Raw genomic sequence first — 72,089 nt, forward strand, 5'->3', positions numbered from 1 at the left:
TTTTTTGAGAGAGATGGCACAAGTGAGAGGGGGGCAGAGAGAGAATTCCATGAGAGGGAGGGAGAGAGAGAGAGAGAGAAGCAGGGCTCACCCGACATGGGGCTCCTGCTCACTCAAAGTGGGACTTGAGCCCACAAACCTTGAGATCATGACCGGAGCTGAAGTCAGATGCTTAACTGAGGAGCCACCCAGGCTCCCCTCTGAGCCTGCCTGAATTTAATCCTGAATATCTGTCTTCTTTTAGCCTCCATTTTTAGCATTCTGTCAGGCCAGAAGAAGGAAAATGTATGAACACCCATCAGTTTGGGCTTTGTGGTTAATATTTCATAGCTGGGGAGGATTTCCACTAGCCACTGAACCTGTGCCCCATCCCTTTACTCCACCCTGACAGGGTGTTGTCTTATTTATCTTCTCTCTTCACTTCAGTTCTGCTAAGTTCTGTCTGGTTAACTGCTAAAGGTAAATAGATCTGGTTGTTTATTGTCACTTTCTCTTCCTGTTCCACTTTGATTTTTGCCTAGACACGCCAAAAATGCTAAGGCTGTGGAAACTATTTCTGCTGAGATCTTGGAGCTTGGGAGGGGGCTTGTATTCTTAAGAGTTTTCCCAGGGTTACCTACTTATTCCTTGATACATATTTCTAAAATTTGGGGCTATTAGTGAGGTATTTGTTGTCTTACGTTCTTTTTTTTTTTTTTTTTTTTTTTTCGTATTACTTCCAGGATGTGCAAGGGAATTAGGAATGGCGCCATCCCCTATGGAAAATTTTTGGTTTTTTGTTCCGCCCTCTCTTTAAAAGGCTGTTTTTGTTTTTGTTTTTGTTTTGGTGAGAGATATACCACTTTTAAGTTTAGCTGCTGCTGGCGATCTCTCCCCTTTTAAACTATATTTTGTAACTTTGTTGGATATTAGAGAAAAGATTCTGAATTCCGATTTCACTGTCAATTTTACCTTAAAAGTCCCCTCAAGTCTTTTGTTTGTTAAGTTATTAAAATACTAAGTATGAAGTTATATAGTTTATTTGTAGTTTTTATATTAGAATGTAGTTTTCCATGAATATTGGCCCTGTCTAAAGTGACTTTTGATGATTGCATGTCTCGGGCAAGTGGCTAACCCTTTTAAGACTATGATTTATAAGCCTGTATTTCATTCAGCCCCTCATGGCATTTTACACAATTGACCACTTCCTCTGTGTAACTTTATTCTTTGGCTTCTACTAAACTTTTATTTTATTTTATTTTATTTTATTTTATTTTATTTTATTTTATCTTATTTAATTTTATGTATGTATGTATGTTTCTACTAAAACTTTCTGAACGAATTCCAGTATTTCTTATTCTTGCTTGGCTTCTTCACGGGAACTTCTTCCTTTGCTCTTTGAAAACTGTGTTCCACAGAGGTTTGTCCTCGACCCATTGGCCATTTCAGAGAAGATGCTTTCCTGTCATAGTCTTATGTATTACAAAAGAAATAGAAAAAGAACAAGAGATAAGGAGAAAACTAGATGTTTCTGTGGGGTCATGTTGAGTTTAGGTTAGCTATGAAGTTTCCGAAAAGAGACTGTACTCTAGGCATATAGGTAACATGAGTCAGGATTAAGTAAGAAATCTATGCTACAAGTTCAGATACAGAAATACCCCAGAGATGATCAGATGTCAATTCTTACATTCTTATTATGTCGAAAAAGCGTTTCTTCCCATGTGTCTCCTTTACTTCCACACTGTTACTACACTCACCCAGAACACTGCACTTCTGAAACTTGTACTTGCCAAATGTGTGGAAGGTTTTCCCCACATCACTCCAGTGGGCACATTGTTTCCACATAGGTTTGACAGGTAAAAGGTAGAAAACTTCAAAATTATTATATTGAACAGCATGAGAACCAGAAATTCTGCAAAGAACCGTCTGGGCCTCAAGGGGTCTTTTACAAAAGCCTCACAAAGACGAGTTGTCTCATTCGTATCTCTGTTGGGTATTGGAGAACAAATTGTACTTGTTTATTTATTTAAATGTTTATTTTTATTTATTTATTTATTTATTTATTTATTTATTTATAGAAAGATCATGTGCATGACTGAAGTAGGGGAGAGGGGCAGAGGGAGAGAGAGAACCCCAGGCAGGCTCCACGCTCAGTGCAGAGCCCAACACAGGGTTCAGTCCCATGAATGATGAGGTCAAGACCTGAGCTGAAATCAAGAGTTGGACGCTCAACTGACTGAGCCACCCAGGTGGCCCAACAAATCATATTTAAATAGAGAAGAAGAGGGGATCTCTGATGTCATGGACAGATTGGAGTTTCTGGTGATAAATCCAATCGTCAGAAAGGTTTTCCCCTTTTGCAACAGACTGGGCCAAGAAAGAAAGGGAGGAAATCAGGTAGGAAGAAACAGTGACTAGTGAAAGGTATAGGGCCTGGTTCGGTCATTTGGGAAAGCTGTCTCCTTGAGCTGTTGTCTGCTTCAATTTCTGGAAATCTTTGCCCTCAGGTCACAGTTGGTATGCAAGTCCAGTCATGGTTTGGTGCTTTCTTTAGATGTGACACATGGATCCAAGAATCTATTCCTTGGAGTTTGGTGACACAAAGGTTGGTTCCATTTCAATGGAGTTGAAAAGGGTCTTTCTGGAGATACCTTTTCCAATAGGTGAAATCTACAGCTTTCAAGATGTGATGTTTAAGGTCTTTGTCTCCCAGGAACATACTGTAGAAAGATCGCTCTGCTAAAGCATGGTTATTTTCAACAGAAAAAATTAGGCCTTTACCATATTGAAGCGTATCCCCCTTTACCAGATGAAGATCAAAAGAAGTAGGAGGAAAGTGCATTGGGATCTGATGGCTATCTCAGAGGATGAGTTTATGGGTTCCAAATGGAGTAGATCTGAGATCCAGAAGAACTAATATCAGTGTTTTTGGCCAGAGTATTTGAAGTGCTCTGCAAAATTTTTTTTTTAAATTTTTGATTTTTTAGAGAGAGACAGAGAAAACACAAGCAAAGGAGGGGCAGAGAGAGAGGGAAACACAGACTCTGAAGCAGGCTCCAGTCTTTGAGCTGTCAGCACAGAGCCCAAAGTGGGGCTTGGACTCATGAACCATGAGATAACGACCTGAGCTGAAGTCAGAGGCTTAACCAACTGAGCCACGCAGGTGCCCCACATCTCTATAAAATTTTCCAACTGAGTTTTAATAATACTGTTAATACATTTGACTAACCCTGAAGATTGAAAATAAAAGTGTAAAACTGGCCAAACAGCACTGACCAATTAAAACGCTTGACTGGTAAAGTGAATTCTCTGGTCACTATGAAATTTGAGGGTGGTTCCTTAGGTAGGGATGATATTTTGTTTATTTGTTAATGTTTATTTATTTCTTGAGCTAGAGAGAGAGAGAGAGAGAGAGAGAGCGAGCACCAGGGAGGGGCAGAAAGAGAGGGAGAGAGAAATCCCAAGTAGGCTCTAAGCTTTCAGCACAGAGCCTGACGTGGGGCTCAAACTGACAAACTGTGAGACCATGACCTGAGATGAAACCAAGAGTCGGATGATTGAGCCATTCAGGCACCCCAGGTAGGGATGATATTTTAAAACATAGAAAGCATTACCAAGACATATTTACATTCTTGAGATGGGGGAAGTGGTATAAAATCCATTTGCCCAACCTCAGAATGGCCCATTGGGCAAATTAAAGTGTCCAGGAACAATGTGGACAGATTGTCTTGAATTGTATTTTGGGAAGGTGGGACAAGCAAAAGAGGCACTCTTTTTGGCCTTGTTAGTATTTCCCCACCAGTATTGATTCACAAAGGTTATTATTTTATCAGAGGACCAATGGTTCAATGCATGTGCAATAGTAATGTGAATTTCAGAGTGGATTATTATTTGTTCCAAATCAGTTCTTAAATTGAACCAACAGTTCTTAGATTTCTAATATATTTTTCTGGTTTTGGAGCTATTATTGGAATTTCTAGTCAAATTTTTTAGGTTATCATTTGGGGGATTATCCCTTTGGACCATAACAGGGGTTTGGTTGTTGGTTCCTTGAGAGCAGCGTTCTTTGAGAAATACTGGTGAGGTGGTTTCCTTTAGCGTTCATTCCAAGATGTAATGCCCAGGGATTTGGCCAATGTGGCTGGTAAGAGTATGGCATCTAATAATTCCTGGGCATAAACATCATTTTTAATTTTGTCCCTGCTGGAAGTGAGGAAGACTTGATGTTTTTATAGCATCCCAAGGTCATGAGCTACTACAGAGGAATCTCTATTGCCAGTATAGATATTTGTAATTTTGCCCTTGGCTAAAATGCAGGCCGAGGTAAGAGCGTACAATTCAGCCCGTTAGGCTGAGCTAGCCCAGAGCCAAGGTGCTGCCTCAATGGCTTCAAAAGGAGTTACAATAGCATGCCCATCATAATACTTACCACTTTCACCTTTTAAACAAAGAACTATTGGTTAACCATGAAGAGTCAGGGTTGCTCAAAGGAGTTCTTGTAAGTCATCATGGGTGGTGGGGGGCGGGGGTCTGAAGACGATGTGTCAAAGTCAAACAGTCATGAGGAGTATCATCCTTACAGGAGGGAAGAAGGATGGCAGAGTTAAGATTATTATAAGGTGCAAGGGTTACATGAGGAGTAGTTAGCCAGAGATGATGGCCGAAAGGTGTTGAGTATGATGAATGAACAGGAGGAAAAGGAAAAAGGGAAGGTGATGTTCAAGGACAGGGAGACTTATCAAGCTTTCTTTTAGGGCTTTAAAGGCTAAGTCATCCCAATTCTTCCAAATAAATAGAGGCAAGTTTGTTGTTCTAAATAAACCATATAGAGATTGGGCCATAAAAGAGAAGTTTGGAATCTAGTTTTTAAAAAAAAAATTAATATTTATTTTTGAGAGAGAGAAAGAGAGAGAGAGACAGACAGAGGTGAGCAGGAGAGAGGCAGAGAAAGAGGGAGACACAGAACCCGAAGCAGGCTCCAAGCTCTGAGCTGTCCACACAGAGTCCAACACATGCTCGAACCCACAAACTGTGAGATCATGACCTGAACCAAAGTCTGGCGCTTAACCTGTTGAATCACCCAGGTGCCCCTGGATCCAGTTTTAATAGTAGCCAGTTAGCCCAAGAAAACCTTATAATTGGTGATTAGTTTGGGTTTGGGGAAGATCAGACTGACATAAAGCCTATTTTTGGATCTACATGTAAGTTTTGTTCTGAAATCGGTTACCCCAAATATCGAACCTGAGTTTGAACAAACCGTAATTCTCTTTGGAAACTTTTTTGTCCCTTTAAGGCTAAAAGTTTTAACAGGTGGAAGCTGTCTCCATAAGAAGAGACCTCCATAAGAAGGAAAACAGAAAAGCAAATCATCTGTATATTATAATAAAACTGAACCTTCAGGTAACTTTATATCATATAAATTTACATGTAAGATTTGGGAGAAGTAGGAAGTACTTTCAGTAAAACCCTGAGGCAGCACTGTCCAGATGTATTGCTTTCCTTCTCAAGTAAAAGCAGAGAGATATTGTCTGGTCTTATCCATAGGGATGCTAAAGAAAGTACTACATAAATCAGTGACAGTGGAAAGTTTGCCTTCAGTGGGGATGGAGGCTAGCAAAATACGGGGATTCAGAACAACAGGGTGTCAAAGGATAACAGTATTGTTTATAGCTTGGAAATCCGACATATTTCCATCTGTGGCCACCTGGTTTCCTCACAGGCAAAATAGGATTATGGCGAGGACTAATGCGGGGTACGAGGAGGCCTTGAGCCTCATAATCTTCAATTATGGGCTTGATACCTTGAAGGGCCTCTTTATTTATAGGGTATTGATTCTGGGGAAATGGTTTGAAGGATCTACTTGGATTTTTATAGGAAAAATAAAACTGTGCTGTGGATTCTGCCAATTATCTGTTGAGAATATTGCCCATAAAGATGTGGCAGCTGATCCAGTAGGGATAAATGCTTAGTGTCCTTAAAATTAGTTCTATTGCCATCAGAGATGGGGCAAATAAAATATATTGAAGCATCATTTGACTCAGCTGATAGGCTATTTTGGTTGCTGCTATAAATTTTACAATTGTCTCCCCCTTTTAAGAGAAACTCCAACATATTTTGGCCCCATAAATAGACAGGGTTTGAGGAATGGAGGAAAACCATTTTAGTACTCCAAGCAGGGGCTGTGTAATGACAGTAGGGTTGAGCACCAAGCCTTGGTGTTAAGATTCATTCCAAGCTTGGAGAGTTGTTTCTCCATGCTGGTTAAGAGGATAGACTGGGAAAAATCTCCTGTAGTTCTTTGGAGTCCTGTAATTGGGAGTTAGAAGGGCATTGGGAAGGCTGGTTAAGAATGGCAGGTGCCTAGAGTTTATGTTTGTAACAGTCTTTGTTCCAGTGTCTGGCTTTTTATAATAATGGCAAAGATGGAGAAAGGGGGTTGGTTTTGTTTATGGACTTCCATTTATTGGAGTTGAAAATTAAGAATTTTAGTGGTCTTCTTTTTAGTTGAATCATCTTTGGGGTGGGTAAGCTGATGGTTAAATTAAAGTTGGAGTAGACATGGTTACCCATTCCATCCTGGTCCTTTTAGCTAGAAGGGAAAGATCCTAGTTTAGCTCATTATTGAACATAAAGTTGAAAGCTGAATGGATTCAACTTCCATAGGAAAGCCAGAATTTTCCTTAGAAACAATTTGGAGCTGGCTGTGATATTTAGGCACAAGCTCACTGGGCTTCTGGGTACAGGCCTGAATCTTATTGCAATCAACAGGTTTTAGGAAAGCCCTAAGCCTTGCCAGGTGAAGTCAATTAGGGATTGCTGATCATGAACATACGGGAAGCCAGGAGGCTGTTCTCTTATTGGCAGTACAGAGATTTTTCAGGATCATTCCCATTACGGTTCCCATCCAGTGTTGGGCTTGGCCTCTGCCAGTGAGCCTGAGAACTAGTGGGTACAAATCTGACAAACCTGGTTGGTAAGTCTGGACTAAATTAAATTTCTTGGCAGATCTGTGAGGATCTTTAGTAACTAGGAAAATCTTTGACTATGGCTCACGGTTTGGCCTTCGTCCAGGGGACAAAGGAAATTAGGGGTTTAGCATTAGGACCCCCAGAGGGTCTAATTGTAAAGGGGCAGTTTCTAATGGGTTTGGGTGAGGAAGAAGTAGAGAGAGATTTGGAGAAAAAGGGAAATTCAGTGAGAGGGTTGGAATGAAGAAGTGAAAGGTACAAAGGAGGTACAGTAGAGGAAGAGAAGGTTAATGGGGGATACGGGGAGTGAAGAGGTCTCTGATGCCTTTTAATTATTTTTCTGTTATGTATTTTCCTTGACCAATTTAGAAAGAGCATTTTGTAAAGAGGTGATTTTAGAGTCCTGGATATGCTTGGAAGCCTCAATATACCAACTGAAACAGGCATTCCATTCAGTTTGTTTTATTTTAGAGCTGAGGTCTTCTAATTTGGTTCTAAAAAAGCAAGTTTGGGCAGATTGAAAATTCCCTATAGTGGTTATTCGAGTTCTAAATTATTTTTGGTCAAGTTGGTCCAATTAGTTAAAAATGCACTGAGGAGGGAACATACTTTTTTTTTTTTTTTAAAATAAATGTTTGTTTATTTTTGAGAGAGCAAGTGTGAGCAGGGAAGGGGTGGAGATAGAGGGAGACAGAGGATCTGAAGTGGGCTTTGCGCTGAAAACAGAGCCTAATGTGGAGCTCCAACTCAGGAACCATGAGATCGTGACCTGACCTGAAGTCAGACACTCAACTGACTGAGCCACCCAGGCACCCCTGGACCATGCTTTTTAAACCTAAAAATGGCTAGGGTCCCAGAAAGACCCTGCTGAGAGAATTGGGCAGAGTGGTATTCCCTTATTCAAAACCAGAGGCTCAAAAAACCCCAAATGAGTACTCACCAGGAAGGACAAAGCCTTTAAACAGAACCTGAACAAAGTCAGAGATCTCAACCAAGAGGAGAGACCTCAGATCTGAGAGGAGGCCTAGGGAACTAAGAGGAAAAAGTTGACTCATGGAAGCTCAAATGAGTACCTCACTTGGTTCTGGGGGTCGTTAGTTCCTCAGTGGCCCATCTCTTCAAGCCCCATGTTTGGTCACCATGCAGTGTTGACCTTAAAAGAGCCAGTTATTTTACCAGCAAAATGAGTTTATTTGGGACTAGCAGAGAATTTGCAATTTAGGACAAGCAAACCATGGTGAACCACAGATGAGTCGAGAGAACAGAAGAGAGGGCCTTGCTTTTAAAGAGGAAAGGAAGAAGCTGGGTGTGGTGGTTTTGTGGAGTTTCCATTGGCTGGGCTGCTGCTGAACAGGGAGAAAGTCTTCCTTTCCTCTGCTGGGGATATGTACAGTAAGCTTCTTCTGGTGGAGAATGCACGGGATGTTTCTCATGGCGAGTGGTCGTGCATACCTTCTCCCCCTTCGGGGCTTCCCACTCCACTTAAAATGATGTTTCTTTTATTTTCACACACAAAAAGATGCTCTTCGTACTTGTATTACTTAGGAAATTAAAGAGTTCCAGGAGCTCTGGTCACTGGGGGCAGAAACCAATATACATTTTCTATTATTTACCTACTCTACATTTAATGTCTGAGCTCTAGGAGAACCCACACCTCTACGCAGTCACCTAAATGTCCCAGAGAAACCTGAATGTTAACATGTCTCAGCATCTCCCCAACTTTGCTAATTATTTCCCACTTTCTTAGTATCATTACTTTTTCTATATTTTCATTTTTCTGTTTAGTAAGTCAAATCACCCTAAGCCCTCAGACCTAAATGATGTGGGAGTACATCCTATATTTCTTTCTTTCCATCATCATCTACAGTCATTGATCAAGTGCAGTGGATTCCACCTCCTGAATAATATCAGGTTTAATCCATCCATTCTGTTTTGTTTATAATACTTCCCACTGCAAATAATTAAAAATGTGACACGAGTTGTCTAAGCATCAAGGATTTGGGAACTTCACTTCAATATCTAGAGTTAAGCTGTCCCCAGCTCTAGTTGAGCAGTTCAGAACTATCAGAACTCTATATTGGCTTTTTGCAACTTTCTGGGTCTTCTACTCAGGGTTGCGTGTGTCAGGACAAGCAGTAAGCATCACTCTTTCATGTAACAATATCCAGAAGCCAAAGGATGAGGTCCTTTCTTGCAGTGCTCATTTTATCAGGGTAGAAAATCTTTTCTGGGAGTACCTTGCAAACTACCACCACCCCACCCCAACATGCGCACACACACGCACACTCTACCAGCCTGAGCTTTCCTTCAGGTCCCTTGGTCAGGATTGGGTCACACAACCAGACTCTTTGCCTATATAGGTCTCTAGTCAGGAGTGGGCTCTTCAAGGAAGGGACTAAGGTGGGAAAATGACTATTGAATGTCTGTCATATTCTCCATCTTCCTCCCATTTTCTCTGCTCTTACTAAAGTTAGGGTGTTTATCATGTCTGGCAGGGCTGTTTGCATAGACTCCTGATCTCCCTGTTCCCCTTGTCACTAACATTCTGTCTCTTGGAGTGAGCTTTCTAAAATGCATTGCAAATATTTTTTAAAAAATTGTTTATTTTAATTTGCCATTTCTACACTTTCCATATTTGGTAAAAAAAAGTTTGAATAAATTAAAACTACATTAATTCATTAGGATCCTTTTAAAAATTGTGAATAAGAATAGGAAGCTAGAACTTTAAAAAAAATTTTTTTTAACGTTTATTTAGTTTTGAAAGAGAGAGAGAGAGAGAGAGAGAGAGTGTGAATGGGTGAGGGGCAGAGAAAGGGAGACACAGAATCAGAAGCAGGCTCTAGGCTCCGAGCTGTCAGCACAGAGCCCAGCGCAGGACTCAAACCCATGAACGGTGAGATCATGACTTGAGCAAAGTCAGGCGCTTAACCGACAGCGACCTGGGTGCCCTGGAAGCTAGAACTTTTGAGAATATGAAGGATGATGGAGGAAGCATTAACTGGAAAAGTATTTATCTTCCTTGGTCAGTAGAAAAAGTGCCACTTTTGGGCACTTGGTAGAGTGATCTCTTCCCAAATTGTTGGACCTGTATCTGGTCACTATGTTTTACAAGCAAATAATGTGGACACCTAATATAGTTTGTTATGGGTACATCTGATGAGTTGAAACATTTTAATAAAATTATAAATTCTCAGAAGAATCTGTGCTTTAAAGGAACAGTGTTCTGATTCTTTCATTAAAAAGAAGACTCTCTTCTAATGTAAATAAGTTCATATTGAAGAAAAATTCCTTTCTGAAATCAAGGATATCTGGAATATATATATACATATATGTATATGTATATGTATATATATATGTGTATATATATGTATATATATATAATAGAAGTTCAATAAAATATAGAAATAGAAGTAGGATAAAGTAGAATAGAATATAGAGTTCAATAAAATATTCAATAAAAATTCAAATAAAAAACTTCAATAAAATATAGAAATAGAAGTAGAATAAAATATAGAAGTTCAATAAAATATAGAAAAATTCCTTTCTGAAATCAAGGACATCTGGAATATATATATATATATGTATATATACACATATATGTATATACATATACATATATGTATACATACACACATGTGTATATACATATATGCATATATGTATATTTACACATATGTATATATGTGTGTATATATGTATATATATGTATACATATATGTATATATATAATAGAAGTTCAATAAAATATAGAAATGTGACAGAGCATGCTTTTATGCAAATAGAGAAGCTTTCAAAATAACAAACATTTTATTGTATGGGAGTCTTTTGGAAAAGTTGTGATAGCCTTATTTTTCATCTCTTTATATCATGAAGAGGTTATTTCAAAAGTATCACAGGTTATTTAAAGAACTTAAAATTATTCTTGAGCTATTTATGTACAGAGACTAAAAATGATGTTAATGGTTGTTTTGGGTAGTTTTGCCATAAACATCTTTGCCACAAGTGTTTTTGCTGTCAGTGTTTTCACTGTGTAACTAATTGGCTGTAAGACAGATTTGCCATATATGGTAAAATAGGGAAAAATAAAAGTGGGACATTAGAAAAGACGTAAGGAAACATGAAATAAAAAGATAAAATTAATTATTAATTTCCTCCTTTATTAAGAGAAGTATCAGTTTTCCAAATATGAACATGCATATTTGTAACTGAGCTTTGTATTGTGCTGTGAGTCTTGCACACTGTTGTTCTTTCTTAGCATAGTGTCACATAGGCACTTCGAAGTTGTGTGGGAAATGCATTCATGCTATAAGGCACTTATGTAACTGAGCTTTGTTGTTGGAACTACTGTGCTATCACTTTCCACACCACTAGTGTGGTTTAGTATGCACTATGGCTTTACAGTCTGATTTTACTCTTCTAGTAATTATTTTTCAAGTTTATTTATTTTGAGAGAGACAGCGAGCAGGGGAGGGGCAGAGAGAGGGACAACTCCAGGAAGGCTCTGCTCGCAGTCGTGGCAGAACCCCATGTGTGGCTCAAACCCATGAAATCATGAGATCATGACCTGAGCGGAAATCAACAGCCCAAAGCTCAACCGACTGAACCACCCAGGCACCCCCTTCTAGTATGGTTTATCAGCGAATTTTCTATCAAGTCGATGTAGGTAGCTCTTGTGGTCTACTACTCTAAGACCACTGTGTCTATTTGTCACAGTATAGACCATCATGGAGGATAGCTTTCTATAATACAAAAATGGGAACTTTGTCAATGGAGAAATGAAACCAAAATGACCAATGAGTTACAGGGTGAAAATGCTTGCGGTAAAGATGTCTATGGCAAAGATGGCTTAACGGTATTGTTACAATGTTTATGCCTGACTGGCGATAGGTTAGTATGGATATACGTGACTCTATCTGAATACAATATTAGTAGAGAATAATAGCACTTTGTGTAAGGGGAATTATCATGTTTATATTGTTTTGCATCTTGCTTTTTTCACCTACAATGTATCCTAGACATTAGAATACATTTTCTATGTCATAGAGTATATTAATATTTTGCATGAAATTAATTTTTTAGTTGCGGTTTTAAGTTAATTGTAAAATTAATATTATTTCCTAAAGCAGCCACACTAATACCTATGCAAGGACTAATGGCAGAGAGTAACTATGTTGGGCTTTCAAATCTCTTTTATAGTACTAATAGTATATAGTATATATAATTTATATTATAAATCTATCCAATATGTAAAAGGGATGTTTGGGTAGTTATGTTAAATGCTTTATAAGTCTGTGCAAATGGGGGTTGCATATTTAAACCTTTAAAGCAATTTCTTATTAACATTTCAAATGCTTTTGAGTATTAAAGATCTTTCACTTATATCAATTAATTAGAAATATTTTTGAAGGCAGAATTATTCTTGTTTTTGAGGGTGAAATGTCCATTTGAGAATATAAAAACCCTAAGTGATTATAAGAATAAAGCTCGGGGACAAAAAGGGGATTTATTTTCATTTTTAAGACAAGTCCGGGGGCGCCTGGGTGGCGCAGTCGGTTAAGCGTCCGACTTCAGCCAGGTCACCATCTCGTGGTCCGTGAGTTCGAGCCCCGCGTCGGGCGCTGGGCTGATGGCTCAGAGCCTGGAGCCTGTTTCCGATTCTGTGTCTCCCTCTCTCTCTGCCCCTCCCCCGTTCATGCTCTGTCTCTCTCTGTCCCAAAAATAAATGAACGTTGGAAAAAAAAAAAAATTAAAAAAAAAAAAAAAAAGACAAGTCCGTGGAGGAGAAAGTTGGCCTGAGTAGTTCCCTACCTTCTCTTTCCTCCTCATTCCATTATTCTTGTGGTGCCTGGAGGAAGATCTGAATTTTCCTGAAGCTCCTAGAAGAGGCTGAGCAGGACAGGTTCTCCATCTCCAATGCAGCATTGTCCAATTTGGAAAATAATGTGAGCTATATTGCAAGTCACATATTGCAAGTCAAAATTTTCCAGTAGCCACGTTAAAAAAGTAAAAAGAAAAAAGGGAAATTAATTTTAATAATATGTTTTATTTAACTCCTATCCCAAATGTTATTTAAACATGTAATTTATACAAAAATCTTGAGATATTTTGCTTTCTCTGCACTAATTCTTCAAAATTTTACTTGTATTTTTACGCACAGGGCATCTCAATTCTGTGTAGCCATATTTCAAAGTGCTTGGTAGCCATCTGGGGCCAGTGGCTACCATAGTGGTTCGTGAGGACTCCTGGTATTATTGAGAAAGTAAAGACATGCCTTTGTTCAGGATCAAGGCAAGAGCCTAGATTTTGGGGTCCTTCAGAAAGGTTCACGCTACATGATGACTACCCAGAGGGCTTTGGGAGTATAGGGGACTCTTTCAACTCTCAGCAGGAGGATAACATTTTGCCAGCTTATGCTGCTAGCCCATAAGAATAGAAACTTTCGTACCTCCTGCCACTAGTCTGATTGCCACAGCCGCAGAGTGACAAACAGCCTGATCTGTAGTAACTCTCAAAGAAAATGCAACCCTGTGTAGACAAAGAGGGCACAGAGCTAATTTTGGGAGACTAAGTCTCTTGAGGAAAGAAGATTAAAGTAAACTAGAATAGAAAGGGCGTTAGCAAATTAGAACTAATGAAAGAGATGGAAAGAGAAATTAAACAAATGGAAACGACTCTCCAGAAGAGACATTTAGAGTCTAAAAAAGATTTTTTTGGAACTGTTTTACTCAGCTTGGGCTGCTACAATAAAATACCACAGATTGGATGATTTATAGAACAGACATTTATTTCTCACAGTTCTGGAGAAGTCTAAGATCAAGGTGTCAACGGATTCACTTCTTGGTAAGGACACTCTTCCTGCCTTGCAGACAGTTGCCTTCTTAAGCTCTATTCTCACATGGTGGAGAGAGGAAATGTCGGTATCTCTTCCCCTCCTTGTAAGGGTGCTAATCCCATTGTGGGGGCTCCACCTTTATGACTTCTTTAAACCTAATTCCTTCCCAAAGGCTTCTGCTCCTAATACCACTCCCACTGGGGCTATGGATTCAACATGTGAATTTTGAGGGGATATAAACATTCAGTCCATAATAAGAATGTATAAAACTGATTGCCAAATGAAAAATTTTAATAGTGGCACTAAAAAAGAATATAATCTTTGCTGAAAATAGAATTAGTGTTCTGGGAGCTTGAGAGAAAGAAATAACTTATAAAGCACAGCAAAAATACAGAGAACCATGCCTGCAGTGATCAGGCAATATCCAGGAAACTTTACATGTGAATACAGGATTTCTAGGAAAAGAATATAAAATATATAGAAAAGCTTTATGTGGAAGATTAGATTATTTTCAAAAATACTCCTCACCTCACCCCTCAGTGGCCAGGTGGAAAGTGCATGAGTTTCTGAGCAGAGACATTTAGAAGTCAGCCAAATTCCTGACAGGTCTCTGAAATGCCTACTTTTCTCCACCAAGAGATATACATGCAACAGAGCTATGGCTCTTTAAGGTACTACCCCAGAAAAAGACATGTAGACTTAACCTAAACCCTATATGAGGTTGAGAGTCTGGACTAGGCAGCCTAGCTAAGCCCAGTCCAGATCAGCTGACCTGTAGCCAATCTAGAGACCTCAGAAGAAGCTTATTGTAAATCAGTAAGATTTGGGAGTTATAGGTTTGGCACCATCACCAAAGCAAAAAAAAAAAAAAAAAAAAAAAAAAAAAAAAGCAACACAAAATAGTTCAACAAATGACTGATGAAGATTTCCTTGAGCTGAAGAAAGACTTGAGTCTTTAGATTGAAATGTCTCATTCAGTCTCAAAGAGAATTAAGGAGAACAAACTTACAACTATATATATCCTGGTGAAATTTTAAGAATCAATTGTAAAGGAAAGGGAACCAGTCTGGTATAAATATTCTTATCATTCTTTATATAGAAGACGACAGAAAAAAGAACTGTTAACCAGAAATTCTTTGCCTAAGCAAGATATCATTTATCTCTTAAGACAAGAGAAAGTTAAGGCCCTTGAGAATATGCCAGTCAGTTACCTATTTGAGGAAAATCCTTGAGGAAGGAGTCCAACTTTGTGCCGATGGATTAATACGTCTCAAGATAATGGGAGATAAGGAGGGAAAGGAAAGTGTGCTAACAAATCTTGCAATAATTAGGCCTCAGTAGGTAATTAAAAATTAACCGAGAATTTATTATATAAAGTAAGGATAAATTTATATAATAGAAATTTATTATATAAAGCTAAACAACAGAGAAACACTGAAAGAGATAACATAAACATAGTTTGAAATTAAGAATTATAGACTACCTAAGTAAAATTCTGTGGGACAAAGAAACACTCTAAAGATCTGATCTCATTGGGGAAGAGCAAAAAATTGGGGAATGAGATTTCCTAATAGTTTCTTTGAATGTTTGAGGAAAGAGGAGAGGAAGCAGTGATCAGACAAGCCTATTGGTGGGAGGCACAATTATTTTCTGATATTGATCTATTAATAGAATATATATTTTAAATTATTAATATCAGGGAAGGGACTATAGTTCCTAGTGAAATCAATAAACATAATTTCTATTTCCAAATTAACTGGGGAGGAAAGGAAAGAAGGAGGATGAAAAGAAACTTAGAAGTCAGCAAAATTTAAGGGAACTGAAGAAACCATAATAAATTCTAATAAATACTAAACATAAAATCAGATAAAAACCATCCCAATAAATGCAAATGGAGCAAATAGCTGTACCTATGCGAAGTGCTGATAAAGAATAATGTCTCTTTTATTTTCTTTTGTTTAATAGTTTTTCTTTTAAGTTTATTTATTTATTTTGAGAGAGAAAGAGAGCATGAGCAGGGTAGGGGCAGAGAGAGATGGGGAGAGAACATCTCAAGCAGTCTCTGCACTGTCATGGTGGAACCTGACTCAGGCCTGGAACTTACAAACCGAGAATATGACCTGAGCAGAAACCAAGAGTTGGACGCTTAACCAACCAAGCCCCCGGTGCCCCTGTTTAATACTTTTGATGATCTGACATAGGATACAGTTTAAGACTTTAAAAAAATTAGGACGAATTAAAGTTGATTTTAATAAATTTAGTTATGGAAAAAAGCATTTATATTTTAGAGTCTCTTATTTCCTGGGGTGTCTGGGTGGCTCAGTTAAGCGTCCGACTTTGGCTGAGGTCATAACCTCACGGGTGGTGAGTTTGAGCCCCATGTGGAGCTGTAGGCTGTGTCGGATTCTGTGTCTCCCTCTCTCTCGGCCCCTCCCTGCTCACTCTCTGTCTCTCTCTCTCTCTCTCTCAAAAATAAATAAACATTAAAAAAATTTACACTTTGTTACTTCCTTATTACATTTTTACTGAGAAAGCTATGTATAGTTTTCTTTCTCTAAGCGTTCTAGCTATTAAGTTGGGTTGTAGAGATAATGAGCAAAATAATAATTAAAAATTCGTCGCACAAATATGAAAAATATGAGATTGGTTTCTCAAAGTTCTAGCAAAAGCTGGTTCTCTACTCAATTTTTATGTCTAAGCTACTTATCTCACGCAGAGTTGGGTTTAATAATAATGCCTTTTTTATATGAGTATAATAATAATGCCTTTTAAAATCTATTCAACATGTTCGTGGCTTGGTAGACAAACTGCTAGAAAATTATTTACTTTATCCTTGTGTTAATTGAAGAGGTATTTTATTTTTTCAAAAAGATGGAGGACTATAAAAAGGAGAATGTTTTCTTAAACAGTGTATCAATGAGAAATATTATATATAAGACTGTACATACACTGATGAAGTGAGGTGTTTAAAGTCCTGTTAAAACTTGTGATATTTCCTCATTACAGAGCTCTATGAAGGAATTTCAACAGAGAAAGAGAGAATAAGTGACCAGTGATAATTAACCAGTGATAATGACCAAATTCATGTGATATTTGTAGCTCAGCTGATCTACTATAGTTTTGAGCCTGAATCAGTCTTGTCCTGTCATTGCATTTGACTTACACTTTAAAATAGATGTTTTGGGGTTACCTGGGTGGCTCAGTCCATTAAGCATCTGACTCTTGATTCTGCACAGGTCATGATCTCACAGTTCGTGGGTTCAAGCCTCGCATCAGGCTCGTGCTAACAATGCGGAGCCTGCTTGGGATTCCCAAGCAGGATCCCCTGCTTGCTCTCTATCTCTGTCTCACACAACAGATAAATAAGCATTAAACATTTTTTTAAAATAAAATACACCTTTTCATTCTCTTCCTCTTTTTCTGTCTGTTAATCTTAAAGACAAGTTTTTGACGGTTTTCAAAATTGACTCCCAGCTTTATAAATGGCTCATGAATAAGCATTGTCTAAAGGAGAATCCAAACCAAGCTAATATCTTTCCAGGAGCAAGAAACCATTGTTTCCGGGGTCTCTAAAATCTATGTTTTCTGTAATCAAAAAGGGTCAAAATCTATTCTCACATTCCCACCTCTCTCTGATTTCTAGAACACAACACCCAAGTCTTTGATTTTTTCCCTTTGCTAGTCGCTGAGCAGAGAATTATACAGCTCAATAAAATGAAAGACTCAGCACTGGGTGGTTCATACAAGTGGCTGAAGGGATTTTGAGATAGGTTAATGGTTCCGATTGTTTTCTTATATTGATTTTTAAGATGATTATATTTTATTTATGGGGGAAAAACTTGGACTTGCATGTGAACTGCCTTGAGGGTAAACTAGGCCTCTTACACACAGAAAAATCTTATGTGAATTTGTAATGACTTGTAGGAAATAAAGAGAGTGGGAATATGCTTATAAATAACTCCTTTCACTAACAACAACAAAATGGCTATGACTTTAGAAAATCTGTTTGGACCAAGTGGTTGAATTAGTTTAATGGAACCACTTTAATAGTCAACGGAAACAGAAGCAAAAGATAGTCCTTTTTGGCTCTGGTCCAAAGAAAGGTCAAAAGGGTTGATTCTCTAGGGTGGAGGGGTAAGAGGATGGGGGAGATATTCCCCCTTGGGTGGGTGGGAGAGCTGGTCAACTCCTCCTGATGCTTGGCTTTTGAGATTACTTGCGGTCTTTCAAAGGTTGCTGCAGAAGCCTGTCATATTAAGGAGGGATTGCCCTAGTTCTGGAATCCTGAGATAATGCCTTTCTCTCCTTGCAGTACTGGCTTGAATTTTTTGGATCTGTTTCAAGTAGAGCAGATGACTAATCACCCCCTTCTGCTAGTTGATAATGGGTTGTCTATAAAACCTTGTTTTTGTATGGTTACCTTATTGTGAAGTTCGTGTCTTTTGAGGAACATTCACATCTGAAAGGCAAGGAAAATGTCCACTCCAGGGTGTAGTAAAGCTGACAGGGAAAAAGAAAAAAACACTAAATGACTTGGCTCTGTTGTTTTTTAGTTTCCTGAGAGAAAGTGGCCTTGACCCCCATGCATTACTGCTTTTGAGATTGTAACAGCAGATGGTACAAACTGACAGTTGGTGAAGACAACTAAAGGTGTTTGTAACATTGCAGGGTTGTACAGGTGACTTTAAAAACAAAGGATTTGGAAGTGATAAAAAGTGGAGACTGGCCATAGAGATGGTAATAAAGCCACTAGCTACTTGAGGCAATGTCCTTTTTTATTTTTTCCTTTTATTGCATCTGATTGCAAATTAAAGTGGGGAAAAAAGATTAACCCCAGGCAGAAAAGAATATTCAGCCCCTGCCTCAGTGGTTTTCAAAACAAAAAACTGTAGTCTTTGATTTTTAGATTTGATTTTTTTTTTTCTTTTGCCTGCTGGTTGCCATACAAAGAGATATAGCTCAATAAAATGAAAGATCCACAACGCTGTGTTTCATAGCAAGGGCCTGGAGGGATTCTGAGCCAGGTTAATGGATATGATGGTTTTCCCTTCATTGATTTTTAAGATGATTATATTTTATTTATAGGCGAGAAAATAATAGTTAATCTTAGATTTATTGAAAACTTATTGCAAGGCTGCATAAATTGATAACAATAACAGTACATTTAGGGCAACAAAAGTAGACTTGTCTTTAATCCCTTAAGTGCTGATGTGCAGGGAATCTATTGACTTGAAATTAAATATGCTCTAACCTACAACGGAATCCAGGTGGAGAAGAGTTATATTTTTCAGGCTGCTCTGAAATATTTCATTACACAAAGCTTTTGTATACCTGAGGTGTTCTTTTGTAAAAACTGTGAAAAAAAATCTAGGAGTGGAAACTCAGGGATATTGGCATGTTGCTCTCTGGGGGCCTTAAGAACTGACTTCCAAATCAGTCAGTTATTTGTCAGCTAAAAAGCCTACTGGTCAACCATAATTGTTCCAGAGATTTGAATCTAAAACCAGGATGTGTGTGTTCTAAGATGCAGGAAAAAAAAAAAACACACACACACACAAGAAACAAAACCCCTCAAAACATCAGCTGATCATAACTCAGAATTCCATTGCCTTAAAATGATTGTAATTTATTTTTATGTCTTAAACGAATTTGATACAGGAGGGCTGTGTCCAAGGACCTAGGGGAGGGTCCTGTAGGACCAGCCAGGAGAGTCCTTGGCTTCACGCAGGATAGAAATCAAATGTGAAGCAAAGAAAGTGAAAGCAGAGTTTATTGAATAACATGAGTGACAGGCAGAAAACAGCAGATGGAGTGTCTGGGAGACTCAGAAAGGAAAGGAGAATGAGTCTCATTGTTTGAGGTTAGGGTTTATATTGGAATGAGGTCTAGGGTACGTGTTCCTTCAGGAATCCAGCGTAGGGTCCAGTCAGAGGCGAGTGTCAGGTGAACAATAGGTGTCATTCCATAAATCACCAAAGGTAGGGGGTGTTGATGCCCATGTCAGTGGAGGTTTGCCCATGTCAACGGAAGTGAACATCCTGGAACATGTTTGCGATCTGGCTTGTCTTATATGTTATCAGGTGTTCGGGTCCTAGGACAAAATTCTGAGCATGATTAACTTTTCTGCTTTCTCCTTGAAGTGGGAACATAGCTTCTTTGGCTTTTTCAGAAATGGGGCCTAGCAGAAAAATAGCCCAGACAGAGCCTGTCTAAAATGGAGTCCTCCTTTAGCTTCTCTATCTCAAATTCAAAGACCTCATGGATTTGGAGCAAATGAATGCCCGTTAGCCAACCAGGGACAGTAATTTTGCCTAGTCGGGATAGAACGTTGGGTCTTTGTCTCTCAAAAGACTGAGTAATTGTCAATACAGATCTGGGGCACAGAAATGTCAGTTAGAGGTTCTTGATATGCAGTGCTTATCCCAAGTGGAGGAGCAAAAATAAACTCTCCAGCAATTTAATTAGTCAGAGTTTTCCAGATAATTGAATGTTTATGCAGAGAAAGGAGAAGAAATTAAAATTTAAAGTGTTTTGGAGACAGAGAACTTTGACCGTTGAGTCACCCAAAATGCCAATGTAACATTGTTTTACAGTATTTGAAAGTTCTCTTTTATTAAAAGTGCCATATTGGGCTTGCTTTGGCAGTGCGTGTACTAAATTTGGACCAGTATACAGATTAGCACGACCTTTGTGTAAGGATGATATGCAAATTCATGAAGTTTTTTTTTTTTTTTTCACTCTCAGCCAGAAGTACAACATGTATGTGCAAAAGCTAAAATGGCTTAACATTATGTTACACTTTATACTAAAAATGTATTACTGTGAATGGTCTATAATTAAGCCCAATGAGACATCTAGGGAGTCCATACATGCATCCGTGAGCAGATGCAGTTTACTTATTTATAGAATGTTTCTTTTTGAAAAACTAGTGGTGGACACATTTGGATCCCATTTGTACAGTTACAAAAATAAAGATTTGATTACGGCCACTCTTCCCCAAAAAGTGTCATAGTCACTCATGCTGTGGCTAATAGGAAGGGTAGAAGTTGACTTTTCCCCGTGTTTAAAGGTAAACTGAGGCCTAGTCAACAACCTATGTTTATTGGAGCCAAACTTGATTCCCTAGGGCCGGCGCCAAACCGAGGTGGCAGGAAGCGCCTTACTGACAGGAGCTTCGGGAAGCTGCTTGTGAAGAGAAGAGGCAGAAGCCCAGCAGGAAAATATTTAGTTTGGCTAGAGCGTCAGCATCTGCCTTATTTGGAAAAGCCAGGCTGGCTACTTGCGGTAGGTTGTTCTTAGCTTTTGAGTTCTTAACCTTGGCGCATCTTAGGCGTAGGTTTTGGTTTGCTTAAGCTGGTTGCTAAGGTATGAGAACTACCTCAGTCTAATGTCCTCCTTGTGTAATTAAGTGAACACCTGCAACACTAACGTTCACTTTCAAATGACACTATGGGCTCGTTTTCCACAAAATTTGACTTGAATGCTCCGTCAGTTTTGGTTAGAGGCAGTGACGGTCTATGAAAATAACTTTCCCACCACAACTGCCCGTACAAATATCTCAGGAGCAAACGGGCATTCTAAAACGGATTTCCTACGTCTGCATCCAGGATGTAACTAAAGTAACAGGACAGAGAAACAAAATAGTAACGGGACTAATGAGATTTCCTCCTTTACTTGATTATTCTGTTTACTGGATTAACATAGGTTACTCGAAGTTCTACATTTACGTGAAAAAAGAGACTACAGTAAAAATGTTTGAGGAAGTACTTGCATGGCTCAGTCAGTTGAACATCTGACTCTTGATTTTGGCTCAGGTTGTGATCCCAGGGTTCTGGGATTGAGCTCTCCCTAAGGCTCCTCGCTGAGCATGGATCCTGCTTGTAATTCTCTCTCTCTCTCTCTCTCTCTCTCTCTCTCTTTCTCTCTCTCCCTCTGCCCCTCCCAGCTCACACTTGCACTTTCTAAAAAAAAAGAATGTTTTATAAGTTTTATCTAAGATTCATGAGACTCTATCAAAAGGGAAAAATTAATTCTTAGTTGGTTTTTTAGTGTTTATTTATTTATTTTGAGAGAGAGAGAGAAAGAGAGAGAAAGAGAAAATCTCAAGCAGGCTCTGCATTGTCAGTGCAAAGCCGTATGTGGGGCTTGATCCTAAGAACTGTGAGATCATGACCTGATCCAAAATTGAGTCTAATGCTCAACCCACTGAGCCACCAGGAAAAGTTAGTTTTCTAACTTTTTTCAGGGCACCTGGACGGCTCAATGGATTGAATGTCTGACTCTTAATTTCAGCTCAGGTCATGATTCCAGGGTCATGGGATCGAATCCCACATTGGGCTCTACACTGAGTGTGGAGCCTATTTAAGATTCTTTCTCTCTCCCTCTGCCCCTTCCCTGCTCACTCTCTTTCTCTCTAACATAAAAAAAAATTAAGAGAAAAAAAAGACATTTCCATAAGTGACTATCAATAAGTAAAATTTTATATTTATTTTAAAGTCATGTAGCATTTTCCTGCTAGGCAAATGGAGAAACTCAAATAAATCTTTAAGCTGTAAATGAATTTTAAAACACAGAGCACAATAGTTGAAAGATAGTTAAAGAAAGGACCAAAAAAGGAATTTGATTTTAGATAAGAAGCTGATTTGAAATGAAGCAAGAAGTGACCCACAACCTTGAATGCGCAACCCTCCCTCCCCCGCAATTTCTGCTATTGTTTGTATTTAACTCTGTTTTCCTGGTCTCATCTTGAGACAATTGTCAACAAATTGTCAAACAAACAAACAACACCAAAAAACAACCCTGCAAAAAAGCAACTCTGGTGAGCCCATTTGTCTGAGCTGGAACAATAAAGAACATGAAGATTCTCTGATGAGGAATCCCATTTTCTCAAGATTTGGAGCTCACTTAAAAATAGTGATGCAATTTTAACAATGATTTTATGCTTTTTCAAAATGTGTGGTGCTTCTCTGATAAGAAATTCTCACCTAGATGGTCTAACTTACCTTTATCTTAAATCTATCTAAATTTCTTCTTGTAATACGGAATTAAGGAAACTGAAAAGCGGCATTGTGGTAGGTTTTCTTTAACTTCATATTTTTTTCTGACATCAAAATTTATAGAGGTTTGCCATAAAAATCTGGAAAATCTAAGTGAACAAAAAGAAAGAAAAGGCCATTACTTGTGAATCTCTAATCTAGAGATAATCTCTGTTAACATACGAACACACAGCTGGAGCTACACGTGTTGCTTGGTTACCTGTTTGCTTTTTTAACCATATATAATAAGAAAAAAATATTTCCAACAAACAAAAAATAGATGGTTCTTTGAAATGATTTAACTATTTTTAATCAAAGTATGTCAGAGTCTACATAATCCTGTTCTTTTTGGCCAAATCCTATTTTGGTTAAATTTTGCTGTTTTCCGGTTTTCATTTCCTTATGTTCTGAAGATGGGCATTCAGTTGGACCAGAACAATGCACATTGCATGTGGCTCAACTTACTATCTTTAAGTTTTAGTCCTGTGATATTATGATATAGTAAGAAACATGTATTTTGGTCTTCCTCTCATGCTCTTGGCCGGAGCTCCTAGGATCTTTGTAGTTTTCTAAGTGATAAGAACAATAGGAACATCTTCTGTTTCAACATTTGTCCCTGGCACAACTTTGGAACCTAAAAGTGAGAGGATCCCCTTTTGTTATTCATAACAAGACCCTTTCCACCACACTTGACTTGATGTTAATGAAATGACTTTTGGAAATACTCTAAGGATGGGGGTGTGGTTGTCAGGGGAACTAAACCATGTGATTAGAGGGTTGGCAACTTTCAGCCCCATCCCCACCTCCAGAGAGGGGAGAGGAGTTGAAGGTTGAGTTAATTACTAACAGCCAATGAATTAATCAGTCGTGCCTATGTAATGAAGCCTCCGTAAAAACCCTAACTAAAGAGGTTTGGAGAGCTTTTGGGTTGGTGAACACACTGAGGTTCTGTGAGGGTGGTGGGCCTAGAGAGGACACGGGAACTCTGTGCCCCTCCGCACATGCCCTGCCCTATGCATAGCTTCCATTTGGCTGTTCCTGAATTATATTCTTTACAGTAAACGAGCAGTGGTCATTAACATGCTCCCCTCAGTTCTCTGAGCTCTTCTAGCAAATTATCAAACACAAAGAGGGGGTCAGGGGAACACCCAATCTAGAGCTGGTTCGTTAGAAATACATGTGATAATCTGGGATTTGCAATTGTCATCTGAAGTAAGGGGAAATCTTGTGGAAATGCGTTCTTAACCGGTGGGTCTGTGCCAACTGAGTGTAGTCAGCCTTAGGATCCTTTAATACTGGGCGCCTGGGTGGCTCTGTCGGTTGAGCCTTTGACGTCAGCTCAGGTGATGATCTCAGGGTTTGTGAGTTCTAGTCCAGTCCAGCCCCGCATGGGGTTTTCTGCTGCCAGCACGGAACCTGCTTCAGATCCTCTGTCACCGCCTCTCTCTCTGTCCCTCCCTGCTCATACTCTCTCTCAAAAATAAATTAACATTAAAAAAATTATTTAATATGATGGGACAAAAACCCTCCTATATTTTGTGACAGTTGTGTTGTGAGCAGGGAAAGTAGCTTTTCCTTTAATTCTTGCTTTTGGTATCTTAGCTTCACCCACAAGTTTTCCAATCTGACATATATTTTGTATACTAAATAGATTTAATAAAATTTGTTTGTGAGTAAATGTGAAGATATGTGACCGTTCACGGTAATAATTACAGCTCCTAGAAGCCTATTTTAACTCTAAGTTGACAGGAGACATTAATATTTCAAGGAGAATAAAAGTACTAAAAGTCTGGTCCAGTAATTTATGAATTACTATTCTTTCCCTTTTATCTAAATAATACCCCTCTCATTGGGTTAGCATAATCGAGAATTATAATTACTAAACCCATCATTAGCACTCAAGACAATCAACTGAAAAACTCAGGATTTCTAAGACTCCATTAAAACTGGATTTTAAAATTGCTTGTCTATATGCCAGAAATAACCACTTAGAAGCCATAATGGAAAATATTTCAATTTATAATCACATCAATTATATAAAATGCACGAGAATAACCTTAACAAGGTAACCTATGATTGGTTTTCTTTATGAGAAAATTCTGATTTTACTCACCACTGACCTCAAAGCAGGACTCAGCAAGTGCTACTCTTCTCTCCATAAATATACTCTTCAGAATATTTTGAAGCCCTGTGGAATTGACTGAAAATATCATTGACTTTGGGAGGAAGGTTTACATGGCTTTTGCCACAATACCATTCTTCCTCAGAATGTCTTCTATCGCCTGCCTCTTTTTTGGTCTATCACCAATTAAATCGGGGAGCTCCTCTTTTGACCTCTCCCCCCATGCAGACTTTAATTTGGGGAACTAATAGGGCATGCAAGTGGCTAAAAACATTTATATATGAAATGCTCATTGAAACTGTAGGAGAAGCATGGTTTTTAACAGGTAAATGGAAAATGATGTAAACAGATACATATACGTAGGAAATACAAGGCTAATAGACTTCTGAAAAAATTAAATACTAAAAAAGAATTTCAAGTAACAAAATAAGCATTAAGTGAAATTATCATTTCACTTAATAAAGTGGCAAACATTGAAAGAAAAAGAACGTGCTCGTTAAGTTCTTGTGAGGTGTAGCTCACATCTCGGTGGTAGAATTATTATCAAAAATCTAAAATGTAGCCGATTTCCTTGACTTAGTTCTGAACCTCACGTTTTAGATGAAATGTCCTCTAAGCTTCCTTGGCAACAGTTGAAATCTTACAACGCCAGACAATGTTATCTTCCTAAGAAACACATCTGATTAGCCAGACCCTTTAGTGAGTCAAAATCCCTAGTTAATGGGATTGCTGTTCCTTATGCAGAGACACGCAAGACCATTCACAGACTGCTAGCAGTAGATACTATTTATTGGACTACGATTATATTTTAGTATGTTTTCTAAGAGTTTCTCCTTTTTTATCTGTTAATATTCATAACACCCCAATGAGGGTAGGTATGATTCTTATTCCCTTTTCAGATATCAGACACAAAGTAGTTAGCTCATTTCTCAAGGTCATGCAGGCGTTTTGACACCAGAGTCTGAGCTTTAACCTCGATACTATATTGTCTATAAAAGGATCCCCCCCCACCCCCCACCTTAGGTAAGGCTAAGCTTTCCCAAGCTTTCTCCTCTTCAATCACACGAACATTCTTTACATTCCCTAAGTGTAACTGACTCCCTGATTACTTCAGGACATCTGTTAATTTTTCCTACTGAGGCTTCCTGCACTCAACCAACTTCTCATAAAGCTTGACACTGAAAAGCCAGCACTAACAGACTCATCATGTCATACTGTTCATGATATTTTTTTAGTTATGGCAGAAGCTTTTCATTGCCTGCTCACTATCTATTCTCTTTTTACTAAAAGGCTTCTCAGGTTTCCTTGAAGCTAGGGGTGGCCCTGTTTCAAATGATAGTCGTTGTAGGGGGCAGAGAGGAAAGTTCCTTAAACAAGCAGAAGGGTGGTCTTGCTGCCGGTATTTCCTTCTTGCTAGAACTCCACCAGCCAGATTGTGATCGTGAGGATTAGGGATGGTAGAGGGAAAAGATAGAAAAAGCCCAGGTCCGTGGTAACTTCAGAAGCCCCCATACCATCCTCGGGCCACTCATGCACTTTAGGTCCACCTCTGTTATTGATAGCTGAACACAATTCCTTACTGATCTGTATGTCAAGGATAGTTTTAAAAAACAAAATTCAAAGTACAACAAAATTCAATAACGTAAATCTGAAGATCTGATTGGCTTTATTAAGTAGTTTGTGATTCAGGGAGCATTCCATCCAGCAAGTAGGAAAGAGCTCAAGGGAGTTGTACAAAATGGTAGGTGTATGTAGGAAAGAGGGTATGGTGAGGAAGTTATTAACAAAAGAAAAAAAAAAGGACATAGGGTCTTAATATACAGATTACCTCACCTTCCTTTGGGGGATGGAGAAGGCCATGTAACAGATTACCTCATTGGTCCTGACCAGAAAATTCCTGACTGACCAGTTAAGACTATTGGAGAGCTTGAAACTGAAAGTAGCTTGGGTATTAATTTCAGATATGGTGACTTGACTTAAGTGATGCCATTTTGGGCCTGTGGTTTTCTTTTTTTAACAATAGAAAGAGAAATTAACTTTTTTTTTTTTATCTGATGTTTGCAAATCAGTTCCTAGCATATAGTAAGCATGCTCTCAAATGCTTGTTCAATATGTGGAATTCTTTGCATCAGGAAAATATAAGTAATATTATCCTAAAATGCAACATAAATAAACACTGGGGATTTAGGACAATTTCTTTCGCTTTACCTGGATCCTGTAACCAAGTTCAAGCAACCCTCTTTATATATTATGAGATATCACACAGTATACATATATACTTTTATTTATTTTATAATCTATTCCTTACCAGGTTTCTCGTGCTTGGGGCAAAATGGAAAATTGGGACAATGCTGCACCTGATTTAGGTTAAGAATGTCTTTACATCTGAACATAATGTTGAAAGTGGGATCCATCCCTGAGTCATCTTGAATATTGCCTTAGCAGTCTAGTCTAATAGAACTTATTTTGAATTTAAATATGCTCTTGCTTTTTGAATATCTGCTGCTTCCAGGGAAGGATTGTGTTAGCCTTGAACGAGACTCTCTGCTTTCTAAATGTTTAGTTAATATTTAATTGATGGTGTCAGATTATTTCCTTTGTTATATTGTTTGCAGAATACAAGAGGAAAACATGAGGTTATATATTGCCCAAGTCAGGTGCACAAATAACTGATTTGGAGGGCAGTAACAGATTAGGCAAATGAAATAAGAATGCTATTTTAAAATGTAATATCCTGAAACATACCTGATTACATACTTATGATCCTGGATAGATTGAACCAATAAAATCCAAGAAGCATTTTATTTCCACTGTGTATGTGTGCAGCAAACCCTAAGCTATCATTTTAAGAGGCTTATGGTGTCCAACCAGTTTCACTTTATCTCTGGCATTCTTCCATAGAGACGTTGCAATAAAAAAAGGCACTCCTACTCAGATTTTTATTCATAATTCCATGATGTTTGTGCACTTGAGGGTATTTATTGCTTACTTCAGTAAGCCCATCTGATTTACCTTTTCAATAAGAAATGATTACAGGAGCATTTAGCTAAAGTGTTTACCATCTCTTCTATGGAGACATGCCATTTCTTCTTTTTTTTCCCCTAGGTTTACCCTTTCCCCCACCGACCAGTAAATCCATCAAGGGACTTCAGTAGCAGATTATTCTTCCTAGATTTTTCTCTACGCTTTCTAGCCTCATAAGAAATACTAAGACATTTAGGCCAGCAGCTTAATTACTTCTTCATTTTTCTCCTCTTTGATGTCTTTTGTATTTTACCTGTGTGAACCTTCTAAGTCCTAATTTTTGAGCTGTAAAAACCGTCTATTCATCTTGATTCTAATGGCTAGCCTTAGAAGGTATGGAGAGTTTGCCTAATTTTTCGAGTGTAGAATGTCCAACACATGACCCCCCAGAGTTACTGTCATGAATTGAGGTTGGAGGCACAATCAGAGTGTTCAGCTGCCGTACAACGTGGATCGTTTACCGTCTTCATGAACTTGAGCTCTTTCTCAGTCCAGGAGTAATATTATAGGTAACCAAATTTTACTTTATTTCTGTTAATCCCCTGGCTTCAATATAGAATTACAGAAATCTCTTGGTTTTCGAGGTTTGAGTGCCGAGAAGCCCTGTGGCTCTGTTAGTGTCACAGCATCTCTGTCCCTGCGAAGTCCTTGCTGTGAACACTGTGTGTCCCCTGCACGTGCTCACTCCGTTTCTTCTCAATTTCGATAGCTCCTCATCTCCTCTGGAAGCTTTGCCAGAAACACTTTACATTCTCAAACACATGTCAGCTTGTCCCTCCATCCTATTGAATTTCCTTATGCTACCATTACCTGTGACTGTCCGGAGACCTACCTATCTAAAACCTACTTACGTACATCTATGTATGAAATGTGATACTTTTGATGCCTAGTGAATTCTAAACACAGAAGGATATGCTCTATGCACATTTTAAAATTGAATTCTCTAAAGAGTCTTGTAAGATAGATAGTACCCCATTTTATAGAAGACACCACATTTTAACTTGTCTGCTTACAATAAGAAAAACAGCAACAATCATTTATTGAATGCCAAATGTGTGGTAGGCACTGTACTAGGACCCTTACTTTTCTTTTTTCTTTTTTTTTTTACACGTGATTATTGTCTTGCTTGAAACTGGATTTAAGGCAGTTTTGTCATTCTCTAATTTTCATAGCAAACCCCAAAAATGGAAATCTCATTTTAGAGATGATGAAAAGATCTTCTAGTTGGTTTATAAACCTCTCTTTGTTCATCTTATATTTACATAATCAATCCATTAAGTGGCACTTTGTGGGGGAGCCTCTTCCTGATTGCCTAGCCTTGCCTTGTTTTGTTTATCACAGGTCCTCATAGTAGCCAGAAATTTTTATTTATAGCACTTGTTCCATTTTATATATTTACTTTATAAATGTTACCCTCTAAACAAAACTAGAAAGTATAGCCAAACTAAAATAGAAACAAATTCGGTTCCCTTTTTCTGGAACATTCTTTTCTTGATTTATTGTTTGGCATCCTGAGCTAGAGTCACTTATCGGGAACATTCTCATCCCTAGATTAAGTCTCTCTTTTAAATGTTCCTGTAGCTTTGTGTAATTCTCCTTCAAAGAACTAGCAAGACTCTGATTGGCTAATTGGTTTTTTTTTTTTATTTTTATTTTTTACAAAAGAGCAGTTTTCAGTTCACAACAAAACAGACGGGGGAAGGTACAGAGATTTCTCATATACTCCCTGCCCCCACACACGCATAGCCTCATCCACTATCACCATCCCACTGGAGGGATACATTTGTGACGATCAGTGAACCTACATTGACAGATCATCAGCCCCCAAAGTTCGAAGTTTACATTTGGTTCACTCTTGGCCTGGTACCTTCTATGGGACAAATGTATAATGACTTGTATCCACCATGACAATGTCATCCAGAGTAGTATTTTCACCTTCCTAAAAATCCTCTGTACTCTGCCTATTCATCCCTGCCCCATGCCCTGACCACTGATCTTTTCCAGGATGTTACATAGTTGAAATCATATGATATGTCACCTTTTCATATTGATTTCTTTCACTTAGTAATATGCACTAATTTCACTCCATGTCTTTTCATGGCTCATTTCTTTTTAGTATTGTACAATATTGTATTGTCTTGATATACCATATTTTATTTACTCACTTCCTGAACAACAGGTAGTTTGCTTCTGAGTTTCGGCATTTATGAATAAACCTGCCACAAACATCCATATGCAGGTTTTTGTGTGGACATAAGTTTCAGCCCATTAGTAATTAATTTTTTAAAAATGAGTTCATTCAGGCAATGTCTATTTATTCCTGTCTTCTTATGTGCCAGGCATTGTGCTGGTTTCTGGGTGTGGAGTGGTACCTGCTTTCCTGTCTGCTGTTCCTGGAGATTGTAGGGTCCATGAGGGCAGATATGTATGTGTCTATTGTGTTCATCACTGTATGCCCAGATTCCAACATGTTTCTTGACATGGCGATGTATAGACACATACGTCTTGACATATAGACATATACATCTAAGAGACTGAGAAAAGTTGAAAGGAAAAGGATAAGTTAAGATGTAACAGGCAAATGCAAACAAAAACAAAGCAGAAGGTGCTGTAATAATATCAGACAGCATTGAATCAAATGCAAAGCATCTTATAACGATAAAGGTATGATCTTCAGTGAAAGGCCGGTATCAGCATTTATGTGCCATGCAACAGAACATCAAAATTCATATTTATTGACTAAATAATGAACCCATGGTGAATTTTATCTTAATTTTTGTAAATATATATATTTTTTCTTCCCTCAGCTTCTTTTTGCCATAAAATCCCTAGGTATAATAAGTCATGTGAAAAAGCAGGATCTGGCCATCAGCTCCTGAAATTTAAGTGGATTCTTGGATACAACTCATGAATATAGTGAGGAGATTCGTGGATTACCATAACATATTGAAAAACCAGGGGATTTATTTTTCCTGTGTTAACAAACCCGGGTCACTGCCCTAGTTTGTGGATTTTTTTTTTTTTTTATTCTCTTCTGGTAATTCTCTGTCATGTTCAACTCACATCTGTGTCTGTGCTTCTGAAGCCTGTGTCCCTACACTTTGTGAGCTCTTCCCTTCCACTCAGCCTTCCCCACCCTTTGTTACATCCTGTCGCTATAGGTCAATTAGGCTTTCGGTGGCAAGTAATAGAGAGAGCTAAATGAAGGGACACAAGACAAAGGAGCCTTTATTTGAAAATGTTGAAGTTAAATAATTTTTAAAACTGCATTAAAAAAATCCAGCTAAACTCTCATTTAAATGTCAAGGTATAATAAATATATTCTCATGCATACAAGAAACCTGAAAACATATCACACAAAGACATTCTTTGTATTTTAATAATAAGCGAATAAATACAGGAAGTAGCAACAAGATAGAAAGGAAGAGTAGGAGTGAATAGCTTACCAAATGCTAGTTTTATCTTTTTCAAAAGAGGCGTGACAATAAAGCAAACAAAAATAATAGCTGAGCAGTATAGAATTAAAAATCTAGACATGTCATTTTAAAGTGGGGAGGAAGGAGGAGACCAAGTATGTGTCTTATTTTAAGGGAAGAGGTAAGGATATAGATACATTTAAGAAATTATTAGAGAAAGAGAAACATAATATGATGACCAATGACCAGAACCGAAAGTGAATGCATGATTTTAAGGCTAAAAGAAATTTTGTAGTGGCTGATAGAAAGAAGAAAGGAAGTAAAAAAGAAAACCTCGAAAACAATAAAAAAAAATAAACATGATTAAAAATATGAAATAACAGTGGTGAAATGTTCTAATGTAATAGTAAATGGATAACATTTGGTAATTAAACATAGAAACGTGGATTGGATTAAAATATATGATACATGATAAATGAGCCACCACAAAGAAAGGATAGACAGCTGGTGTTCAGGAAATTAGCTCATTAAATGCAGAAAATTAAAGCTGGGTTCCTACCTTATACCATATACATAGGTGGATGCCAAATAAATTAAAGATGTAAATGTGAACGGTTAAACCATAAAACAAAGAATAAAATCTAGGAGGATATCTTCGTGACCTAAGGATTAACAAAGTAATTTGCTATATAGGATTCAAAAATAAGAACCCAAGAGGTAAAAATAAAATAAAATAAAATAAAATAAAATAAAATAAAATAAAATAAAATAACAGCGAAATGTGACAAAAATCACATTGAAGGGATTTCTACTGAACAAAAGATACAATGAACCAAGTTCACATACTGGGGCAAGATATTTAAAATGTCTAAAACTTAAAAGGAATTCATATTTCCAGTAGAAAAGAAAAAGGGAAGTCCCCAAGAAAAAGACCTAAAAACCAGTAGGAGAATGTACAGAAGTTGTACACAATTTCACAGACAAGAAAACTCCAACTCCAACAGATGTTTGAGGAAGTGCTCAACGTCAATAGTTATCGGAGAAATGTTAATTAGGACAATAATGAGATGACACCTAACGCTCAACAGCATATGGAATACTAGAAAAAGAAGGCAAGTTTGAAGAAATAGTGAGAAACGCTCATGTTCTGTGATGGGAGGGCCCACTCTGCAGGGCAGTTGGGCAGCATTCGGTAAGATTATGTCTGTGTATATGGAACAACCCCATGACTATCCCCCCGGAATTGTCTCTCCTGACCCCAAGGTGATATGTCAAAAAAAAAAAAAAAAAAACTTGAGGTGTTTTTTTTTTTTTTTTTGATGGAGTGTGGCTTAATCAATAAAATAGATAAGTATGGCTTATTGATATATATTATAGAACCATATGCACATAAAAAGGAACCAGACATAGAGCTAAATATCTGGGTGGATTTTTAATAGGACAAAACTTAGAAGTAGAACATAGTCCATAGTGTAACACCATTTGTGTAATTTAAACACATAGGCACAAAAAAACCACTTCATATTTTACAAGATACATGCATATTTGAAGAAATGAGGTAAACATATTTAAGTCGATGCCTAGGAAGGCAGAGTGATGGAGGCAGGATCTTGGCATAAAGGGGGATATTAATAAGAAAAGGTCTTGGGTAGCCTGGTGTCCCAAGATAAGAGAGGGATAGGGATGGGAAAGCAAAGGGAAAGAATTGTCCGGAGGGAAAGAAAATGGGTGGGTGGGACTCTAGGTGGCAGTTTTCCCTCAAGTGCAGCAACCAGCCCTCTTTCTTCTGCTCTATCTTGGGCGTCTGGGTAAGATTTCACTTAATAAAAAATATTTCTAGCGCTAAAAAGTAGTTTTAAAGACGCAGACTTAGTAGATAAAGCCCCATGCTTGGAAGCAGGTTCCTTAAATTCCACAACCTGCCCCAACAGTCTGCATGCCTCTAGGGCGAAAACCTGAAATCTTCTGTCTTTGTTTCCCCATCTGTAAACTGAGAGTAAAACACCTCTGTTTTCCTTAATCTCTCAAGATTGTTATGATAAGGAAAAAAAATGCCTGATGACCCTTGAAATTATATCTAAAATCAATGAGTCATGCAACAGAATACCTGTTGCCGTGCTGTATTAATCTCTAGCATTGTTCTTGCCCAGAGGTTCCTCTGTAGCACCTGTGAGTAGTAAAAAATTACATGGGATCAGACACAGACATATGCCTATGGAAATCTCTGTACTAACCCCAGACTCCCCTCCTAACCCCACCCCAAGTGAGTAATGAGATAAGGTCCTCAGATACTCTGCCAGTCAGATACTCCCTTATTAGAAGCAGGTCTAGGCTACGCTCCCTCAGGACCAAATAAAGAGTATGATTTATAAAATGTCTTGTGTCTGTTGTTTCCCTTCTCTTTTTCTGATTTATCTTTTTAATTACTCTGGTGGTTCTCAAACTTTTTGGTCCCAGAGACATTTTACACTCTTAAAAATTATTGAAAACTCCACAGAGCTTTGACTTGTGTGGGTTATATCCATCGATATTCACTATATTAGACATTAAAACTGGGGTTAAAAATTATTTATTCATTAATTCATTTAAAAATAACAGCATACCCATTGTAGTTAACATAAAAAGCATTTTCAAAGCAAATAGCTATATATTCCAAAAATAAACAATATTTTCCAAAAGCAAACAAATGAACAATAATAGAATAGTGGTGTTGTTTTTATAGTTTTATAAATCTTTTTAGATATTTAGAACTGCTTCCAGAAGAATATGTTTGGTAAAACCTTGAGTTTAGGTATCAAATATTGTCTCAGGAAATTATGTAGCATGCAATACACAACTTCTGTGGTTGGAAAATAGCCTAATATCAAGTTTTCGTCTTTCATCTGCTATTGACAGAGTAGCATTTTCTATTTTAAACTTAATGAAGGAATCCAGGAAAATTTGGCTTCAACATACTTGTCTCACAAATGACTTTTTGTAAGGAACATTAAGCCTGTCTAGAATAACATTAGGTTGAACTACAAGAAATTGCTAATATTTGACCATTTTTTGACCTATGAAAACAGAAAATTCATGTGGGTTTTTATAACATGTATGGGAGAGTACAACCCATTTGTGTTCTTTTAAATCATCTTCATTAAGGAAAATGTTCGCCTTCCCTAAGGAAGACCTGGTGTTATATTTTAAGAGAAACAGTTGTCTTGGAGCATAGCTTCCTGGAAAAGTTTGAAGATGGAGTTTTATGGGTTGAGTCTTGACTAATGATAGAAGATTCAAAATAGCCTAGAATTTTATGATAAATTTGTCAGTTCTCACCCTGAATTTTTTTTTTTTTTTAATTTTTTTTTCAACGTTTATTTATTTTGGGAACAGAGAGAGACAGAGCATGAACGGGGGAGGGGCAGAGAGAGAGGGAGACACAGAATCGGAAACAGGCTCCAGGCTCTGAGCTATCAGCCCAGAGCCCGACGCGGGGCTCGAACTCACGGACCGCGAGATCGTGACCTGGCTGAAGTCGGACGCTTAACCGACTGCGCCACCCAGGCGCCCCACTCACCCTGAATTTTTGACTATAAGAGAAAACATTTTGTTTGAGATGAGAACAGATTTCTAGATACTAGATATCAGGGATACAGTTGATAATGCCAATGTTAAGATTGTTCATTTTTATTTATTATTGTTAAATAGTCCTGTTAGAATTCACCATGATAGTACCAGTATAACAATAATACTTTTCTTTGAATCAGAAGGAAGAATATATTTATAAGTTTGTTCATTCAAAATGCTTACTGTGATATATTTATCTAATATTTGATCATATAAATATATATTCGCATAGTGATATTTTTCACCTAAGATGTATTCCTTCTTAGACCAAAGCCCATCCTATCAAACCCAAGAGTTATGTAAAGATATTGCTTGGCATTGATGCTTCATATTTTAAAATACAAATAGTTACTGTGTTCTGATATTCTAATGTGCTACAACCAAAGCAATCACTTTTTAATTTATGGCGAATCTAAATTTTAATCATTTTTTTCCTTGAACTGTGTACTAGTTATAAATTATTTGAAAGGCAGTGTGAAATGTCCACAAATCTTAGATGACAGTATAGCTCATTTAGTGTCTTAAATCAACAGTGTTTTGCACTGGGAGCTAGGGAGCCAGGATTTTTAGCCAAAAGAAGGCATAAGAAAACTCAGAAAGACTTTCTTTTTTTTTTTTTTCAAACATCACTGTACGGAAAATTCAAAGTTTATTTTGAGACACAGAGAAAGCACAAATCAGGGAGGGCCAGAGAGAGACAGAATCTCAAGCAGCCTCCACGCTGTCAGTGCAGAGCCCGATGCGGGGCTTAGACCCATGAACCTTGAGATAACAGCCTGAGCTGAAGCTGGACACTTAGCAGACTGAATCACCCAGGCACCCCTATTCTACCACCAATCTTAACCAACGTACATGAAATAGAGGAACTACAAAGAAATATAGGACAGTGGGAATGGAAGTAATATAATAGAGAATACACTTTTTAGTGGAGAAGTCAGGTTTGGGAAGAATAAGGGACAGGCAGTGACTGACGTTAAGGAAGCAATACCCAGAGTCCAAAAGGGAGAGAACAAAACTGTGGCAGTGTCTGCCACAACCTGGGGTTCCTGAATCCTGCATCCCACATACCGTCTTATCCAGAGGGCCTCCTATTCACCAGGCCGCCTCTCTGATACATCTAAGGGAACCACCTCTGATTCCGCTGATGCTGGCTGTGGAAGGGACTTAGGGAATTTGTCAAGGAATCATAAATCAAAGAAAAGTCTGTCTCTAATGATTACGTCGTGTTCATCTTTTCTCTGGAAAACAATGGCAGAGGCCTAAATGTACTCAGGCAAAAGAGCATAAGTCAACTAATTCTGGGTTTTCTTTCAGTTTATTCTTCTGGGGAAGAACTAACCTCAAGATCTTTTAGCTTCTCCTCTTAGGCCATGTTTCTGTCCAAACCATTTTCAAATCTGATTTCTGACTCCTGTGTTTTCTCTATTGTGCCTGTGGCATTCCAAACACAAACACAGTACTGTATTTGGAAAGAAGGTTAACTAATGCTAAGTCAAAAGATGGAGGGTGGGTAAAGCCATAATCACTGTTCATATTTATATGTACAGGCCATGGTGTGAGATATCATAGCCAGATGGGAAGTTTCCCACCAAACCTTCCTCTTCTCCATGGAAGCTCCTTTCTTTTCTTTCTTAGTTACTGTCTCCCACCACTCCCCCCCCCCGACTGAGAGATACATTGGACAGAAGCATCATGGATGGAACTGGATCACGGGTGTTTGTTTGAGAAATATATAATGTAATGTGTTTGATAAGAACCGCCTACATTGTTTTCTGGGATGTGAAAATGATAGGAAATTAGATAGGATGCTAAAATGTATGTTGGAAGTAGATAGCACATTTTCCCCCTAGCTGTTAAAGCAGTGTAGCATAATATCTTTGTTTGCTTTTCAAAAAAATATGCTGATCTGTAATCCTGTGCACAGCAATTGGGGAGAGGCATAAAAGGTATTTTATAAGAACTACTTTTATTAAGATACAGTATTAATTTGCCCTGAAAGCCTCGGGTAAGAGGTATCTATCTCTCTCTGTCAATAATATGTGTTGTATATAAAATTTTCACCATGTTACCACCTCTCCCCACTTCTCCTTATCTGTGCCTCTGATCCATTTTTTTTACACCAGTCTCCTAGAACCAGCCTGACAGGACAGGTAGATTGAGCAGCTTGGGACTGCCTGAGTCATGTGCTTATTGTCATCAAGGGGTTGATAAGCCCTGGTGTGTAGAGAAATGCCCATTGACTTAGAATTTGGACAAGGCTTTGCTAAATATTTTAAGTAGGAGTCTTATTTACCATTTTAGTTCTTTCGATGTCACTGACTGCGTGAAAGGTTGATTCAGGTAATAAAGTCAGAGAAATTTTATGGCGAGCAGGCATATTGCCCTTACTAAGAATCTCGATGTAAAGTAATTATTACCAAGACTAGCGATACCACACAGGATTCCATGCTTCAGAGAGCACTTATTCTCAGAAACTCCGTTCCAAAATGCTCTCACTCTCTTGGTGTCCTCATGTGCAACTGTCTGACAATATCCCAGTAACGGGGCAGTTGTGTCCTATAACTAGCCTCAGAAAATAACTTCATGAACCCATGCAATTATACAAATAAGATTTAAAACAACTTTGAAAAAGATAGTTTTAAACTAATTTGATTAAAGCCGTAAATTATCCTTTATCTGCTTCCTCGTTACCACTCATGGTTTGACACTTGTGGAATAAGCTGATGTTAGTATAATGCATTAGGAAGAATTCCCCTCCTGAGAACCAGTGTAGCTTAGCAAAGTGATATTTAATGTTTTCTATCATATTTATTTAACTAAAATGGCTGATTAGATGTTAAACAGAACAGAGGTTAATGATCTTTGTTATTGGTATTATAAAAAATTAAAAAAGAATAAAATAGAGTTAATGATGTATGCCATTATTGTTATTATGGAGATTAAAAACATGCGGTTGTTGGCTGCCGTGGAAAAATGGGCACCAAGCTGTGAGTAATTAGCAAAAGTATATTATCTTCTAACCTTATAATTAATTACTTTGTTTGGCTGTGGTTCTTTTTAATGTTGGTCTTCATTGGCTTCAAGATAGTATACAGATCTGCACATAATTTTAAAACTAAGTGATAAAAGCAAACTCATGATGATTTTCTACACCTGAGAAGGAACCAGTGAAATCTATAGCCCATACCAAAGAAAGCACATGGGAAGAGATGTGATAACCAAGTATTTCTAGACATGGGGAAGTCGGTGGGAACCTATTGGAAGAAACTTTCAAGATCCTCATTAGCTTTGGAAACAATCAAACCTCTTTGACCACCACCACTAACTGAAGAACACTCTTTGTTCTTTGGATTGTTCAATGAAAAGACTTTTGTTTTGCTTTTCCACGTGCATTGTTTTTAAGGTTGCCAGATTTAGGAAATAACGGGATGCCCAGTTACATTTAGATTTCAGATAAACTACTAGTAATATTTAGTATGAGTGCTTCCATGCAATATTCTGGACGTACTTATACTAAAAACATTATTTGTTATTTACCTGGATTTCAAATTTAACTAGGAATCTTATGTTTCGTCTGGCAACTTTAATTGTGTTAAGCTTTTTGAATTTTATTGCACTAGCACTAGCTAATAAATGCAGACATTAGATTTGGAATGGAATGTTCTCAAAGGCATAAAAATGCAAGTATTCCTCCCTTGTAATTAAACTCAAAATTTGTAATGTTTTCTAAACTATACCATCATTTGTGTATGCAGAATTCACAAGAACATTTATGCCTGTTTATAGAATGTGTTTCTGTATGTTTGGCCTACGTACATTTCTAAATAAGGCTGTCTTTTCCCAAGTTCTTCATGCACCTGGTTTCATAGCTAGAGACTCTATGCTGGAAGAGTATGATAGACTGAGTATGGTAAACAAGAGTAGAAACCATGTGATGGTGAAATGTGTGTGCAAGCTATCGATCTGTTACTGACTTTGGCTATCCTTCAACGTTCCCTCTGTGCTGCATCTCTGTCGCTGGTCACAGTGGAACAAGTAACGTCCAAAGAATTACAGATTTCTAGTTGCTTGTTGAGGGGATTGCTAATATATGCTGGTTTTATTCTTTTCACAAGGAACTAATGAGAGATCTGCCGAGCAAGGTTGGCATATTTGAGTGCTGATGAAGTTTATGAAGCCAATTTTTCAAGTTAGTCTGTTAAACATTTTACATCAATACATTATTTTGAGCTTAATGCCTAAACTGAGTGAAATTGTGTGCGTGAGGGGTGCAGAAGTATGCTTGATTTGGTCCTCTTATGGTGTTTGTTGGATTTCCATAGTTTGCTTCTAATTATGTTATTATAGAGGGAAGGACATATTAGGCTGAGGGTTTTTTTTTTTTTTTTCTTTGTTAATTCGTTTGACACCATTTCTTTGGAGGAAATAGAGAAAAAAAATTATCCTCAATCTTGATCTAACTTGGATGTAGATCAACAAAGTTGTGAGTTCCTGAGAGGGATAATTATTTAGTTTTGTGTTGCTATCAGGGAAGAGTGTTGCGTAAAAAAAAATCCATATATCTTTAATATTTATAGAGGAGTTAAACACATTGATGTCTCTCCTGACGTTTCAGCTGGCATTTGTTTATTGGCAAGTTTTCTTAAACTTGTTGCTAGATATATTTTGTATGTATACACATAAAAACTCAAAATCTTTGTGTTGAATCCATTCATTCAACTAAAATTCAATTTTTACTTCATACCTTTTAGGAATTGAATGCTAGGTGGTCACAGACGCATTCAAGTTGAACCATATGAAATTGCCAATATTTGTCTGGTTTTCACAACCAAAAAATGACAGTGTTATGTAGTACATTCAAGTATCAACTCTTCTTCCTTCCTTGGAGAAACTTGCGAATATAAGCAATGCAGCACATGGTAATACATGGAAAGTTGTAGTCATGTAGATCAGTGCGTCTTATACTTTTGTCACCCATATGAATACCATCTGTATTTGTATCTACTTAGTTTTTTCAATGAGTCACTTTTTAAAACCTGAGTAAATGTAATTGTTTCAAGTCATATCCATGAAAGCATGCTGGTTTGGAATGCTAGCTACGTATTGTCTAATAGCTCTCATGTTCATGGGTGTACCACAAAATTCCCCTTATCTACTCAATGGGACTTGTATCATACCTTAGAAAACCAGTAGTATTGACAGAAGATCCTAGAGTAGTTGTGCTACATTAGTCATTATTTAAATGTTTCTGGACATTCAGGCAGAGATGTAGGCCACCAGAGAGAAATTCCTCTTTTCAATAACATGAATCGGAGACAAAAATGGCTATGACAATGTTTCCTCCTAAATTCTATATTAGATTGTAAAATGTATTAGATCAAACCATAAGAGATCAGCATGCTTGTGGATTAAAAGTATTTTCATATTGGCATTTCATATAGCTTAATCTAACATCTAGTAGGAAATATTCTTTTTCCTGAGGGAAATTAAACCAACATTAGAGTTACGGATTATCTATGAAGATATGCAAGACATTTGTCCGATAGGGCTCCCTACTGCCCACTGCCACAGGTAGCTTGTTGGAGGGACTCATTCCCTTGGCCATTTATACCAGTATTTATAGTGACCTTTTATACAAAGCAAGTGAAAGCAGTGCACGTTGTAGTAGGACTAGATAAAGTAGCATACCTGCCTATGATTACCTATATCTTACTCTGATTAAGTGAGACATCTACAAAGAAGATCACCTCTCAACAGATCATTTGCCTCCTATCCACAGCCAGTCAACTGGATAGAAGTATATCAACATAGCTGGGAGCGATCATCATCTTGCTAAGTGTATGGAAGGCAGACAGGCATGCGATATGTGCACATGAAATTGTCCTCTTTCAAAGGTCAGGTCGCTACATTGCTAGTGTATGCTTGGATGCAGTATGCCCAAATGTCCACGGCTTAATTTTTCTGATGTCACCACTTGGATCCCATAATATGTGGTGACACTAGAAGCTAGTAAGAAAATAACAAGAAATTCCAGTAGCACGGAAGGGATGTTGCTACCTTCGGCAGAGCCAAAGTATCTCAGGAGACATGCCTGATTCCTTTTGTGCAATTATTTTTTTCCTCTTCAACAAGTGCTCAGCATTATTTATTTTTTTTAAAAAAGAAGTGGATTTTCTTTGGAAATTGAACTACAATTATGAATGCAATGAACTAAAGGCAATGCATTGTAGAGAAAAATTCATGCAGTGTCAGCTATTTAAAATGCTTAATTTGTATTCAGAAAAGACATTGCTTTCCCAAATTATGTAATTCTCTTTTGGGTGATGGTATTCAGGGTATTCTTCCAGTGAGAAGATATAATTATGGTTGGGGGGATAGAAGAGGGGAAGTAAGGCATGCTAAAACAAGTACGGAATTTGTTTATTTATTTTTACAATTAAAAAAAATTTTTTAACGTTTATTTACTTTTGAGATAGAGAGAGACAGAGCATGAACAGGGGAGGGTCAGAGAGAGAGAGAGGGAGACACAGAATCTGAAACAGGCTCCAGGCTCTGAGCTGTCAGCACAGAGCCCGATGCGTGGCTCGAACTCACGAACCGTGAGATCATGACCTGAGCCGAAGTCAGACGCTTAACCGACTGAGCCACCCAGGCGCCCCTACAATTAAAAAAAAGTTTTATTGAGGTGTAATTGCATCTAATAAACTGTACATGTTTAGGGTGTATAATTTAAGTTTTGAATTATGTATATACCCAGGAAATCCTCATCGCAGTCGAGACAATGAACATCTCTATCATCCCCCAAAGTTTCCTTGTGCCCCCTTGTAATTCCTTCCTTTCACTCCTTCTTATTCTCTCATCTGTATGCAACCACTGAGATGCCTTCAGTCACTATAAATTAGTTTGCATTCACTACAATTTTCTATAAATAAAATCGTGCAGCATGCACTTTTTTGTCTCACTGCATTTACTCAACATAATTATTTTGAGATTCATTTATGTGGTTGTGTATATCAGTAGTTTATTCCTCCTATTGCTGAGCAATATTCCACTGTATGGGTGTACCATAATTTGTCTATGCACGTTACCTGTCAATGGACATGTTATTTCCAAATTTTTTTTTCAAATAAAGCTTCTATGTACATTCAAATGCTTGTCGTGGTGTAGAATTTAAATGGTTGAGCACATAGAAAGTGTCCAATGAATAATTGCTTTACTAAAATACATATTCCAAAATTATTTGAAGTGATAAAGTCAACTTTAGTAATTTTTCTATTTTTATTAAGTGCCTTTAGCAAATTTTTTAAGTCTTACAATTTAGGTACAGGGGCGCCTGGGTGGCTCAGTCGGTTGGGCGTCCAACTTTGGCTCAGGTCATGATCTCACGGTTTGTTGGTTGAAGCCCCACGTCAGGCTCTGTGCTGACAGCTCCGAGCCTGGAGCCTGCTTCTGATTCTGTGTCTCCCTCTCTCTCTCTCTGCCCCACCCTGACTCGCGCTCTGTCGCTCAAGAATGAATAAATGTTAAGAAATTTTTTTTAAATAAAAAAAAAATACAATTTAGGCATAGCTCAATCTAAAGGATAACATTCTGAATGATTTTAATGTATTTGTGTATAATAAATACATATGAAGAATTAGATATTTTATATAGATTCTTTACTAGATTAATATACACAAAATTCTTAGTATAAGATAATTTAACAGGGGGATCATAGCTACAGATCTAACAATTCTTGAATATGAATTCAGTTATTGCTTTAACATATAGTCTTTGAAATGTAACAAATTTTAACTAGTATAATTCTTGTATACTTCATAGCATGGTGTATCACTACAGAATGCCCTCTCATAAATAAACCTAGAAAGAAAATATGGAAGTTGTCTATTCAAGGTTAAACATTGCTAAGGAATGTTAAACAAATATGAGACCATATTTGATATCTATACTAAAACTACTTACTGGATACATTCTGTTAGAAATTTATGTGAATAAACAGACAAACATCTTTTTTTGAATGAAATATCTAACAGTTACCAAAATGGACAAAAGAAGCTGAGGTACCTTCATTAATTATTCCAAGATTTCTACAAAGCATCGATAGTTTTGGAAATGTTAACAAGCTGTTTTTCATCTCCTGTTGGACAAAAGTCCAGGTGCTTTATGAAATGATGATTCACCTGTAAATTCTATTTTAATAGATGAGATGTTAGCAATGCAAGGTTGCATATTTAAAATCTCATGTTCATTTAGTGATTTGATAAAATCGGAGTTTTTAAGTGGTAGTGAATTTTCAGTCTGCTTCATTTATTAAAATGCATCAAACTTCTGTTAAAATGTCTCGAGACTATAACAATAATGGACACATCCAAGTGTTTTGATAGAAATGTATCTATTGCCGTAGTCTAGTGAAACATTTATAATTGATAATACTTATGAACTGGTGGTGGAGCAAGTGTAACATAGCAGGTCATTTTCCCCAGTTATTTGTACAAATAATTTCAAAAACATTAGGTCAAACATAAAATTTGGTCAAAAAAAATTTTGTACCGCCCACACTAGCCACGGTGAATTACTGTGGGTAATGTCCGAGTATTATTTATTTTTATTGCTGTTAGATGATAAGTGCATAATTTCAAAATAACCAGAACACAAATACACGACAGAAACACAAATATGATGGACAGTTTTTGAGAAGGTTATACATTCCTCACAGGATGGAAATGGGTTAACAAATCATTCTTTCAAATCAGAGATAGATTGTCACATCATACATTTAAAAGCTATAATTCGGGGACTCTGCTTGTTTTGTTTTCTTCCATTATCAGCAGTAACCTTAAAAATCTTTAACCTTGCATAGTACAGGTTCAGTATTAGCTGTCAGATAACATGTTCCACAGGTTAATTTTCCTATTGCATTTTTGCACTTTTGATAGCAGTCATAACATTATAACTCTTTAATTTCTTCAATGAAGCACAATGTCAGGGAAAATTATTTCTTGTCTGGATTTGTGTTTTGCAACAACATACCCAATATAGTAAAGTCTCATGTTTGATACTAGGATCATAGTTTGTAGAGAGTAGTTTTTGATTGTATATAATTTAGAATGCAGGGTTCATCCTTCCTGGTTTTCTTTTATCATGAATCTTGCTTGTCTATGTCATATTTCCCCCCTTCCACTTAATTATTAAGTAGAAAACAACCTTGGAAGTAAATAGTACATAAGAAAATACTATAAGTTAAATTTAAGGCAGTTTAAGCACAGTTAATGTAAGTAGTTAATATAATTTTTCAATGCAAATGAATTTATAAGCCTGTTTCTATGTTTATAGGTAAACATAAAGTACTTTGATATAGTTGTAATATCATAAAGCATTGCTCTGAAGATAAAGGCTTCACCTCTGACTATCACATGCGTTGACAAAGAGAATAGTAATCTCTAACCAAGTGCAATTTATAGTTACTAGTTATTTTATTATGAAAATAACATAAATGTTAGTTTAATTAAATTCAGATATCATGAGAACAATATTTTCAAGAAAGAATTTTTAAAATTAACTTCAGAATACAGTACACTTATCTAAAATAATTTTTCAAGAATAGAAAAAGAAATATGGAACTTCCATTTCTGGTAATATAAAGTACAATAAGCTTAAAAATTTCATTTATATAAAATATCTTGTGGTTTGGAAAAGCATCTTTGAGAGAGATTATATGTTTAGAAACTTTTATGTAACTTGACATTTCTTCAATATATTAAATATATTTTACTAATTATTGGTCTGCAACGGATAGGAAATTAAAAACAAAACCCCCCAAAGGTCCTTTACCTTAGGTGTTTGGGTAACATTGGCCTAGAGTTTTAGGTTTACTAGGCCAACCAGTGCACTGCTCAGAGATCGACAAAATGTGGGGTTTACAAAAGTTGGGAGGTCATAACTGATGTTCTTGCAAAAGTGACATGTTCTCTGTAGATTAATAATAGTAACACCAACAAAAACCAAATAATGAGAAGTAAATGATGTCAACAATAAACCTGCTCTGCAGAAACGGTTTGTGTGAATACTTCAGCTCTGGGTGAATGGAAAAAGTCTCCCATGAGAATCTCTAATAATTCCTTCCTGTTCAAAGCCCCAAGTCATGTTACCTGCATGGTCTCACAAAAAAGTAAAAAAAATAAGTATAAAGTATTTCTGGTATAGAGTTTTCCAGACATTAACCTCTCTCCAAATAATGCAAGGACCTACGCTTGCTTTATTCTAATTAGATCCCAATTTATATGCTGCTATTATTCAAGTTAATGATACTATTAACCTTAGAATCGTTTAAGGAACATAAATTAAATATCTAGGGTAACCACTAAAGGAATAGAAAATAAGGAGTGAGCTGTGGAACTAGTAGAGGGAAATGTAATAATAGAAAAAAATGTTGATGGAAATAATTTCAAATATTTTATATGAGTATTACAACAAACATAAGTATAATAAATTCTTTGGTTAAAAATTATCAAAATGCAAATAGGAAGAAAATCTTGTTACACGTTCTTTATAAGAGACACACCTAAAATATAAACATGAAGAAAGGTTCAGAGCGAAAGGTTAGAAAGGTATCATGGACATTCCAAACAAAATACAGTGTAGATAACTATATTGAAAGATATTGAAGTAAATTACAAGGTATAAGCATCCTGAGAAATAAAAAGGATAACAACATTTTGCCTATCTCTGAGCAGTGTCTCTGGCTTGTAAAACCTAAACTCTAGGACATATCAAGACTTAAAATAAACCTATGGCAGGATAGTTGGGTATTTGTGCAGAGATAGATGACCGGACTGATGAATGAGATTAGAGACCCCAGAAATGAACCTGTGTGTATATTAAGATTTGATACAGAACAGAGTTGGCATTGGGAAAAGGATGGCTTATTAAATGGCATTAGATCTGTAGCTCACAGTATCCACAAAAGTTAATTCTGGGGGGGACAAAAACTTAACTTTGAAAACCAGCACCTCAAACTTCTAGCATCAATGCATTTATGTGCTTGAAGTAAAGGATGATTTCTTAATATTAAAAAAAGCCCAACACATAATGTAAGAAAGTTGATAGTTTTGTTTACATTAAAATTAAGAAACTCTGTTCATTGAAAAAGGTGAAAGGGCAAGTAAAAATGGGATTAGTGTCATATATATATATTCCCATGAAACACAGAAAAAAATAGATAACTCAATAATACAGTGAAAGGGGACGCCTGGGTGGCTTAGTCAGTTGAACGCCGGACTTCAGCTCAGGTCATGATCTCGTAGTCTGTGTGTTCAAGCCCCGCGTCAGGCTCTGTGCTGACAGCTCGGAGCCTGGATCCTGCTTCTGATTCTGTCTCCCTCTCTCTCTGCCCCTCCCCCGTTCATGCTCTGTCTCTTTCTCTCTGTCAAAAATAAATAAACATTAAAAAATTTTAAAAAAATAATACAAAAAAAGAAAAACAAATTATTAAAAAAATAATACAGTGAAAAGGTGTTGAAAAAGTCACGACCAGTTATTTCTTAGAAGGGAAACACAAATTTTAATAAACATCTGAAAATATGCTTAAGCTCATTAGTTATCAGGAAAATATCAGGTAAACGCCCAGTGATGTACCTACGAGACATAAATTTAAAACTCTAACACACTGCTGTGGAAATTTTAACTTAGTATGTTTTAGAAAATAATTTGCCTTTTCCGTGTAAAGTCCAAAATGCACATACCCTATGACCTAGCAATAGATCTCCTAGAGTCTCTCTGATATTCCAAGAGGAGGCTCCAACAAGAACACAACTCTCAGCATGTTCATCAGTGGTGCATAAATAAATTTTGATATATGCAAACAATGGAATCATATTCATATAGGATGATGCACAACTATAGATGTGAGCATCCCTCAAAACATAATGTTGAGTGTTAAATCATTGTCATGGATGAGTTTCTTCAGTATGACTTTATTTATGTTAAGTTCAAATTGAGGCCAAAACGAACAGGTTGTATTTATTGGTTATCTCTCGTAGGGGGCAGGAATTGCAAGCAAGGATGACAAAATAAGAAGCTTTAGACATCCCTGTAAGGTACCAACTACATAAAGCTGATTAGTGGGAGCACTGGTAATCATTTTATTACTACTTTTTAAACTAGCCATGTATGTCACATATACCCTTGTTTATAAATATTTAATAATAGTATTCAGTTAGAAGAAATATATGAATCATACTTATTTGGTATTTTGAGACCTATATACAATATCTTACTGCAGCACTGGGGTGCATTAAATAAAGTGATCAATCAAATCGGAACTGAAAAGGCAAAATAAAAGTATTAGGATTAGTTGGGTCCTAGCTGTCATAGAAAATATGCCTTAATTAAGTGATAATTGGAATTATGTTTTCTGCTGATAGGGCAATACACTAATTATCAGTGGTACACAGTGAATCAGAGCTATCAAAAAATAGTTTCCCCTACCTATTATTCTGTCTAGTAAAGGTATAGATAGATGATGAAGTTACCTCATCAAGATACTTACAAGAGATTTGGCTATACATATTTGAAAGATGGGATAAACATATAAAATGATAATGTTTAGATAAACAGTTGAGGACAGTGATATAAAAGTGATCACATAATTAGTCAAGAATATTTAATTTCACACTAGGCAGAAGCAAGCAAGTGACAAGCTCACTATGTAAAATGCACATGGCTATGAGTTCTTTGTGATTATTTCTTAAATGCCTATCCAGTTTGATTATATTGACTGGCCTTTTTTTTAAGACTACAAGGGTATTAGCAATCATTTGGACCACAACAACTGGAAGGGTAAGTGTGGAAGAAGAATTACAACCATGATGAGATATTTAGATGTAGCTTCACAAAATTTGCCATCAAAACTTGATAAAAAAAGAATAGCTCCCTTTCATATTTTATGTATGATAATAAGTAGAAATGGTCTCATAGATTTTCGTCTCCAAGTCTTGTTTATCTTTAAGTGATTGTGGGAGCTCTATTTGGAAAAAATGTTAATGGTGGCAGAATTTTTTCTCAATTTTAGAAGAAAGAGTGAGAAGTTGCTGGTGAAAATATAAATGTGCTAGACCTCGTCATCTCACCTAATTATTATTGTTACGGGGATTTTTTTTTTGTGCCTTTAATTTTAAAATGTCCTCAACTTTCAATTTGCCATAAGTCTGCAACAATGTCAAATGGATCAAGTATGACACAAAAGACGGTTGCACCCATAGCTCATGATTTCCATGTATTATTCTGTTTTAGACAATAAACCAAATTCGTAGCTTAGTTCTTTATTGAAATTCTTTTCCTTTTCTAATAATAAGAATTTAATTTTATCCCACTACTGCATTTGTGATTAATTTGGACCTTATATCTTAGACGCTAGCAGCATTTTGGATCATCTGTAATATTTGGAAGATTTTATTTATCATTCAGTTATTCTGTTTGTTGAATTTACAAGGGACATTCATGACAACAAAGGCTTTTATGCCAGGGATTGTGCCAAACATGTAACTTTTTATTCCCATGTCAGACCTATAAAATAAAATAGGCACAATTTTATATTCTTTTAGGTTATATTCAGGTTCAGTGACTTGCCTGAGATCACATACCCAGCAAGTTGTCTGGAACCCACTATGCAACACTGGAGCCATACTCTGCAAGCATTTCGCTGCAGTACCTCCATTCCAGGTAGTTTTCCAGATGTTCATCTTTAATTTCTCTTCTTGTGTATTTGTTCCCAGTATTTGTTATCCATTTTACAAGTGTTCTCTTTAGTAAACAATTTCCACCATCCCCAAATTAATAACAATAATTCTGTCATTCTTAACCGGTGCTCACGGTCTTTGGAACAGTAATTGAAGGCTTGGGACCATTGAACTGAAGTATATACTTAAAATTTACTCAGAAATTGCTCTTTTCATTTTCCTAATATATATGAACAAGTTATACTGTCAAAATGTGCTGTTTTATCTGAATTTGCCTATTTTCTAAAATTATAATATGAATCTTCACCACAGTTTTATCCATTAAGATGTATTTATATAAATACATCTACATTTATATCTATACTGAAAATCACTTAATTATAGCAATACTGTGAAAACGTATTCCTTCAGGAAGAAAGAGTTTCATGGAACATTTGGCTCTGAAAAGTTATCGAATTCAAAAAGTTACCAGATTTTTTCTTTAAATTCCCAAATGGGGTATAGACAAATATATCAAAAAGTTATATATTTGTGTTTGTTTGAATTAGTTATATATTTTCATATGCATCCCATTTCAAAATTTGTCTGCTGAAATTCAGCACTGTAATCTACTTTCTGAATCCTATAAGGTGTAGTTTTAAAATTAGGGTCACAAGAAGGTGAAGACAGGCAGTAATACACTTGTTGACCCTTCACAGGAATTCCAGATAAAACCCCAGAAGTTGAGTCAGAGATAATCACAAGATCTGGAATTTACAATAACAAACTCTCCATATATCTACCTGTCAGACTTCTTCCTCTTAGGGAGGGACAAAAGGTCACTAAAATAGCTTTTTTCCATGACAATGTTTTTACTCTTCTTTAAGGGGGACTGAAATGTTATAGTATAAATTAAATAGAGACATTAAGATTCTTTTTTTTTTTTAATTGAAACTCTTTACTCTTAAAGGTCTAAGTATTAAGAAGCATCCCCCCGCCCCCCAACCCAGGAAGATTATAATAAAGATTGGAAAGAGTCACAACAATAAAAAAAGGAAAACAAGTGATTAATCACTGATGTTAAAATCAAATGTTAGCATATTTCACTGGATCAAACGTATGAGAAAATTCTAATTTGAATACAATTCAAAACAAAACCCACGCAATTTTATCAACCCTTTTGTAACCATGTGCTAAGGTGAGGTAGTTTCTACTTTTTTCCTAATAGGTAGGAGAAATCATGAAAATTTTGCCAATTAATTGGTATTATAAGTTTTTAAGCAATATTTCTGTTGGTCATATCCTGTTTTCTTAGGATTTTGTGAGCAATAAAATAGAATATAGAGTTATATTCTTTTAAATTGGTTGTTTAGTTCAATGATATTGACGTCAAGATTTTACTTGTCTTTACAAATATGAGACCAACTGTAGCTAATTATCAAAAAGGTAAGTCCACGCTCTTATTTCCCATCTCTCTCCTCCCTGAGTTTTGGTTTTAAAGGCAAATAATATGGAACATTCATTTATTCTCAAAAACTACAGCATAGATGTAAGTCTTAAAATCAACATACACAGTATGCTTGAACTTGATAACATACCTTAGTAATGTTTAGTGCTTTATAGCATTTCTAAAAAGTATGCCGTTTCCCTCTAGCTTCTAATTTACCCCAGGCCTCAAAGGTTTTAACTAGTAGTTAGTCAAGTTGCATAGCAGGAAAAAAGTCTGATTTTTTTTTTTTTTGGATGAGTAAATGAATTGAAATCATGTTGGAGTGCTTGGTTAAAATGGTTAAAATCATCACAATAAATTAACTTTATCATCCAAGAACATAATACATTTATCTTAAAAACTCCATGGCATTTTTTTCAAAACAGAAAAAGAAAATATCTTATTTTTGTGTCTCATCATATGAGTAGGACTACAGACAATATTCTTGTTAGAGGCCATAAGCATTTTCTGAAAGCCGAACAGCAGACACATGTCACTTACCTAAGGATCTTACCTATCTGGTGTTGCAATTTTTCCATTAACATGAGATGGAGAGGGAATGCGGAAGGGACCTGCATTTATTGAGATGCCATCTCAGTGCTATTTCTCATTTGACAGATGAAGCTGAAAGGGTGTGGGCCATGCTTGTTTTGCTTGCTTTCTATCCTCATCACCTAGAACAATACTTGGCACTCAGTGTCAAGTACATATTTGCTGCATAAATGAATTTTTTTGAAGCATTGTTGGTAAAGTTGGATTTAAGCTGAAGTTATCTCAGACTTTCCCCTTCATCAAAAGCAGTCATAGAGAGGAGACAGATGTCCACATCACAAGCCTAAAGATACAAAAAACCCAATCAAGTAGATATTTTAAAAAGCGCCATTAAGTTGAATTTCTCCATTTTTTTACAAAGGAAGCATTTTATCAGTGTTAATATTTAAAATGTTACAGAATGAATATTTTTAAATTGGATAGGCCAACTTCTCAAATCCTCTCACTAATCAATTTATATAAAACAATTTAGAATTGCTAATTGCAAGCTAAGATAATCTGCCCATTTGGGACTTAATGATTCTTGCTTATCTTAGGAACATTTTCCCCAATTATTCCTAGTTTCTCTTAAAACTATGGAGACTTGATCGGTATTGACCCTATAGTATATGTCAGCCAACTATGAAATTTATGAAGTGTTGCTTCCAGGCTTATAACATGTATGTTCTTTTTGCTTGGTTTACGAATCATCAGGTTATGTGACAAAAAGAACAGTAAGATGACTTCACTGCATTAATTTCCTCAGTTTTTACTTGTAAATTAAGTATATCCTTTCTCTGAAGCTAAACGAAATTTCTTGTCCAAATTTTTAGGTTTCTTTTAGGCAGTTTGAATGAATAAGAAATGAAACAATGTCACTTTTCTTTTATCTCAAACTTTCTATTTGGAATCAAGTCTGTTTGGGGATCATTTTTACGGTCTTTTATTGGTTTGTGTGGCATCCTTAACTCTTTGTTGCCTCTGACACAAGGCCTGCTCTGCTTTTTTCTTTTTTTAAATAAATAAATTTGTATGTGGAGCTCAGATGAGAAAGGATGCAGTATTGCTTTGACTGCCTGCCATAATAAAAAATGCAGTAAAATGTACAGCTGGTGATAGTCTATTTAGAATTTTTTAATGAAATATAAAGGAAAAGACCAGGTGCTTAATTTTTACATGCTGCATTTTATTTTAAAAATTCATGGTATCTTTTTGAATAATTTTTACTCATGCAGATGTTCCGAATATTGGAGACAGACGTTTATTTTATTTCCTTGGTTCCCATTTCACATGAAGCTTTTGCACAAAGAAGGTGGGTTGAATGGCTAAGTTATTTGTGAGTCAGGATTCCAAGGGTAATTATTCTCACATAATTGCCAAATGACTCATGACAAGACTTTCAGTGATGTGTACCTGGGTTTTCTAGTTCAGATCTAGAGGATAATGGTTGTTTAACATAATGAAAAAGAACTTTAGGCTATTTAAGAAGAGGTACGTGTCAGTAGGAATGTGTTGACTCTTGAAATAATAGCCCCATTTACACTATTTGTAAGAACTGTGTTGCACAAATTTCAGAAGTTTGAAATGACCAAATATCAGAAGTGCTTTTTGTTTTTAGCCTAACACACGTGGTAAGAAATTCCTTCTGATTCATTTAGAATGAAGTGGCTAGAAGTTACCATGATGATTTAAATTTTGCCCCCCAAATTACCAGTATATAAAAATCTCAACTAATGTCCTACCCTTTAGATAAAATATAGATCCGTAGCTGGAAAACGTACAGAGCCATGTGCCTGATGTTCATGGACAACTCTTGTGTTTAAATGATGATTTGCCAACGTGGTTAATAAGTGAATACGCAAAGAACATCAGGATATGTTTTGTGAATGGTTATTGTTATCAGTCATGATGAGGATGAATCCATTGTGGGTTTGGTTACTTCCTGTATTTAATCTTCATTTTTCAAAGTTATATCATTCTGGAAAGAAAAATAACTGATGGATTTCTATTTGACAAATCATCATTTGGTATTAAATTATAATGCATATGATCCTTTGTAAAAGAATTATCTTCTCACTGTTGTTTATTCTGTCCATATTGATCCTACCAACAGAAAGAATGTATCTTCCTGGGAAAGAGGAATCCTCAAGTTGAGGCTTTGTTCTACCTTTGTTTCCCATTAATCGATTTAAGTACATGTTAAAAAAAATCTCCTCAAAAAACAGAGTCCATTGTTTCGAAAGACTAGGTATTTTTGCTAGTCATATATTTCATTCTGTTTTCCTGATTTACCCAAAATAAGGCAGTTTTCCTGTTGAGGTTAATTTGGGATATGTAAAATAACCCCATCCTCTAAAAAACAAGGTTGAAATATTTTATCCTGGATACCAGTGACAGTCATTTGTTTTTTACTATATTTAGATTCTCTCCGTATTCTTCCTAAATCACAAGTTGATCAAGATTGTGATCTCATTTTGGTGTCATATAAGGCTGCTTGGAGGGAAAAGATTAAAAACCAAAACGAAAACAATTAAAAAAAATGCAACTTGTCCACTATTTCTGGTCCCAGTTATATTGTGGCTAAAAACAACTCCATGTGACCTATCACTCTGATAAGTTTTCTCCTTCATTATAAATTGTACCCCAAACACTCTTGGGCATGTAACAAAAGCAGTTCATGCTAATAAAAACATGTTGTGTAAATGTAACAGAAGTACAGAATTGAGTTAATTCTGTGCTTTTGGAAAAATCTGACATCTGTAATGAATGCAACATGTTTTTCACCATTTTCAGTATGGCCCCAGAAAGGAGCCCAGTCCTGCAGGTTTCTCAGTCTTGTGATAAGAAGAAAAATATTTTGTTGTTTTCTGTCATTAATTGTTTCTTTCATCTCTCAATGGTAGTGGTATGGTGCAGAGTGGAAAAGGAAGTGGTCGGAGCTGTTTAGTAGAGCAGAGCATGATGTTGTCTTGATGTCAGTGGTAGGCCCAAGTTCACTCATTGTAGAACCAACTGAGAAAAGCTGGAAGGAATGAGGAAATAGTACAGGTCGTGTAACCATACACACTCACAGACACACACAGAAACCAAACAAAGGAGCAGAAGCGGTAAAAAGTAAAACAAACAAATTATGCCATTGAAATGATCAAATTTTGCATTTTTCCTTGGTAAAGAATGAGTACATGAGAAGGCATATTAAGAACAATAAGTGCTCAGAACTTCAATTATGGAAAAACACATAATTACTAAAATTGTGACATATTTGACTTATTACATCAATAGTTTGGCGGGAAGTCAATATTGATAATGTTCATCTATTGCAGGGAGCAGCGATGGAGGAGAAAGATATGTGGATGAAACTGAGCCTGTAAAAAGTATAGATATTTGCCTTCTTTCTATATTTCTTTCTGGAAATTAATGAAATAATGTTTTTTTTTTTTTTTTACTATCTTAAGATGACCAATTGGCTTTTGCTTTTTTTAATACTTTTTATTTTTAAAGTTTATTTATTTATTTTGAAGAAAGAGAGAGAGAGAGAGCACAGAGAAGGTGCAGAGAGAGAGAGAGAGAGACAGAGAGGGAATCCCAAGCAGGTTTCACACTGTCAGCGCAGAGCCTGGTATGGGGCTTGAACTCATGAACCATGAGATCATGACCTGAGCTGAGATGGAGAGTTGGTTGCTTAACCAAAGGAGCCACCCGGGTGCTCTGGCTTTTGCTTTTATTTTTTATTTTATTTTATAATATTTTTTTAATTTTTTTTCAACGTTTATTTATTTTTGGGACAGAGAGAGACAGAGCATGAACGGGGGAGGGGCAGAGAGAGAGGGAGACACAGAATCGGAAACAGGCTCCAGGCTCTGAGCCATCAGCCCAGAGCCTGACGCGGGGCTCGAACTCACAGACCGCGAGATCGTGACCTGGCTGAAGTCGGACGCTTAACCGACTGCGCCACCCAGGCGCCCCTGGCTTTTGCTTTTAAAGCAAAAAAATTGAGGGTAAAATTTCATCTTAATTACATTAAGCAAGTGTGTGTGTTTGTGTGTGTGTGCATGTGTGCGCTTAGCTGGATAAACACAAGTATCCAGCTTTGAGTTGATGGGCTTACCAACAATAATCAAGCGCTATAAATTTTAAAGATAGGAAACCGAGATGCAGAAAAGCTAGCTTAGCTGACGCCCTTGAGTCCACATGTTCTGTATACTGTGCCTCTCCTTAGTGAGTGAGTGAATGAGGCCAAATTGTGATTCAATTGGCAGATTTTTATCCCTCCTACTTTTATGTCTTCATGGAAGTGATGATCTCTCTGTACCTTTAATTCTAACACTGGGACTAAACTGTGTCTTCCATCAACTCCTTCCTAAGTATGAATCAGTTAACACCTGTAAATCACGTCATGTCATTCAGGGAAATGTGTGATGTAAATACAAGGTAGTTGTGAAAAAAAAAAACCCACAAAACCAGAAGCTAATTTCCTTCAAAAAGCATTGATATTTAAAGAACATAATGCTAGCTTTGTCTAGCTGAGTTGCCAATATTTTGGAAACAAAAGTTTTATTGTGCCAAAGGCAGCAGGAGCAGGTGAGCTCTCTCCTAATGAAACAGAAGAAAAAGGGAACATTGAGGCCTTTGCAGTCCTAAAGGTGTAGGAGCAATAATGTGGAAAGGGAAGGCCAAGACAGCAATATTACTCTGATGATATTTAAATTTGATTATCCTATGATGCTATCTTAAAACTGTAAATACAGGAAAATCAGTTTGTGGGATTCATACATTTCCAATGGTTCTGTAAAATCAGAGAGTTCTTAGGAATTAGTCAGTATATCTTTTTCCCCTTCTAGGAAGGAGTCAAGAGTTTGTATAATAATGTAATGGGATAGAGAAATCTTACAGATTAGCTTTAGTAAAACAAACAAACAAAAAAGGATACAAGGTCTTTCTTAATTACCATTTTGGTTTCTGTCTTTGAAATGTCTATTGTGTATTAAAAATAACAACAACAGAAAATGTTTTTATCTACTAAATAAGGAATTGGAAGTATGCTTCGTGGTGAGCAAGGGATTCAGGATATTTGTGAGATTTGCCCCCGATTTTCTTTGTGAGGCTGATCCATAATAGAAAATGCTAAAATGCTGCCTTAATGATAAGACTATCTCATATGGAAAGAAAACACATTTACTTTTTTTTTTTTTTAAAGGGGGGGTGTTAAGAGAGAGGAGACAGAGGGAAAAAAAGGAAGGGAGGGAGGGAAGGAGAAAGAGAGGAAGGAGTTGAGAGCAGAAAGAAAAATAACAAATATCTGCCTTGCTTCAGCATTATTGGAAAGGAAAGGGATAGCGTTTACCTCAAAGGTTTTTCATAATTTTAAGAAAACTCTTAAGGGAGAATCTTTAGGAAGGGGAAGTAAGGAGGGCAAAATTCTACATATAATAAATGATAAACATATGAAAATGTATTTGTAGTAGATGGGTATATAAAGAGAAATATGGTTCTTTATTTTCTTACTGGTTTATCAATCTGCTTGGCCTGTCCTCCACTTGGCTAGGTAAGTAGGGGGGAGGGAGCTGAATTTAGTCCAGTCTGGTAATTTCAACCTCATTTGGATACATGCCCAATCTTTCACTTCTCTTTCTTCCTCTTGCCCAAGGTGGGATCTGATCGTATGAGGTAGCCTAACATAGTCTCAAGGGAAAGGGGTCCTTGGATCCCTGACGCCCTCCAGCTCCTCTGGTTTCTGTGTGTCTGGAGACTGCTTGCCCGGTTGGCTGTCTTGGCTAAAGCGGTGGTCCACAGGTCTGGAGGTCCATTGGTCCAGGCCCAGTGATGTGTCCTGCTTGATGTCTCCCTCACTGCAGCCTCACACAGTTCTCCTTTGAGTCTCTCCCTGGCCTCAGTCTGCTCTAGCCGACTCCCAGGAGGAGCTTCACTGAGAATCTAACTGGCTCTCCACTCAGCTGCTTTCTGAGTTTTGTGTTCTAGAGACTTCTAGGTCCCATCCACAGTGTAAACAGAAAACAGAGATGGTGCTGGAAAGCTGAACTGGCACTCCCTCAGCCTAATTACTGTGCAGTGCAGCCAAATAAACTTTTCTATGGCCACTCTGTTGGTGTGATTGGGGCAGGGGCATCTATGAACCAATTTCTTCCAAAAGACCCTCAGACTGGATATTCTCCTCAATGATCTAATATACCATGCTTTTTCCAAGTTAAATTCGGAGGAGGAAATTCACTTTTCTCATCCCCAACCTCTCATGTCTCCTCCCCTCTGTTTTTCTACTTCTCGCATTCCTTCAAGGCTGACCGAGGCAAGTTTGTTTGTATGTTTTTTTTAATATTTTCTTTTTATAGCTGAGACGTCTCTTATATCCTAGTCTCCTCTTTCTGAACTTCAGCCTTGTTGCTAAGTATTATTCTTAAACGGGGATGGAAAAGGGCGAAAGATTGGCTTAAATATAAGGGCCACTGAGTTTGAGAGGTATTTCCGAAATATCTGACCTATTTACACAAATTACAGAGCGGCCAAGAAATTGGAGGTCGTGGATCCTGGAAACAGGTCGTAAGAAAGGGCTTTAGAGACACAAGACAGCAGCGGGCTTAAGATGGAAGTTGACTGGTAAGAATTTCCACTGGGAGGGTTGGCAGAAAAGAATTAAATCACTTACCACTCTGTGCTGTGCTTCTCCATTCTGTGCAAACTTATAATAACATTTTGTCACGTGCAGGAACTGTGATGAAGCAGAACTCCAGGCTTTGCCGAGACCACAGTAAGGAAGGAGAACAGCTCCTGGAAGCAAATGACAGGCAAAGTTTTAGAGAATAAAACCGAGGCCAACAAGTCCAGGTGAGATTATTCAGGAGAATAAAAGCTATTTGCCTTTTCTCTTCACTAAGCTGTTATCTCACGTGAAAGTCACAGAAATGAAAATGTGCGTGAGAAATCCCTTAGCGAGAAAGTAACTGGTTTTTGCTTGTTTTGTTTTGTTTTTCAAGTTACCTCTATCATCAAACCGTACAAATTTGGTGAGGCACCATTAAACTACATTGAGTTACACAGGGTTTCCTTGAGAGTAGAGTTTGGTTTAGGACATACACCTTTTATGTTACCTATTTGCTTTATCTGAATGTATTTCTGAATCAGGTGTCATAATGGTGTACTAGAATAGTACTTTCAAGGTCAGCATCAACCATAAATAATCTTAGAAAAATACAGCACCAGCAGTCATCTGATGTAAAGAAATTGCTTTTAGGTCTCTTGATATTCCACCTGTATCTTAAAATAAGATTTTAAGAGCCTGTAAATTTTACCAAATGTGTTTTGGTATCACTGGAAAGACATTTGGCTGGTGTTCCTCTGTATCATTTATGATCCCATTTATTTTCATTCTCTGCCTCCATTCGGGGCTCTGTGGGAAGAACTTTTGCTATAAAGTTATTTCCAAGTTATGCTTTCCTTACTGTATTCTTTTCAGAGATAATTAATTCCAGAATTGTCGTGTACTCTCTTATAGAAACCTAGTACCATTTTCATTAATCATTTTTGTTCTTGTTCATCTCTGGGCTTTCTCTTTGGCTTCTGAAACCCTGCATATTCAAGGGAAACAGGCAATTATCAAGTGATAACTTTTTGCAAAAAAAGAAAAGATTCCCATCTTTTTTTATGTCCTTTAACTCAGCATAATCACTCATTTGCTTGCTCGACTACTGCATTTTATGCAATAAAATAGTCGTGTGCAAAATGACATTTTAGATGAGTTTGAAAGATCTGTATTTCATTAGGACCCCATAATGTGAGTGACTCTTTGGATACTATCGCGTGGCAGGGAGCCTGTTTTATAATGGTATATTTGAAAGATATATTTATTGTTCCCCCACAAGAAAAAGCCAAGAAGAGAAGGAAAAATAAGTTAAACTTTAGTCTTGGGGCAGAATCCCTGGGGGACATTTGGGGCCATCAAAAAGCTGACCTCTCTTCCCCAAAGAAAGCAAAACTTGCAGGAGTTCTTAGTCAACTTATAAACAAAGAGGAGAACATACAGAAGTAATGAAATTTCCAACTGTGGAGAAAAGCACTCATTTATTTTTTTTAAATCAGGGAATGATTGATGTGGTTGCCATTTGACGTTTGCTTTTAAAGAAATTCTTTTCACTGTGCTCCCACCTCCTTCCTCCAGCTCTTTGATAGCAAAGCAGTACTTACCTTATTCAGACGTGCAGGCTCAGATTAAAAGAAAGTTCGTTTATGTTTTCCGTTCTTCCTATTCTCCACTCCCTAGCAATTCTACATTTGTGTCAGTAATGCAAATTGTGACAAAATCATGTCAGTTTTGTCACCCCTCAATTTCCAGTTGCTTTTGAGGTACCCCCGTGAATTCTTGGGGCATGCTGTACTTTCCTTTAAGGCAAACACCTATAACATGGTTGGCTTGGTGTTCGCGGAACTCTTGCAATCTCTGAATTTCGATCAAAACGTGACTGAGAAGAGAGTTCTTTGTGTGCTTGATGAGACCGAACGTATTAAAAGTATGACTAAAGAATTCCTGTGCTGGGGCGCCTGGGTGGCTCAGTCGGTTAAGCGTCCGACTTGGGCTCAGGTCACGATCTCACAGTTTGTGGCTTCGAGCCCCGCGTCGGGCTCTGTGCTGACAGCTCAGAGCCTGGAGCCTGCCTCCGATTCTGTGTCTCCCTCTCTCTCTCTGCCCCACCCCCGCTTGCGCTGTGTCTCTCTCTGTCTCTCAAAAATGAATAAAAGTTAAAAAAAAAAAAAAAAAAAAGAATTTCTGTGCTGGTGACAACACTGATTGAGAACTTGCGGTGTGTTTTTGTTTTTAATTAACAAATGTTGTTTATCTTGAGGAAGTTTTGGGAGGACTTTACACAAAAGATCAAGTGAGGCTGGACAGCTTCTGATTTCCTTCTAGAGTGTCCATGTTGAGATCTTTCCAAACTACACACCGACACACACACACACACACACACACACACACACACGAGAGAGGTAGAAGCTGATGTTCCTTTTTGCCTTCTGTATTGTTTGTATCTTTTTAAAAATGTTTTTTAACGTTTATTTATTTTTGAGACAGAGAGAGGCAGAGCATGAACAGGGGAGGGGCAGAGAGAGAGGGAGACACAGAATCCGAAACAGGCTCCAAGCTCTGAGCTGTCAGCACAGAGCCAGAAGCGGGGCTCGAACTCAGGGACCACGAGATCATGACCTGAGCCGAAGTCAGACGCTTAACGGACCGAGCCACCCAGGCGCCCCTGTATTGTTTGTATCTTTAGGAAAATCCTACAAGTCAGAGTGTGGCCTTTGTTAGAGCTGAGGGAGAGGAACATCCCTCTTGCTCCTGGCTTCTTCTAAAAAAGCTCCCTGAGGACTTATAGTAAGAAGAGTCTTCAGTGAGATTAATGGACGACAACAAATGTGCGTCAAGTGGCCAAGTCCCGCCCAGGCATTTCAGGTATTATGAATAGCACACAGAGGTCCTTAGTGTCACGTGGTCCTTTGTAGTAGGAGCCGGATCCAAAATGCCGAAGTGTCAGCCACCAAGCAGGTTCACAAGTTTGCTCTAATACATAGTGATATCATTGATTTCGGTTACCTGGGAACTTTCAGTGAGGGGTGGCTTCGTTTCTTTCTATTTCTCCTATGAAAACCCTCTAGTCGTTGATTTCTACTTAAAACCATTTATGACTCCAGCAGATGTTTCTGATTTAGAAGGAGTACTTTTTTGAGCCATTTCTTTCTAACTTCCTTCCCCCTCTCCTCCCCCTCTCAGGAGCTAATTCCAGTCAGGTTGGAAATTACAAGCATGTTGCTTAGTGCCGAGAATGATGTGCTGACTGATGAGCAGAGGTAGGGCTTGAACTGGGGTCCTCAGAAACAGACTTCAATAGCTTAGAGTCTCAGCCTACTGAGAAATGTGCCATGCAGAAGCTTGATTTCCCTTCAGTCCAACTTAATTTTTCAGCGTCTGTAACTGAGACTGGCAGTTCTGAGCCCCTTGTTCCTTCAGCACAATTTATCAGCACAAGGTCAGAGAATTCTTTTGGGCCTGTTTCTCATGAGCAGTGATAATTATGCATATAGACAACCCTACTCATATTATGTAATGTACTGAATGAAGCGGGGAGAATGGTTTTGATTTAGAATCAGAAGCACGGTCACCAGACCCAAATATGTCCAACATCCAACTAACCCAGGAATCACCTCTCATGTTCTGGATCAGATCCATCAACACACCCCCAATGAGGACACATCCTTCTCTTTATGACTATTGATGGGTTTTCAGCCTGACAATTCAGAAATGTGCCATTGACGTAGGCCACATTCACAGGAGAACGCCTTCTGGGATTTCTCAGTCATCGGCCTAAGTGCGGGTGATTTGGTGGCAGGAAATGTCTCCAGATAATGCATTCTTCCAATTTCTTTTTCAAATACCCTGCATCTTAGCTATTAATCAGGGAAGCTCCCACTTTTCCCTGTCAGAGCCATTCACACATTTGGCCCAGGTTTTGGCTGTGGGAATGGATGAACCTTGTTCAGTTCATTGCAAGGTTAAGCAGATCAATGCTCCTGCCACTGTCTGGTTAGATGATATTTAACATCACTCTAAACAAAAGCATTTCCAAGCAAAGAGGAAGAGCGGTAGTAAAAATAGAGGGCTTGTGTAGGTACTCCGTACTAGCCTTCCCTATGTAAAACACAGACGATTTTGTTATCGCTTAAAACTTCTTTTGGTCCTTAGGGAGTTTTTCTATTTCACAAGCTGGGTACTAAAACTAATAGCAATAGCTATCATATGGTAACCACTGCAGCCCTTAGTCCTAGAAAATAATTAAAGAAACCAGGGAAGCTGTTAGGGTTACCTGTGACTCATGAGATAGTTCAACGCAGGTAGACCAGATAATCAAAAGTTCCTATAAAAAGGGAAAAGCATTAAGAGGGCACTTGAGTATTGAGCAGGCCAGGTCACATTTTAAGGCCACTCAGAAATACTTCATACACACGCATGGCCCTGGACAAAGCCAGCCACACTAGCCTTGTGGTTACTTGGTCACTTTTCTTCTTGGGGCCATTGCTATTGCTTTCTTGGTGGAAACAAAACAAAGAAAGGAACCCCAAACCTGCTGCTATTTATTGAATGGACATAGAACAGACAGGCATAGATTCTCAAAACATGCGAGCCATGACATTGCCCTGTATTGTGATACCGATTTGTGAAAACAAGCATCTTAACCATTTGTTATTTGTACCTTGTTTGCCAGCGTCTCTTTAACAATTTTCCGAGGTTATTTATTGTTTTGTGTGGCTGACGATAAATATGTTTCATTATTTTCTCTTAGTAACAACGAGAATAAGAGAAACTCAGTGGTATTTGTGTGTGTGTGTGTGTGTGCATATCCCTGGTTTGTATATTTTCTCTTTCTCTTTACATTATTTCAATCCAATCAGATGTCTCAAGGAAGTGGATGCCAAGAATGATGAATCACTGAAGCTTGTCTGGGGATCAACATTTAACGTAGGTGGAGAGTGCTGGAACATTAAAGTATGCCATGGCCTTCCAATAGAGATAACACCTTATGTTTGGCAAATTGAAAACTGATATCTAATAACTTGGTATATCAGAAACCACATTATAAATAAATGTATGTCTGAGACAAACTTTTAAATATTTTGAGTACCAGATAGGAATCTACCCTTAGTAGCTCACAGTGATGTAGCTTAGAAAGGTTTTATCCTGATGACTACATATGGATCCTTTATGCAACACAATACAGTATCCTGGCAGCTACATTTTATTTGTTAAGATTTTAAATAATCAATGTGATAAAAGGGTCAAGAATTTATTTTGGTTAATGTCATTTCATGATTTTTTTTTCTATTTTTGTTTATTTCTATGTTTACTGGGATTGTATAGTTTCTAGTTGCCATTACCTATCACCTTCAGTTTTAGCATACGTTCTGTGTTACGTTATGGCTTCCCAAGAACATTATTGGGACTATATGATTTTTTGATACCCATGGAATATGAATATATTATATATATACACATATACATTCAAAGGCTATTTTATTCTTTCTTTTGCTGGATCTTTAGGTCATGCCTTTAAAAAAGTCTAAACCATTTCAAAACATTGTCTTCAGAAAAGCCATGTAGGCTCAAACAGTAGTTCGTACTGAGAAAGCCCTAGTGGAAATACACTTTTTAATATTTTGTGAAAAAAATTCCAAAACAGGTTGACACGGAAGCCATAATACGAATATTTTTCGTATTTCCTGGGAAGACTTTGCGTCATTCTTTTCGTGTCTCCACATTTCATTTTCACGCTCTGTAATTTATCTTGTGAACAGCCAAATTAGAAGACAGTTTTCGTTTCTATCGCAAAACCTCAGAGGTGAGAAGGGAAGGTAAACTTGTAACCCTTCATCAGCTTTGGATCTGAGATCAGCCAAGTTTTACATTCGTACACGAAATATTTTAAACGCGGTCTTATTCCTTATGTGCAATTCAAATCAGTTCATTTCTCTCCCTCCGCCCCCTCAGCAGACCATGTGTTAGGGTCTATAGAATGGTGTAGAAGGGGATTATTTATGCTCTATCCCCTCAAATCGAGGAGAGGGACCATCAGTAATTTGTGCACTTAACCCAGCTGGTACTTAAGAGAAGGATAAACAGTTACTTGGAATTTCACAGAGGTAGCAAAAATGGAAACAAGGACATGAGTGCAAAGGACGTTGAATTTCAACCCAGTGAGGAATGGTTAAAAAAAAAATTGTTTTTTGAGCTGGTACAGTTTGTGTTGCATAAAATTTGCAAGAGGCTCTGTCTCAGCCAGTCACCACGATGAAACAATATTTTCTAAACAAATAAATGGTTACCAACTGGAGACCAATTCTAACGCTAATTATTCTGGTTTTCTGAAGTCAGATGCCTTCTAGAATTTTATTCATTATTATTAGGTCTGTGTCCTGAATACCATTTTAATTATTTTCTGATTCTTGGCCTTGCCAAATGTAGTTTTGCCAACCTCAGGACTTTTCAGGAATGTAGCCCCTCAACGTAATGAGGGATTCCTGTGTAGTTGGTGTGGAACAGCCAAATGGCGCAGGAGCAGTTGAGTGCTAAAGTAAAATGATCTGTTGGGACAAAGCAATAGCAGGGTGTTTGATAGGGATGAGTATGAACTCTATGATCACCTTCGAGATTCATTTTTAAGACTGCAGAGATGATGGTATGCCGGATTCAGGCTCAGTCCTGACAAAAAGGCTGGATAAACAACCGCTGGTTGGAGGGTAACTAAAAGCCTCTAAAAGCTTCCTCATTTGTACCTCTGTGTGCAACCTGGACCCAAGCCCACTCATGGCACAAGAGTGAGAGAACTGGTAAAGCGCCTGCAAGCTGATTGGTGATTTCAGCCAATCAGGGAACAGTTTGAAAGAACACAGTCCTTTTTCTAACTTTCTGGACGCCCATGCTGTCGTGGAAACAGTTTATGCTACTGATGAGGTAGATAAGATTCAGGTCTACCCCAAATGATGCAGAAGCCATGCAGGCCTGCCTCCTGGCAACCAACATTTGCCTTTGCTGGGCTCAAGCCAGCTTTTCCCTGGCACAGCTGAGTTTGCTCACGGTGAAATGGGGCACAGGGACCACTGAGCCCAAAGAAGCTGGGTTTCATCCTCTGCTCTAAAGTTGCCCAGAAGGAACTGTTGAGCAGAATTCTCATGCTTGCCATTCTTAATAGTCATCTTTACATCACCCCCAGCCTTACATGGAGAAATTTCTCAAACAACATCATGTTTCCCTTTGGTAGCGTCTCCAGATTTCTCTTCACCTGCCTTTGTGCCAGGGATGGGGTAGCCCCTCTTCTAAACATCTGAAGTGCTTTGCTTTTGAAGCTTCGGTTTCCCACGTAAGACTCAGATTCTAAATCTGGATATTATGGAGCAAAGCTACTAGCCTATCTCTGAAAGCTTTTCACTCTTACTGCCCGGAGTTTGGTTGTACCCTTTAGCTATTTTAGTAATAATTTCACCCCTCAAACAGCAACTCCAGACCCTTGGAATATGTCTTATATCTTAAGAGAGAAACAACTAATTTTTTATACGCATGGAAATATATGCACGTCTTAAAAATGCCCCAACAACAAACACGAATAAACTAGACATTGCTCTGAGTTGAATTTTGGGGGTGGAGTTGGCCTTTATCTGGTGAAATTCCAGTGGGCAGAGAGCTTGAGCCTGGTGGTTAATTTTATATCAGATTTCAGCCAGCCGGCAGTTACTCTTGTCTGCCGGTAGACTACTTTCTCTGTCACTTGGTATTAGATGTATTACACACCAAGCAGTAATTATCTTTGACACATAATTATTATGGTTTTGATGACAAGAAAGTCTTTTCTTTCCCCGCTTTCATAACATATATTCCTGAAAGTCCAGGCTTGCAAAATGCAGCTAAAAATTAAAAGCACTTGGCTTCAGTTCGAACTTGAAGAGAGGGAAGAAAACAAAAGAATTGTATGTGCATGAGGGAGGACAGTTTGGGGAGGCCAAAAATTAAAAAAAAAAAAAAAAAAAGAAGAAGAAAATGAAAAATGGAAAAAGAAAAGCTACATATTCTTTAACAGTTTCCCAGATGATCTCATATAAGTGGATTGCTGAACACGAATGAAACCTCTGAGGGTCATTTGTGTCCTGGGGAAAGAGCTGCCAGGTCACAACCAGGCAAGGCTCCCAGCAGGAAAAGGGTGCCTTTAAAGTAATAAACCAATCAAGGGTTGGATTAAAGGAGAGAGGAGAGAAAAGGAGGAGGCTCCCAGCAAGGCCACACAAACCACACAAATGAGTTTCTAATGTGGCCACATGGGCATTTTCCAGTTTTGCGCTCTGAGTCAACAACCCCAGCTGTGGGTCTGGAGGAACATTTTAACAATCCTTGCCTCTAACCAAAGATTTTTATTCTTATTTATTTATTTAATTTTAGTTGATCAGAATGGGGTATCTTGAGTTTCTTGGGCCTGGGACCTCTGCTGTATTTAAACAGACAAGTGCCTGGCACTCCTTCAGCTCTTCCTGCAGCTGTATTTCTTATACCGCTGGGTCACCAAGCGTTAGCTGCAGAGCTTGGCCTTGGCTCTCTTGGAGAATTCTCTGGAACTTTTGCTTAGGAGCATCTGGGGACAGTGGGAGGTGGTGAGGAGGGTGGATGGCATAGAGAAGAGGGGACAGGGGAAAATGGCGGTGTACTGGACGGGCCTACTAGAGACCGGTGTTATAATACATGGATGTAATAATTTAACTCTCGGAAGCTGATGTTATCCAGGATCTGATTAGCACAAGAGGAAATCTATTGGGTTGGCTGATGGTGACTGAATGGAGGTGAAGCTGTTTTCCTTTTCCCCATTTGAAAGTCAAAGATGTGGGCATTGGGGAGTCACTTTTGTTCCCAAGGGTGATCTGTCCCCTCACAGACTTCTCAGCTGTAACTCAAATAATAATAATCAAGTGAACATACTTGAAAGCAGCTCTAATTTTAGTTCACTTTATTATTTAGAGATGGGAGTGGAGGAGGGGTGGGGGTGGAGGCTGCCGTCTATGACTAATGCTGTCTTGCAAGCTCTTAAGCCATATTTAGTAACATGGGGTATAAAAATAAGCTTTTGGTTCAATTTTTTTTTTAAGTTGACTTCTGTTTCCTTTCTTCTATTCCCTCTCCCAAAGACGGATTTAACTAATTACACTTTCAGCTGAATGCTGATAGACATGTATTTATTATCGGTGCTGTAAGCCCTGGAATTCTTTTTTCCTCTGTGAGGCCACAGACATATACATTAAACTCCAGTCCCTGTGAGCTGTCAGAGTTATGGTCCAGCCCAGAGCAATGCAACATGATAAAGTTTTCAGGCCCTGTTTAGTTAAGACTGAAGAGCTGGGACCCAGCCAATCTCCACCACTCAGGGCTCTTTTCACAGTCCAAAATGATTTGGCTTAAACGTTTCCAACTGTGATGAGGTCCCATTTCAGTGATTATGCAGTCATTCACTTTTCCACATCAACATCAAAGTCATTAACAGCCGAGTATTATTGCATTGGCTGGAATTCAGTTAAGGACTAGGGGGAAGTTGCTCTTTATTAAGATAAATCATTGCCTTGGTTATGTCACCCATGAAATAATCAATTTACTGTGTTGGTTAATTTCCTCCCTCTTTGATCTGTGAATTAAATTCAACAGATCATTGTTTCACACAACTACCACTCAAAAGATGTTTTAAAGGAAAAATGCACACATATGTTCTGATGGCTGTGGACTTATAAGTGTGACAAGCAACATAGCAAACTGGGGGCTCACTTCATTCCATCATTCATTTCTGCAGTTATCTTATCTCCCCTGTGCTCCAAGGGCAGGGTACCACCCTGATCGAGCTGGGTGATCCTCTCTCTGAATTCCTGAAGTGTTCTGCTAAGAAATAAAATGTTAAGCAGAACGAGCCTTAATGCTTTGGGGATCATAAGCTTGTACCAAATCCAATGTGGGATATCTTTGTCTGGAATTCAAGATGAAAAAGCAATGATCTTTACAAGGATACTCACTTACAAATGTGAGGCATCCTTTAGAAAGATCCCTCTCATAAATACAAGGCATTCTTTGCTCCATAATTCATGGCTTCTTATAGGGAAAAGAAGTTGAGTGGGATGTTTTATTTTTCCTTGCTTTGGTGATTCCTCCGAGAAATATTCTTGTGCTTGGATGATTTAAAAATATATATTTTATAATGAAATATTTCAAACATGCAGACAAGTACAGAGAATAATATAATAAAAATCCGTGGACCCACAACACAACTTTATCAAATCTTAACATTGCACTTCAGATGTATGTGTGCATGTGTACATGTGTTTTACAGAAATAAATCTTACAGATTCAGTCGGGGACTTCTTTGCATCCTTTCTCTATCTGTTTCTATTCTCTCCCTCCTCAAAGGGAATGGCTATCATGAATTTATGCACATAAACATTTTACTGATTAATTTATTTTTACTTTGTACTCCTGCTACATATTCTTGCAACTACAAACAACACATATGTTATTTTATAGGCTTTTCAACTTTTGGAGGGTGGTGTTATATGCATCCTTTTACATTTTGCCTGTTTTATCTACAGTATATTCGGAGTTTACCAATGTTGATACACGCAGATCTGCGTTAGGCATTTTGACTGTGGCAAAGTATTTCATTGTATGAATATGTTTAAATCTTAGTCATGTGTCTTCATTCACAAGTATGAGATTCTTCTTTGGAGCATGTACCAAAAAACAAACAGACAACAAAATGGGATTTCTTTTTTAAAATTTTATTTATTTATTTATTTATTTTTTTTTTTTTGAGAGAGAGAGAGAGAGAGTGTGTGTGCGAGGGGGGAGGAGAGAGAGAGAGAGAGAGAGAGAGAGAGAGAGAGAGAGAGAATCTTAAGCAGCCCCTGCCCTGAGCATGGGCTCAATCCCACAATCCTCGGATCATGACCTGAACTGAAATCAAGAGTCAGATGCTTAACCCACTGAGCCACCCAGGTGCCCCCAAAATGGGATTTCTGGGTAACAGAATATGTATATCTGTAGCTTTACTAGATGCCACATTGCCAATTTATATTTCCATCAGAAGTATAGCAGAATTTCTATTTTTCCAAACATTCTGTGCTGGAATGATTAAGAATAATTTAAAATCAGACTGAAGCCACTATTCTCTGGCTTCTGTGTGCTCAGTCTCCATATTGAAAATAAAGTAGACTGGGGTGCCTGGGTGGCTCAGTCGGTTGAGCGTCCAACTTCAGCTCAGGTCATGATCTCACAGTTTGTGGATTTGAGCCCCGCATCAGGCTCTGTGCTGACCGCTTGCTCAGAACCTGGAGCCTGCTTCGGATTCTGTGTCTCCCTCTCTCTCTGCCCCTCCCCCACTCAAGCTTTGTCTCACTCTGTTTCTCAAAAATAAATAAATGTAAAAAAAAATTTAAAAAATATAAAGTAGAAAATAAAATAGAAACATTATGCAGTCAGCATAATTCCAGTGAAGGTAGGAACTGCCCAATAACTATCTCCTACCTCTGTGTCGACCTTGACTTTGCATATCTGGCTCAACAGATCTATATAGTCAAGATAACATGAAGGACTAGGCTATGGCAAACCACACTTTTAGAAAATGTGGCTAGCTCTTTATAGTCAGGTGAAACCTTGATATATGACAATTTTTTACATACTTCAGACACAAAGCACTTGAACAAAATGGTTAGAACAAACAGAGTTGCAATCTTCATCCCTTCAACCTCAACTTTTCACAAAGATGACCAAGTGTTTCGAATTTTTAAAAAAAAATTCTTGATACATTGGGGCACCTGGGTAGCTCAGTCAGTTAAGTGGTCTGATATCAGGACTCATCCTACATTTTTAATACTTTGGTATATGTAGGTATACATGATTTATAGAGCACTCTAAAAAATATACATTGACATTATTATTACTTCACTTTTTTGCAAATCAAGCAATGGTAATTTTCCATATCACTTCTGCTATCTCTACGTGAACATTTGGCACCAAATCAAATGTGTCTTATTGGACCCCATTTCTTTTTTTTTAATGTTTATTTATTTATTTTGAAAGAGAGAGAGAGAGAGGGAGAGAGAGAAGGCATGAGTGGGGAAAGGGCAGAAAGAGAGGGAGAGAAAGAGAATCTCAAGCAGGCTTCATGCCCAGTGCAGAACTCCATGCGGGGCTTGATCTCACGACCATGAAATCATGACCGGAGCCAAAATTGAGAGTCGGATGCTTAACCGAGTGAGCCATCCAGGCCCCCCTGGACCCCATTTCTAATTGGGAGAGAGAGTGGCAATGCTGTTTATTCCCAGTTTTCCCAAGCTCCCCCACTCTACCCCATCCTCTCCCTATCTTTCCTGCTTTGAGGCTGCATTAACCAACTCCTCTGTCGCCTGGCTTCTGGTTGGGTTTTGCCAGTAAGGACCCCTGAAGATACTGGATGGTGGGGAGGCAGGCGGGCAGATCTTTCTTCCTTAGACCACTCACAATGAGAAGAAATGGTGTAAAATATTTTCAGACTTCATGGTATGAGTGCCAGATTAGTAAAATAAGAGATAAGTGGAAGAAATTAGATCTTACATATTAATATTTTAACGTTTTTTACAAAGGCAAAAGTTCTGTTCTTAGGTATCAAATGATTGCTATTTTTAACACGTATGAGTTTCTTAGATACATCCAAGCCTCAGTTTTTTAAATCTATACAAGGGAGATAGTAACAGTACCTACCTTAAGGACTGCTGAGAAGGTTTAATAAACTAGTGAATGGAAAGCATTTAGCACAACATCTGGTAGCTAATAGGTGTACAATAAAGCTGAAAATGTCATTACCGTCATTTCCATGTTTGTCTGCTATTTACCATATCTTCTCAGAGGTGATCAAATGATCATTAGTAGTTTTAAGAGGAATGGGGAAAAAAATTCCAGGGTAAAGGTGAGAGGTTACCTCTGCCAATTTCTTTGCAAATTCCCGTGGGTAGGAAAATAATTTTGAAGGGATGATTTCTTTTTTCTCTTGTATTTCCAACTCGAGCCCATGGAGCCAGATAATCTTGGCTTGAATTCTGGTTCCTTCTCTTGCTAACAGCATGACCTTAGATTCAGAAAACGGATGTGTCACTTACCTCAGCCCTCAATGGATGTGAGCTCTCAGAATATGTTATGGTCATTATTATTACGGTGTGTTGCTTTTCATGTGGCAAGGATAGACGGAAGACAACCAAATGGCAAACTGTGGGGTGCTGCCGAGTGAGCCTGCTCTTACTTGTACATCCAAAGGGGACCCAACGACTGGGTTCACTCCTGCCCTCTGTGTGTTGCACACCCCCTGAGGAACAGCACTTCTTTAAGATGAGGTGATGGCAGATTCTCAAAGGTAAACTGAGGCACCCTGATTTGAGACGCCCTGAGTCACACAACATGTAACAACCACGTGTTACTTTCCCACTGAATCAATTTGTAAGTAGAATAGCTTTCAGAGAGGGGAGAACATGATGAAAATCCTGTCCTAGAAAGCCTTTACAGCTAATACTCTTTGAGTTTGTGGTTTGTTTCTGACTGGAGGGAATGTTAAAGGGCTGGAAGGGGCCAGTGATGGTATCATTTGTGGACTGATCCTGTGAAACCCACAGAGCGCTTGCCCATCAAGAGGCTTTCTGGCAGCAAAGAACGCTGGACAAATTCTCCCTATTTCTTTACGTCAGGAACAAAAGTGACTCTTTTTTGGATTGATTTGAAACTAGGTCTCAGTATAACTGGCATCGAGCTATTCTGTGAGCTCACTTCTGAAAACGGGAATGATTACAGAGAAAAAAAAACCCATAAGTATCATTTTTTTCCACTGAGACTTCTGTCGGAAGTGTTTGACACCTCAAATGCACAGAACTTTAAATTTTATAGGTTCAGGTGAATGATGTTCAGACAGCCCCAAATGGGTCAAAAGTCCTAAGGTTTGCTTTGGTTTTTTAATCACGTTTATTTAGTAAGATTAGGAAAATGTGTATTTTCCCCAGAGGGGAAATTTATGATGAGAAAACTATGACTACAGATTCTCTCTGATAATAGCAGTTTCCCAAAAAAGGCAAAAAGAGTAAGTGAAAATATGGGTGAATTCTCTTATAGTTTATACTACCAAGATAATATTAGGTCGACAACAAGAGAAAATATGAGCTAGTATTGGATTGTGACAAATACTGCAATAATTCCAGTGAGTAATGCTCTTTCTTTTAAAGATGGCCGTAACTGATGAGAATTTCTCATACCTACCTGTTATTATATTTAGGGGTTAAAGCCGTGGAAGTTAATGGTAAATAAAGCTTAAAATTAATTACATTTGCTTTTAAATGTCCCCATCAATCAGTATCTAAAATTTACCAGAATTGGATATTAATCCATCAAGTGGCTGGAAATTGCCAGGATATTCCAGGCTACTTCAGCAGTTCATATTTTATAATATTACTGTCTCTACATTACTAACATTAAGCATAATTTCATGGCAGAAGACAATTAGATTAATGAATGACTCTTGTGTTGTCAAATCCCATGGAAGCCATTTCTGCAAAACGAACTGGAAAATCTGTTCTGTATTTTAGAAGAGATGGCAGTTTCTACACCAGACAAAGAAGGCCAACTTTTGTATTCAGTTACTGACATATAATTCTGGCCTGGAATTCTACCTTCAGAAAATGGTCCAATAAATTCATGTCCAAAATAAGTTCAAGTCCAATGAAGCAGTTCATTATTCATTGGATAGAATATGAAAGAGAAGCTTAATATTTTAGTGATGATTCCAA

At 37.6% G+C, this 72,089-nt stretch overlaps 1 long non-coding RNA gene and 1 other non-coding gene across 2 annotated transcripts; both read left to right on the forward strand.

The window, feature by feature from the left end:
• The first annotated feature begins 20,410 nt into the window (after nucleotides 1–20,410).
• On the forward strand, nucleotides 20,411–20,512 carry LOC123584559. Its single transcript, XR_006705520.1, has one exon. It is a non-coding gene; the product is annotated as a U6 spliceosomal RNA (small nuclear RNA).
• Nucleotides 20,513–46,607: 26,095 nt separating this feature from the next.
• Nucleotides 46,608–54,157, forward strand: LOC123582186. Its single transcript, XR_006704270.1, has 5 exons — nucleotides 46,608–47,072; nucleotides 47,775–47,819; nucleotides 48,595–48,701; nucleotides 51,953–52,029; nucleotides 54,041–54,157. It is a non-coding gene; the product is annotated as an uncharacterized LOC123582186 (long non-coding RNA).
• The last annotated feature ends 17,932 nt before the right edge of the window (nucleotides 54,158–72,089 follow it).

Source organism: Leopardus geoffroyi, chromosome B3, assembly GCF_018350155.1.
Source record: "Leopardus geoffroyi isolate Oge1 chromosome B3, O.geoffroyi_Oge1_pat1.0, whole genome shotgun sequence".
Classification (NCBI taxonomy): domain Eukaryota; kingdom Metazoa; phylum Chordata; class Mammalia; order Carnivora; family Felidae; genus Leopardus; species Leopardus geoffroyi.